The 72,089-nt window shown below is 42.2% G+C and overlaps 2 protein-coding genes across 7 annotated transcripts; both read right to left on the bottom strand.

Moving 5' to 3' along the window:
* Positions 1–16,231: 16,231 nt before the first annotated feature.
* Positions 16,232–45,131, bottom strand: LOC117540012 (fibrous sheath CABYR-binding protein-like). Of its 6 annotated transcripts, none has more exons than XM_034206398.1 (12): positions 44,850–45,131; positions 35,149–35,307; positions 34,163–34,207; positions 32,733–32,801; positions 25,595–25,684; positions 23,923–23,994; positions 23,410–23,543; positions 23,200–23,265; positions 22,332–23,094; positions 21,803–21,847; positions 21,619–21,663; positions 16,232–18,536 (listed from the first exon to the last, which is right to left on the bottom strand). In XM_034206398.1, exons 1-12 carry the CDS (start codon positions 44,890–44,892, stop codon positions 18,529–18,531), a joined length of 1,539 nt encoding a protein of 512 aa, XP_034062289.1. In that variant the 5' UTR covers positions 44,893–45,131; the 3' UTR covers positions 16,232–18,528. The 6 variants fall into 6 exon arrangements, with proteins under 6 accessions (XP_034062289.1, XP_034062290.1, XP_034062292.1 ...); XM_034206399.1 differs by having other exon boundaries at positions 21,619–21,660; XM_034206401.1 differs by lacking the exons at positions 16,232–18,536; positions 21,619–21,663 and having other exon boundaries at positions 21,708–21,847; positions 22,332–22,641; positions 22,690–23,094.
* LOC117540014 (PH domain-containing protein DDB_G0287875-like) lies at positions 27,315–30,588 on the bottom strand. Its single transcript, XM_034206404.1, has one exon. It carries the CDS (start codon positions 28,286–28,288, stop codon positions 27,788–27,790), a length of 501 nt encoding a protein of 166 aa, XP_034062295.1. The 5' UTR covers positions 28,289–30,588; the 3' UTR covers positions 27,315–27,787.
* Positions 45,132–72,089: the final 26,958 nt, after the last annotated feature.

Here is a 72,089-nt window from a genome sequence, read left to right as displayed (position 1 = left end):
TGTTATTTAAGAAAGAGGTGTGTTTGTTTGTTCAGGGGCTGATTTTTTTATTTGAATGTGTTTTTTAAATCCAACAGTGTACTACAAAGATAATCAGATTATGAATAAACCGTTCTAAATTCATCAACATTGAAATAAATGTATTATTAAAATAATATTGAACTGTTATCAAAACGTAGTGCAACTGTAGAAGCTGGCTCTGTTCGGTTGTCTCACTGAAAGAATCACTTTTAACATGTTTTTTTACAGTCAATATGCAGAGACAAAGGGTTGCAGTTCTCACTATGTTCAATAATATTTGCCTTAAATACATTGAAATGTGAAAGTTGAACAAAAAAGTTATGTTGCTTGGTAAAATGTAAATGATCTAGTATTTAGTCATGTTTAATGGCATGTATATCAGTGTATTAGGGTGCATTCACACCTAATAGAGAACCGCAGTGACGCATCCTAAAACCCGGAAGTAAGTTAGCAATGTTAGCACTTCCGGTTCCTTCGTCAAAAAGCAATGCATTTTCTCCATAGGGTTTTGGAAAATAGCTCGAAATAAGCTCTGTGGTTGACACAAATTTAAGAGATAAATCACGTTTTATTCTACGACATTAAATACATCAGCAGTTACCCCACTGGTGATTTTTGAAGAGTTGACGTGTCTGAAAAACTATGGTTGTTACCGAGTGGCTGAATAGGACTACAGAAATTGTCGAGGCCGTTGTGCGTCATTACACCGAACAGGTAAACACTCCCGCTAAGTTTGTTTTCCCTCGTGTTCTGCTTGAAAGCAAGTACCTGCCTATCTTTAGTATCTGTAGTATCTTTAGTATCTGTATATCTATATCTGACCATTATAATCTGTATTTTTGAAATTGTCGTTTTTAACACCGTTTTACAAATTATAGAATAATTAATTACCAGTGTTTTCCAATTTTACTCGGCAGTTCGTTTCGTTAGCTAACGTTAGCTAAAGCTAGCGCTACTAGTTAGCTACGCATTGGTTTGTTGCTTTGCTCCGGGTTGCAGCCACAGGTCTTCGCATGAAACGACCTTGTTCTATCGTTTCCCGGCCAATGTTTTCCAAAGGAGAGTCTGGATTCGTGCTATGAGGTAAGCTGATGTTACATTTTTGTAGCGAGTGTTAACCACAACATTGCAAAGGCGAGTAAATGTAAATGAAAAACGATTCACAATTTCTTAATTTCTTCTTCTTTCTTGCAGTGAGGTGAAGCTGACCTTGCACTTGGTGCCAGTAAGGATGTTCCTCACGCAGGCTGAATGTTTCTCCTTCCTTACTGACACAGAAGCCCTTGATTTGCAATGCTTCACTAATTGTCATTTCCCTGGCTCCGTAGGGACACTTTACCTCCAGCACAGCGGAAGACCCTACCAGACCATCTGGAGATGCCCCCAACAAACCTGATTGGGAGGGCCACAAACCTGACTCATGGACCTGCATCTGGGTTGCAGTGGTGAATGCCCTGACACCCTCACATTCATTCATAGTCCCCCACTGTACAGACAAAACACCATCAAGGGCCTGTTGTTGCCCTAGCACCCTGGCACTAAGGGAAGCAGTCACACGCTTTGACCTCAGGACAGCTCCAAAGTTGCTGGCAGTCAACCTTCCTTTCCTGAACAAATGCCAGTTTGGGTTGGTTCGCTGACCAGTGGTAGCCACCTGAATTGCCCTCTGTTGCTCCTCAGACAATGCCATGCTTGCTACAATTGCCTCAGGTCCCTGATGCCCAACAGATTTGATAATTTCAGGAACAGTAAGTGTTTCCAAGCTGTAGTGTTCCTCTTCTGGCTCGGGGGAGAGAAGCCAAGACATTCCTGAGAACCTGCCCCCGAGTCTGCCCCTCAGCCAGTCACGATCTTCGGAGGTGGGCTCTCTTGTCAGCGGGTTGAATGAGTTATTGGTTGGAGGAAATAGCTCCTCCACTGAATGCGTACGTTTAGCTGCCTTTGGCTTCTTCCACTAACAGGGGGTGTCAGTGCAGCTGAAATTGTGGATGGCAAAGATGGCTAATGCAGCCGCATGACTGCATTTCCATTCTCCACGTGGGCATTCACATTTTGTGGAGAGAATTCCCTCTTCTCCTGTAGATACCTGTGGTGGTGGGATTGTTTTATTATTTAAAAATATATTTACATTTGTAATGCCTTCCCAATTATCCCTTTAATTGTTTATAGCCTACTGTGTGTTTATTTCATGGATATTTCTGTGTTTTCTGGTGTGTAATATTTGTAATAAAGATTTAATCTGACACATAAAATTGATTTGTTGATGGGAATTAATGTCACTAATGTGAATAAATTAACTCTAGGTTAACGGTACTCTTGCTATCACTACTCACCGACACTATAAACCTTGTCCCTCATGCTAGCCCTGACAACACCGGTAAGCACACCTTCATCTAGGCTGCACTGTTGTACGTGTCCTGACTTGTAGTGGTTCTCTCCTCTATCTACACTCTTCTTGTCATCTTTGTAAAACCATCAGACGGGTAATTGACTCAGCCATGACTTCTAGTTAAATTCAGTGTGGCTAAAATGAAAAGCTTTGTTAAAATATGCAAGTGCGCGAAAGTCAAAGTCAGCTTTATTGTCAAAAATTCTACATGTGTTATACATCCAGAAATCTCGAAATGTCGTTTCCCTCAGTCCCACAGTGTGACATGTATACATAAAACAAGATAGACGTGGTATACATTAAACAAAACAAAAAGGGCCTAGATAAACGTGGTATACATTAAACAAAACAAAAAGGGCCTAGATAACCGGGGTATATAGTTTAAAATGTTAATATATTTAAAGTGTTCAAAATGCAGTTTCAGTGCAAGTCAGTTGAAACGATCTTACTGTAAGTTGGCGTGACGTTGAAGTCGTGCTGCTGTACTAGCTTGTAGTTCGTTTATAGCATAACGTTAGCATTTAGCTTCTGGCGACTAGATTTATGATTCGAAAATTATAAAAGTAGGGTTGACGTGGAGATTATCCGGCTGAACAAAACGTGATCCCTCTCTTAAATGTGTGTCAACCACAGACCTTATTTCGATCTATTTTCCAAAATCCTATGGAGAAATTGCATTGGTTTTTCATGAAGGAACCAGAAGAAGTTTACATCCGGGTTTTGCGGTTCTCTATAGTCCGCTCTCTGGTGCGCACCAGACCACAGTTTGTTACATTTTTCAGAAGGTTCGGTTTGCGTTCACACGGTCAAAACTCAAACGGACTATAAACTTTAAACACAAGTCATGTGCACGGAAATCCTGTTCAACCATTGGTCAGACATTAAGAGGGTAAACACGCAAATCCCGGCAATTTCTACCGGAGCCTCCGCCATGGAGCATCGGCACTTTCGGCAGGTTATTCTCATGCTGCTGTTAATCTGGAGATCAACAGACACTAGCGGCCCCCGCATATGATTATATAATCAGTAGGGCTGTCAAGTTTTAACGCGCTAACGCAAAAAAAGATTAATGCCATTAATTATTTTAACGCGATTAACGCATGTGTATTTTTTGTCCTCGGCCGCCCCATAGTTTCAGAGAGCATCGAGTTTAAAATACATTCTACAAGCTGATGCTGACAGCTCCGCTCCTGTCGCCCGCTTGTGGCAGACCCAGCAGACCACACTTCCATGCTCACCGGCAGGCACCGACTGGCCATCGGGAGGACCCGGTATGGAAAGCCATTTGCGCCATTATTCGCGCGTTTTTTCGCGCGAATTAACGGGGAGGTCCGTTTAATAAATGGGGAGGTCCGTTTGAGTTCAAAGTTTCAGTAACCAATCAGTGAAGAGCAAAGCCAGACCAAAGCAATCTGTTGATGAAAAGTTCCTGACAATGTGAGGCTGTAAATTGTACGTTATTCAAGATTCAGGGGACTATGTATTAATTTGCCTTTCAATATAATAAATATATCAATTAATATAACCTGCCTTCATTGTCTTTTAAAATAAAATCGCCTTACCTAATCTTACTGAAGTGAAGGGTATTTATGTCTCCTTAAATCACCTTTTAAATGTACTTCTTATAACATTGCATGGTGTAACATATCAAAATGTTCAGTCTCTGGTCTTGCTAGAAATGCAATATCACTCACCTTAGAGCAGTGGTTCCCAAACTTTTTGTGCCCAAGGCACACCAAAGGACAAGTAAAAATCTCAAGGCACACCTATTGTGCAAAATAGCCCTTATAACACGTGTTATCACGCATATCATGTAAAATATCTGTAAATGTGCATAATTATTTACTAATGCCAAATAAAATGTGACAAAGACAACTATATTACTCATGAAATATTTATTAACGAAATATTCCAGAAATTAATTTGAAACTTGATCAAATTAGGCTTCATCAAAGCAGCAACACACTCATTTAAACCAGACAGGTCACAACATTAAAAATGAGGCAAAGGAAACTCAGCAGAAATTCAGCACAGAGAACTGTCAATGCAAGGAAGCTGCATTGTCCATGGTCCTGAACTACAAATTATAAATGTAACATTTCAGCAATCAGCATTGAAACATGTGCTATTGTAAATATTTTGCCGACTAACAAATTAGTGAGATACATGTTCCTGTCGGGGCGCGCAGAATTTTTTTATCCTTGGTGGCACTGAGGAGAGGGCCACTCGCAAGTCGTGTTCAACAGAGAGCCGTTGCCTCCTGTTGTTCTTCATGTAAATCAGAGTAGAGAACGCCAACTCCAGAGATGGGGTCGTTACTAAAACTCGCCGAGCACGTACGAACTGCGCATGCGTGAGTGGCAATAACTTTCCTTACCAGCAGGCGGCGGTAGTGTGTATTTGTCATTAAAAACAGGCAACAACCGGAAGACAGAGAAGAAGAACAGACTACGTGATATAAACAAACAACAAATAGCGGCCCATTCCCAAACCGCCCCCTACACCCTACCCCTCCGTTTGCGCGTTCACGCGGAGGGTCCGCCATATTGAGGGCTGTTGAGTGGTCTATCAAGCCCTCAAACAGCGAGTCTGCAGCGGTGCTGACTTGAGACCAGTCTCTACCTGACCGGAGTCACGCTGTGTGTGTCCGTCAGGAAACACGCTGTTTACAAGTAGTTCCAGCAAACATCCACTGATAAATTGCGATGTTAACAACCTCATGATAACCTCATATGTTTTTAACTTATGATCATACCTGTGTTTAGTCTAGAAAAAGGTAAATGTGTGCATTTTATTATAAAGTTGTGTATATTTACAGACCGTTGCAAAAACTAAGAAGCTTATAAACATCAGGTTTAAAACTAAAAGAGCTTTGAAACACAATGAAAGATGTTTGGAGTTTTATTTGAGTTATTCATTTAAACTTTTTGTCTAAGAGATGCTGATTTGAAACCGTTGTTACACACAGTTACGGCATTTCCTGTTTCTGCCGGAGAGAGGGGAGGCCGTCCCAAAGCTTGCTGCTGTATTTACTCCCTCCATCTGACAGGAGGGAGCCTCGTTGAGCTGCGAGTGTGGCTACAGACGGAGTTCACTCCATCACGGAGGGGTAGGGTCGAGGGAGTGGTTTGGGATTGGGCCAGCGTGTGCGGTAGCTTCACCTTAGCATGTGTTCTTTGCAGGTGTTTGTTGAGGTTTGACGTGGTGTGTACAGCAGTGGATAACAGCTTCTGGCCTGGACACAGTTTGCACCTCACCGTCACATTCCTGTCTATTCTTCGGACGAACTCAAAATAATAGGCATGCTCCACCCCTCGAAAGTTATCGCTGACTCAGCCATGTTTATGCAGCACTGCACGTGGAGATGTGGACGCGCAAGTCGCGCAGATTATGTACATATAAACCTACAAAGTACTGATATAGTAAATTAAAAAATAATTATTTTTGTGTAGTTGTATATTGCAATAATAACGTATGGTTGTCAAAAAATCCCACGGCACACCCGGACTTGCCTCACGGCACACCGTTTGGGAACCACTGCCTTAGAGCACTGTTTTATGAGATACTTAGCTTAGAAATCAGATTTTTGGAAAACTTAAAAACTCTTGTGAAAACACAGATGTACTCATGTCATCCATTTTTTTTGGTGTTTCAGTTTTGGTTTACCAACGTTTTTGGTTCACAAAAGTAGTGAAATATATGAATTACACTATAGCCCTATATAAATGTGTTGTTCATTAATAAAATGAAAATGTGTAAATTAGAATTTGGAGTAAAATAGTTCTATCTATCTAGTTCTCTACTTTAACCACAGAAAAGTCACATCAGGACTGATTCATGACTTCATATTCCATACTGAGGTTCATGTGATGTGTACAAATACAAATTGAGTATTACAAGTTTTTTTTCAAACAACTATTTATGTTAACATAAGAAACTGTAACATCTCAATATTTACAATACAGGGTTCATACACTTTTTCACCAATGATTTTCAATTACTTTTCCATGACCTCGCCCATATTCGAAATATCGAATATGTTACAACACAGTTTGCATTTAGCACGTCTTGGGTCAATGTCTTTTGATAACCACAATTGGTACTTATTCTTTAGACGCCATACATTGTTGAAACTGCACTTCCCTGGCATCTTGGCAGCTTTATATAAAATAGTAGCTCCTGTAGACTAGAGGGCGTGATTGTAAACATCTCTCACCAGCGAAATACTGCCACAGTTGCCATTTTACGTTTCATTATTCAGTGGTTGCCAAACAGTGTGCCGCGGCACACTGGTGTGCCGTGAGGCAAGTCCGGGTGTGCCGTGGGATTTTGTGACAACCATACGTTATTATTGCAATATACAACTACACAAAAATAATAATTTTTTTATTTACTATATCAGTACTTTGTAGGTTTATATGTACGTAATCTGCGCGACTTGTGCGTCCACATCTCCATGTGCAGTGCTGCATAAACATGGCTGAGTCAGCGATAACTTTCGAGGGGTGGAGGCAGGGCCGTTTCTAGCTTTTTGGGGGCCCTATGCAAGATGCTGTTTGGGGGCCCTAGTTTTGACAGTTTTTTAACTACAATGGGGGGGATTCCGAAGCCTTTAAGATGATCTGTGGAGATGCATCAATCTTAAACTTTTTTTGTTTTTCGGATGAATACAAAAAAAAAAAAAAAAATACTTTCAGCTTGGGGGCCCCCTAGTGCGGGGGCCCTATGCCCCCGCATAGTCCGCCTATAGGAAGAAACGGCCCTGGGTGGAGGTATGCCCATTATTTTTGAGTTCGTCCGAAGAATAGACAGGAATGTGACGGTGAGGTGCAAACTGTGTCCAGGCCAGAAGCTGTTATCCACTGCTGGAAACACCACGTCAAACCTCAACAAGCACCTGCAAAGAACACATGCTAAGGTGAAGCTACCGCACACACTATTTGTTGTTTGTTTATATCACGTAGTCTGTTCTTCTTCTCTGTCTTCCGGTTGTTGCCTGTTTTGAATGACAAATACACACTACCGCCGCCTGCTCATGGATATATAATAAGAACTGGATACAGCGTGGGAGGCGGGGCCTCATTCATTCCTATGAGAGTTGCTCAATGGCGCATGATGACAAAATGGCCCAACTTTTGAGAGAGCGAAACGTCACAGATTACCCGGCATGCCTGAGAAGTACCGTATGTGCACTCATAGAGCATGCGCAACTTTAACCACGCCGCCCAAAAGGCTCGTTCACATTAAGCACGTGAATTTGCGTACACGTAACAGCACCGCGCGTTCATGACAGCATGGTACTGGATTTATATTAACGAGGCGGCAGTTAGCAGCTAGCGGCTAGCTAGTAAATTATGCTAAGTTACACATCAATCGTTATGTACTTTTGTATTACGCTGACATCAGGATCTAGTGATATCCAAGCAGCAGAGCTTCATTTAGCATGATACTTGTGTGGGTTGTACATGAAACCACTTGGTAATATATAAAAATGTATATGTTGAAGCCTGTTATGATCAATTGTGAGTTAAAACTTTATCTAAAAAGTAAAGCTGATGATGGATTACTGTGGTGGAGTTAAAATAACAATAGCCTATTTCTTTTTGAAATGTGATGGAGTAAAAGGATAGTAACTGTGATTATTCATGTTAAGTAGCCCACAAGTAACTAAAACAATTGCAAGTGCAATAAGAAGCTACAGGAACGTTAATCTACGTCGGTAATATTAACTTTATTTAATACAACATTTATGATACAAGATTTACATCATACAGCCCATGTAGTATAATATTTTACAAATGATGAATTACAGCAAACATGTGCAATATATCCATTATTACAGCTCCGTGGGCAGTAAGGCGATATGGTCCGTTGTTATTGTGCATCCATGGGTTGAGATAAACGCATGTAGTGCTGAACACGTAACATGAACGTGCCGGGCAGCGCGGTCCCATGGGTTAGATGCGCGTTCATAATGCTGAGGGAAATAACTCTCAGAATAACGTTATTAGCACATTTTTACAACTTGAGGAACGAATGTTTTTAATAAGGGCTATACAAGTGTTCATACTGGGTAGTTTATTTAGTTAAAAAAAAATTATCCAACGAGTTACAGACCACTCTTTCCCCATGTCAGTCAATGGGAAAAAGTGTTTCCGGGCCCAGCAACCTAAAGGAAGTGTAGTACCACCGTTTGACCAGCACGAATATTCTCATCAGACTCCGGCGCACTTCCTGGGGGCTTGCGCCTGCTGGTAAGGAAAGTTATTGCCACTCACGCATGCGCAGTTCATACGTGCTCGGCGAGTAAAGTAACGAGTAAAGTAACAAGTTACTTTATGTAGATAGTAACGAAGTAGTGTAATATATTACTTTTTTTTTTAAAGTAATATGTAATATATTAAAAAATGTTAGTAACGACCCCATCTCTGGAGTTGGCGTGCTCTACTCTGATTTACATGAAGAACAACAGGAGGTCACGGCTCTCTGTTGAACAGGACTTGCGAGTGGCCCTCTCCTCAGTGCCACCAAGGATTTAAAAAATCTGCGCGCCCCGACAGGCACATGTATCTCACTAATTTGTAAGTCGGCAAAAATATTTACAATAGCACATGTTTCAATGCTGATTGCTGAAATGTTACATTTATAATTTGTAGTTCAGGACCATGGACAATGCAGCTTCCTTGCATTGACAGTTCTCTGTGCTGAATTTCTGCTGAGTTTCCTTTGCCTCATTTTTAATGTTGTGACCTGTCTGGTTTAAATGAGTGTGTTGCTGCTTTGATGAAGCCTAATTTGATAAAGTTTCAAATTAATTTCTGAAATATTTCGTTAATAAATATTTCATGAGTAATATAGTTGTCTTTGTCACATTTTATTTGGCATTAGTAAATAATTATGCACATTTACAGATATTTTACATGATATGAGTGATAACACGTGTTATAAGGACTATTTTGCACAATAGGTGTGCCTTGAGATTTTTACTTGTCCTTTGGTGTGCCCTGGGCACAAAAAGTTTGAGAACCACTGCATTATACGATACAGTATTTCTTATCATTATAGTATTACTATTTCGGCGATTAGATAACATAAATTATATTTGATGCAACTTTAGTTATATTTCCATGACTTTTCCAAAACTTTGGGAAACATATTGCATTCCATGACTTTTCCAGGTTTTTAATGACCGTAGGCCTACGAACCCTGACAATATCAGAACTTTCTCAACCAACTATTCATTATAAATGTAAAGACAGGGGGAGCAGTGCCATGGTCTTTGTCTGTCTTCCAAGACAGTGGGTCTGGCTGCTGTGTAGGTGGGGGTGATGGTGATGGGCTGCTGATGGCTGCTGGTGGCTGCTGGTGGCTGCTGGTGGCTGCTGGTGGCTGCTGGTGGCTGCTGGTGGCTGCTGGTGGCTGCTGGTGGCTGCTGGTGGCTGCTGGTGGCTGCTGGTGGCTGCTGGTGGCTGCTGGTGGCTGCTGGTGGCTGCTGGTGGCTGCTGGTGGCTGCTGGTGGCTGCTGGTGGCTGCTGGTGGCTGCTGGTGGCTGCTGGTGGCTGCTGGTGGCTGCTGGTGGCTGCTGGTGGCTGCTGGTGGCTGCTGGTGGCTGCTGGTGGCTGTGTCGGCGGGAAGGAGGTGTGCTAAGCGAGACTTCTTTGCTGGCTGGGTTGATCGTGATGGCTGTGGTGGAGGCATTTGTACCGAGGTGTATCTTAATCTTGTGGCAGGCACAGATGGAGGCCGCTGTAGTGATGCTGGTCCTCTGGTCCTTGGTGATGGCTCTGGTGAAGCCCTTGAGCCACGGTAGATCTTGACCTGGGTGCATGCACAGATGGAGGTTCTTGCTGCTAGGCCCAGGCAGCTGTGAAATCGGAAAGAAATGTAGGACAATAATTACTACTAAGTTCATTAAAATATAAAGTTCAAGTGGAATGTTTCTCAAGCACAAATAACAATGCACAACTCAAAATAAAATGGGGAGGTGGGACACAACCTTTATAAAGAGGGGTCAGTGTCGCTCTTGCTCCCTCTTTGGCACGAAGGCCACTTCCGGGTTCCGCTGACGTGCTTTCTCCGCTGGCACCGGTGAGTTTGCAGTTGCTGCCGTTTGTTGTACACCTAGCATGACAATTAGCCTAAATACTAAATGTATCGCTGGTTGTAGACCCTTGCAGGGATCCTACAGCCCATGTCTGCTACCGCTGTAAATGAAGCTCTCCTGCTGTGTGTTTGTCTGAACTTGGCCTGATCGGTAGGTAGAACTTCTGCTAGTATCATTCTTCCGGAATGTTCTTAACCTAGTATTGTTATCGTAACATCACCTTAAACGTAATGTCTGCTAGGCTCTGCGCTGGAAGCGTGATAAAGGACTGCTGTTTTGCCTCCACGTCTGTGTTGCATCCACGACTGCTCTAAGTGTACGAGTGTCTTGCCTGCCTGACTGTTGCCTGGACGGCTGGTCTACCCTCACGGCTGTGTCTGTCTGCACAGCCGGCTTGCCTGCCCTACTGTGCTTCACCGCTACACTACTGTCTGGCGGGTGTTGCTCTTGGCCTACATTGTCTGTACCAGCCTCTTGGTATCACTGTGCCTTTGCTCTTCATTACAGGGCCATATTTTAAACATTGTTATCGCGGACTGTTCGATTAATCTCTGTTCATGATTAGTTATTTCATTGAGTTAAGTTTGTTTTGTTTATTTAATTCAAGATTAAGTAGACTGTTAGGTTGATTTTCGTTTCTTTGGTTTAGTTTTCGACCCTGTTGCTTTACATTTGTTTTGTTTAATTCAGTTACTTGAAATCAATATTGTGTTGTATGCTTGACTTTTTATTGTCTTATACTTATCTTATGTGTTGGTCTGTGTATTAATTTGTGTTTACTGTTTATCCCAGTAATTGTTTCTTGTTTGCCCCTCTTAGTTGCTGAGAGCCAAAGCTGTGGTGCTGGTGTCCCCGGTGGTGGCTTCCCCCTTTGTGTGTCGTGCTGTGCTCCCCCCTGATTTGTGTTCCTTCGTGTGAGTGTGTAGTGATCACGGGTGCCTTAATTTACTTTGTTGGGATCCCTCTCACCCCTCGTCACCTCCATCCACTGCCTCAGCATTCCTGAATTAAGAGTTCCCCCCCTTTATTTTCAGTGTGTATAATGATCTTATGGTGTTTTTAATGATATTTTAATGCCAGAAATAAGACATACATTGGAACCACGTCTCCTGCCCCTCAGTATCACGAACCTGAGTGCCTTGTTGGTACTTGGAATAATTATTTAATTGGGTGCAATTCCCAAGGTGGCGTTGTCTGGCTTTTAGTTGAATAGGATTTCCAACAAACACCCCCCACGTGCCGCCACATTAAGTTGGACATTTTAACATAGGGTCTACGGGAATTGCTCCCATCTGCATCCATCGCCTACAGTTTGCAGCATTGGGCTTCACCTCACTCTGTCCCGGAGTTCGCCGCTTGGCTCTGAGAGGCCAGAAGTCGGTTTGATTGCATTCAGGCTCGATTGCTTATCCTGTCTGAGTAGCCCGGATGATGTTGCATCGCAATTTTGGACATCGAATTTTAAACACCGAACATTTTTAAGTCGAATTTTTAAACACCGAAATTGTACATTCGAATTTTTTTCACTTTAATTTTTGGGATCTGAATTTGACTATTCGAATTTTTTTAACTTCAATTGTTACATTTTTATTTCACATAGGTAAATTCGGAGCAAAAAAATTCAGATACACGATCTTCAAAGTAATTATTTTCAATGCTATAAATTCGGTGTCTGATAAAATTCAAATACTTCTGTCTCTTGTTTGCTTACTGAGTCCCATTCGGAGTGTGAGCGGAGTGGCTGATGCACAGTGAAGTGCACATGCAATGTCATTGGCTCATAGCAATAACATTTTATTTTCGGCCCAAGTGAGTCATTTCATTCACTCATTCAAAACTTTATTTTATAGAAAAAACTCAGATGTAAAATAGAAATAAGTACATTTTTATTTGACTGATTTATTTATTATTTCTGGAATGCCATTTAGACAAATGACTATTGCAAATCTACTTTTAATAGTCCTTAGGGGTACTCAAATACAAATCTTAAAGGTCCAAACATTTTTATGTACGAATAATCTGTATGCAGCAGTTTTCATTGTTGTTGTGTCTGTGCTTGACCCCTCAGAGTCGCAGTGTAAGAGCTGCACAGTTATGAATAAAGGCAGCTGCACCCTCTTTCATTCAGCATTGTGTGTCCACTGAGGTTCGTCAGGCCCAACACATCTTCAACAAACTCCCCCTTTGCCTCATCATAAAAACTCACAAACACCAGCAACTGAGCATTGTCAGTGGTGTCAGTGGACTCATCCACAGCTAAGGAAATGCACTGTACATTTTTTATTCCATCACAAAGCTGATGAATCAAATCACCAGCCAGTATTTATGTTCTTCTGGTTGCTGTGGAATCTGAGAGGGGGATTTGCTTGATTTTACCTGTTATTTCCTCTTTTTGTTTGCCTTCACATGGTCTCCATCACTTCAGTCATGCATTCTTTTATACTTCAGTTATGATCCAGTGGAATGCCCTTACCTACTGGCCTAGTTCAATCAAAGTGGTTACTTTTTTTTGGCTGGGCAGTGTAGTTTTACACACCGTCTTATTTGACTTTCTCAGGACTTAAAACTGTTTTTTGGGGGCAGACCCCCTCAAAGAAAAAAATATATTTACACATAAGGTCATCATCTTAATAGTTTTGTATGCTCATCCGTGAGCAGAGCATCAAGTTGACATGTCTATTACAGCTGAATGCGGCGATTACCATTTTGTTCAGCAAAACGCCTCACAAACGTATTAAGATCAACAGCTTTAGTGCGTTTTGATGCAATGCTGAGTACAGCCAAACTTGACAGTCTCTTCTCTGTCATTGTAGACCGCAAATACCTAATTCTTTCAGTGCTTGGGTGACGTTGCAGCCATTATATGAGGGTGGGACAAGTCCCCCCCCACTTTTTCAAATGATTAGTTTAGACTCCCCCACTTTTACCATGTGGAAAGTCCGTGAATCGGTCTATCCACTCGCCGCACTTTGTAGAGCGCTGTGTCAGTGCTTCACTTTCAAATCCATTCCACTTGCCAAATCAATGAAACTCCGTACCATGTTTTCACTGCTACTTTGTACCAAGGCATATTCTCACATAGCGCGCGCATGTTCAAGGAGTGTTGTCATAGTTGGACAGCTCAGATCTGTTGTATGAAGCGATGCCGGTAGCGGAGGTAAGGCACACACACACACACACCAAGTGTTCAGGAAATTGTTAATACAGCGAAAATCAAAGCTGACGATCTCTTGGTTTGATATGTTTTCTCCCCCGGACAACATGGACATAAGAACATGTTTTTCAAAGAAGAGGAAAGTAAGTCTTCAGCTGGTAGCAGTTAATCAGTTAACAGTGATGGCGGCGGCGGCAAAAGCGTCTCACTTCTGGAGAGGAGTTTCGTCTTTATGTCATGATAGAGATTCAAATACTGAATAGTTTAGATGAGAAAAGGCATCGAAATGCCAGGTTACTAGTATTTATCATGTAAACAGGGAACATGAATAACCCGATCTCTCTGTGCTCATGTAAACACCATGATGTCCATGTAGAGACGCAGTCAGTGTGTTTGACTGGAGCCTCAGTTCGATAAGAGACTATTTTCTGAGTTCTTTAACTTCGGTACTCTCTCTGTGCTTATAGGCCATTTCCATCCCAGTATTCAGTTAACTGTTTATTTTCTGTGCACATTACATAGACTAGCTAATATTCTACCTACTGCTTGGGACTTTGAGTCTTCAAAATGTCCAATGCCACAGACTGGGACTTACTTTAGAGTCAGTTGTATTTACATTTAGTATGACTTGTTATGATTCAATGTGAAAGAGTATACTGCTCAATAAATAATGATCACTTCACCACCTCTCTTGACATCTAGGCGCTTGAGAGTGAGTCAGAGGCAGAACACAGGGACAGTGGAGAGAGGTCCATTGCTGAGGTGAGTGATGAAAGGGAAATGACAGTTTAGAGTCAATTGTGATGTGGACTCTCATCCCAGAATGTTAAGGAAATCAGTGGGGATATTGAACAGGAAGCATTTCAGTCAAGGGGCATCATGTGACCAATATAGACAGAAGAGCAACATTTATTTGAACATTTAAGTCAATGATACCATTCCTAGGTGAACTTAACATCTGTATGGAGTCAGATCAGTCTCAATATTAATAAATGCTCACAGAAGGATTCACAAATGTATTTTGCGATTTATATATAAATGACTCTCCACAACAATATTTCTCAATGCACTCACAAATATTTATTGTTGTATATAAATGTACAAAAAATGGGCATTTAAACTGATTTTTATTAATTCAAAGACGGCTCTGAATTAATAATAAAATATGTTTCCTTTCTTTACTACTGGATGAAATTACAAAATGTACCCATCATTTTCCTCATGCTAGTATAGCCACTTAAAAGTATCAAACCACCTGTTAAAATGCACCAGAATACAGGAAATCTATTATTTTTTTCGTGGGGGGGGGGGGGGATCCCCAAACCCCCCCGTTAAAAATGTCCCCCCCACATTCAGGATGCTTCCTACGCCCATGTCAGAATGCGTCTCGATTTGCACCGTCCCGTTCAAATGAAATCGCCGCCAATCATATTTCAACGCTCGGGTTACAAGACATGCATCTTGTGCTGCATTCACTTGCACTCGGACATTAGAGACTTTCTCTCAAATGTCCGATGAGCCACAACTTTTCTTTCAAAACAAAGCTGCCAACTGGGGTGGCAAGGCCTATTTTTAGGGTGGCAGTTGCCACCCCAGTAGGTGAAACTAGGCTACTAGCTACAGTATAGATGCAACTAGATGAGCTGTTAACTCTCGCTCTGACTTTTTTTTTTTTAAACTCTCGCTCTGACTCAGACAGGTTGAAAGAGACGACACACGCATTTTTCCCACCGGCATTCCACGAAGACCCGCCCTACTGTGCCTCTGATTCGCAGACTGTTGGTGGGGGGAAAACGCTTACGGGATGCTGAATGTGATTGGACCAATGCGTTGACAGACACACACAGACAGTGGAACAGTCGGACATGCAGAGCGCTGTTTGCAGTCTATGGACATAGCGGAGAATTTTGACTCGTTGTGTTGTGGCGATGTCTCGCAGATAACACAGATAATACATATGAAAAGTATAATTTGCTCAGAGTCCAGAGACAGTTGTGGTTCGGTCCGGAGTCCGGACTTTTGAGGATGCCTACTATGACCATTAAAAATCATAAATAAAAATCACAAATAAAAGACTTATACATCCAATACAATACGTGTTGTATGGAAGAGACCCTATTCTTCATTTGGTGGTGTCCCCTCTCCTGTAGTGTGCTCTGTGTGTGTGCATGTAAATGGTCTGCAAAGGCTAAAATCCCTGTTCCCTCTCTCCCAGTTATATTTTGAATGGAGGACTTGTAATTAAGTATTTTGAATAAATTAAATATTGGTACTTTACTCAAGTAAATAATTTGAATACTTCTTTCTCCGCTGACCATTCTAGTGCCACAGCTGATGAGCTTTTATTGAAGGTGATGCTTGTCTCTTGTTGCAGTGCTGCAGTGTGTGTGCAGCAGTCTGACAGCAAAGCATTACAAAGAAAGACATATGGGGATGATGGAGGTCCACAGCACACATGTGAGGACACCTTAAGGACACTGGAAAGCTACGAGGATGTAGCAACTTTGCATCTTAAGTGGAAATGAGTGACAAATACTCAAGATTAAAAAGACTGGAGTCGTTGAGTTGTCCCAAACCTTTTATTAAAGCAACAGATCATTTACAGAAAACTGACAATCCATCATTACTTCATAATAATTTATTCACTGTCATCAGTGTGTACAGAACATGTGCTGAGACACTGAGGCGAAGAGGGGCAGTTTAACCAGCAGCAGCCTGTCTACTGCAGCACTGTGGTGGAGCTTCAACACTGTCTGGGATCAGCGCTGTCATCACAAGCCTTCCCTGCTGATCTCACATGATCACCCTCTTTCACCAGGTTGCTGTAGTGTGGATTTTGTTTTTGAAGTAGCACAGCTCCTTTAACCCGTCACAAAATAGCTTATGGCTTTACAAAAAGCTTTTAAAGCATTTTCAGAAAAAAACTTTTTTTAAATTTTATTTCTCCATGTCCTTTTAAAAAAATGTTCCTTTTAAAAATCTAGAAGCTCTCTCTTGGTAAAGATTGTAATCTTTAATGTTAAAAAGGTTTTACAGTTCACATTGACTTACAAAGTGTCAGGAAGTAGAAAAGACCAGCTAGTGGGCAAGACATTCTACAAAAACCACTTCTGCACACCAGACAAACAATCTGGTGTCACGAGCACAAATAACGTGGGAAGGCGACAGACACCCTGATAGGAGAACAAAATATAAGAGGTATCTTTTTCACAGAAGTGTTTATTTTTTTTTTACTGTAAACGTTGATCTACATATTGTTAATGGTCAGTATCACTACAGAAATGGGTTTTGTTTCCACCCATTGTTAGTGTCCAGATCATACCTGCTGTGATAGAACAGGAGCTTTACCTGCAGACAGACCCCTCCCCGAGGACAGTAAGGTGCCAACACTCAAGAAGCTTCAAAACACTTCTGCCATACGATGACGCAAGAGGAAGTTTTGATCTGTGATCTTCCGCTACCATGGATCAATGAAACACATTCTGACCTCACAAAGGAAAGGGCAACAGGGACTAAAGAAAGTTTCCCTTTGAGCTGAACACCAGCCACTGAGGATGAAAACAAAGGGCTGGGTCATTAACCGTCAGCTGGGGTTGGCTGACAGGAACATGACGTCTGATCCATGTAACCCTGTGTGAGCTGTAGGGCCTTCACACAGGAGGCCAGATCACACAGGGTTACACGTTTCATGTCACGCTCCTGCACATCAGTTTGAAACTAAAGAGTTCAACATTAATTAGAAATTATTCAAACAGATTATCTGTCAGTCTACGTGGTACTCATATCTGGAAATAAGAAAAAAGAAACAGCTAGGATTCGACAGAACTCAGACACACAGAGAGGTAAAGGGAGATGTACAACCCACCAGAAGAAAACGTTTACAGCTCTCAAAAACGACTTCATGACACGAACGGCTCACACAAAGGTCTGACTAGTAAAAGACACACACACACACACACCACACACACACACACACACACACACACACACACACACACACACACACACACACACACACACACACACACACACACACACACACACACACACACACACACACACACACACACACACACACACACCACACACACACACACACACACACACACACACACACACACACACACCACACACACACACACACACACACACACACACACACACACACACACACACACACCACACACACACACACACACACACCTCATCCTGGATTCAACACATACTGAGTGGTAAATAAACGGCTGGGGGGAGGGGGGGACAGAAACCACCACAGCTTTGCATAGAAACACTGAGCAGAGTGGAATGTTCTCTGATCAGCACTGCAACAGAGGAGGCTGCAGCGTTCAGAACCAGAGGAGAGCTTCACATTTGACCCTGCTATGTCAAACACCTGACTGCGGAGAGCTGGGTCAGTCTGACTGCTAAACACCGGCTCAGCTGCAGCCTCAGTTACTGGGCAACAGAATTGCGATGCAGGAAGCCAGACTACATCACTGAGACTTCAAAATAAAGTTCCAGCTCTAGATTGGACTCTGCAGACAGAGCCGAGTTCACACTGAACTGAACCCCCCCTGACAACAAAGAAATGGACTATCTACTGAAAGAAAAACAAATGTTGATTCAAAAGAAAAGAAGGGTAAATCAGGAGTACCAGATCAGGGAACAATTCATAGATCATCACAAATGAACAGCAAAAGGAAAGTTTATGGAAGGTGTGAAAACATAGGGATGGGGAGAGTGTTGTCATGACGACTCAATTGTTTCTCTGGAGGTGGAGAGGTGCATCATCGCGCTCAGACGGTGCTGACGCAAGGTCAGTGGGTCCCTTCTCCGTCACCACGACGACCACGGCAGGCTCTACGTTTCTATGGAGAGCACAAACAGGACGTTGAGTCTACTGATGCAACCAGGGTTCATACAGCTTACATAGAATAATATTTAATACAAACTTTAGAATAACCACAATAAAAAGACAGAAAACATTGTTGGTTGAGGCTCATTGAAAATTAAAACATTCTTGTTAGCATCCACAACCAGCTGATCTCCGATGTATCAACTAGAGCATGAGTTCCCAACCCCCGGAGGTGTTACTGCCGGGCCGCGAAATAGCTGTGAGTTTATCGTAATATTTGCAGAATTATAAATATATAAAAATATTTTATCATATCTTTTTCAAAAAGTGTTTAATTTTCGCACCTATATTATTTCATCCTTTTCACCAGAAAACCGTTGAAAATGGCTTTTATGATGTTCCGAGGGATTCGGCGGCTCAGCCTCTCGTGCGCACGAGAAAGTTACTAGTGCGCCAATAGGAAGAGGAGCGCACAGGAGACAACCGTTTCATTGCAGACTGTTATGTTTATGTGGGGAAATGGCAGTGCATACATTATTTGAGATATATTTCAAACTCGGACTTCATTTTAAGGACATGTCGGCCAGGGGTGTAGAGCTATGTGTTTAACCTGTTAAGCCCTGAGCCTGTTTTTCAGGTTTCAGGCTCGAAAATGACATTCCCAGAACAAATGACCATAACTACACTTCTAAAAGGGTTAAATTAATAATCTTTTTTCTCAAAGTAATGATAAACCTGTGAGTTGGATGTAGAAAAGTCAGATTCAAAATAGATGTTTTTTATTTTAAAGAAAATTCAGATTGAACATGGTAAAAAACTGTAAATTATAGTGTCTGTCCAAAAAATATTTTGTACTTATAGTGAAAACTAACCTTGGATGATGGGTTAGTAGACTAAAAGCTTTAGGAATCCAAAGTACAACATATAATAAGTACCCTGTATCAAGATTGATGCAAAACAAGTGATATTTGACCTTTTTAGACAGATTTTGGGTGGATTTTCCATATCTCTGGCCCCCCTTGCTGGATTTTGACATGTGACATATCTTTCTGACCGTTAGAGCCAATGGAATCGAGGGGAACTCCCACATAGTCCTTATTTGGTAATGTGTGTGTGTTTGACTGCCGCATAGCAGCAGCCACTCTGGTGGCTACCATTAGCAGCTAACATTTGCTCTCCGATTTTTACATAAAAATGGAATTATGGATTATAAATTAAATCATTTTTTTATACATAGACGTTAAAAACCTATGGATTAACCGATTCAGCCGCGTTTTTTCTCGTTTTAATGCCATTGAACACGTCTTTTGATCAGATTGACAGCTACGGTGAGACGATCTCCCTTGAAGCTCCGTAAAGGTACGTGTTGTGATGTCTGTGTTTGCTTCCCCTGTCGCGAGTTCGGATCACTCAGTGATGATACTATATACCTAAATAATCTGTGGAACCTCAGCTTTAATCGGATATCTTGTATGTGCAGCTACGATAAGTAATAAGGGTACTTTTATCTTGAGTTCTGTGCCAAAGTCCGTTAGCATTTTTCGCTAAGGGGTCATTTAGATGCTTCTTATGAGACTTGTGTTTTGTTTTGGTAAAAATGGTTTGTATCGTCAGTTAGCGGAGATTATTTCCGTTAATCTGGTATAACACATTAATAGGTTCTTAAATATTAAGATCCCCCTGAGACACAGTGTGTCAGTTTAAAAACTGAATAACGTCGGTTTTTTAGTTTTCCGAAAAACCAAAAAACGACACCGGTTATTTTTTAAACGTTGTTAATATGTTTTGGATGCATATTGTTCTAGTATTTGTTCAGGCTGTTACATAGGCTAAAATTAGCCTCTGTTGCTACCTGCTGATAGTGAGTAAATATTAAAATCAGTTCAAATTGACAACCGGTTCGCGATTTTTTTTTAATGTATCTGCCGGTCCTTGGCACAATAAAGGTTGGGAATCCCTGAACTAGAGGATGTAGGTTGTCTTGACAACACTGCAGGGCCATCCAAAGTGAGAGCTGTGTACGGGACTGGGCAGTAAGACACTAGTTTCAGGTGAGGCTTGGCCTCCACCAGGGCTCCATTTGTCACCAATCCTGTTTCTGATATTCATGGACAGGATCTCTAGGCATAGTCGGGGGAGGGGGGGTTGCTTTTGATGATGTGCTTCTGATGGCTTCATCGGACTGCGACCTTCAGAGAGGCCATGGGTCTCAGCAGGAAACCAACTGACTGTCTACTCCATACTTGCCAACCTTGAGACCTCATAAATCGGGAGAATTTCAAAACCACCGCGGGGGGGGGGTGCTGTGCTAGCGGATCGCCGGAGCTGTACTAGATTAACATTAACATGCTTATTGTAGTTGTAAGTGCACTGCCTTGTGGCCTGAAGCACCATCCTTGATGGAGCATATGTGTGGGCTGGAAAGGAGTGAGCAGAGGGTCGAGTTGTCGATTCTTGTTCGGTTTTCTGTGATATATCTCCCTCATCCTCTCAGACTTTCAGTTGCGCGCGCTACTAAAGAGACGCGCTACCATGGAAACCAAACAATGGTGTAGCTGTATTAAAGTCCGAGTGGAAACAGTCCTGAGTAAATCTGAATTTGACAGAAATCGGGAGAAATGCGGGAGAAATATGACCCTGGGAGGAAACCGGGAGAGGGCAATGAAATCGGGAGTCTCCCGCGAAAATCGGGAGGGTTGGCAAGTATGGTCTACTCCACATAGGGAATGGTGTCCTTACCCTAAGTGAATGAGTCCTTAATGAGTTCAAGTTATTGGGATCTTTTTCTTGAGTAAGGGGATGCTGGAGAATCCGAGCAGCACGAGCTCTACTACACCGTTATGATGAAGAGAGCTGAGACGGAGAAGTTGGGGGCCTTCTGCTGGAACTGCTAACCTCCGCGACCCGACTTTGGGTAAGCCAATGAAGATGGATCGATGGATACCAGTAATTGTGATGTTTATTCATATATATCAAACATTTTCTCCTTCCAGCTTCCTAAGGTATAGATTTGTGTCCTGTTCACTCAGCAGTGGCGGACACATACAATAGCAATCCTCCCGATGAGCATGAATGTGAATAAAAACAATGTTTACCGATGGGCTCATCCTGGATCTGTTCCTCTGTCTCAAACACAGCTGCTGCAAAAAGAGACAGAGATGCACAAGTAAATCCACGAGATCTTAAACATATTGTAATGTTATCCCCTCACAAAGCCTGTGGCCCCATTTATACAGTGCATCCATCCTACGGTTGGAAGGTGTGTGCGATTGTGCCCACCTTCTTCCGCTGCCTCCTCTACTTCCTGTGCTTCTTCTTCTGCCTCTGAAGGTGGAACAAAGACATTTGAAACCATTAACCAAGTGTTTGCTACGAGGCGTCTTACAAACAGCTGCCACACACCGTGCTCAGTAAGAGGAGATCTCTTGGACCTATGTAGTGTATTAAACAAAGATAATAATGTACACTGGCTTACTTCTACACAATTCAGTATGGACCAAAATCCATAGATTTCACTGAGCCTCAAAATGTCAAACAGATGATTCTTCTTTTAGATCATCAATATATATAAGAGATACACCCCTTACTGGGGATGAGGGGAGAGGGGGACGCTAAGTGTCATCTCAAGGAAGTTAGCATTTAACTGGCTAAAACGTAGTCTACCACCGCCTCTTAAAGCACTTTGGTATTGTATAGAATGATCTATCTAATGTCTTTACTAGTCTGAGGAGTTCCCCTCTAATCTAATGATCTAAGGGAGTCAGTCACACACTGGATGTCTTGACAGTATCAAATACTCCTGCTTTACCTGGCTCTGTTTGCTCTTCTTCTACTTCTTCTGGAGCTGCCTCTGTGTCTGCCTCCTCTTCCTCCGCTTCTTCTGATGGTGCTGCCTCCTCTTCCTCCGCCTCTTCTGATGGTGCTGCTGCCTCTTCCTCCGCCTCTTCCGATGGTGCTGCCTCCTCTTCCTCCGCCTCTTCCTCCACAGCATCTTGTGATGGTGCTGCCTCCTCTTCCTCCACCTCTTCCTCCACAGCTTCTTCTGATGGTGCTGCCTCCTCTTCCTCCGCCTCTTCCTCCACAGCTTCTTCTGATGGTGCTGCCTCCTCTTCCTCCGCCTCTTCCTCCACAGCTTCTTCTGATGGTGCTGCCTCCTCTTCCTCCGCCTCTTCTGATGGTGCTGCCTCCTCTTCAACAGCTTCTTCTAGAGGTGCTGCCTCCTCTTCCTCTGTAGGTGCTGCCTCCTCTTCCTTGGCTAAATCCTCAACAGCTTCTTCTGCAGACTCCTCTAAAGGTGCTGCCTCTTCCTCAGCGGGCTCTTCAGCAGCTTCATCTTCTTCAGCAGGCTCTTCAACAGCTTCCTCTTCAACTTCTGATGCCACCTGTTCAGCAGCAGCCTCTTCCTCGGTGTCTTCAAATGCAGCCTCCACCTCTGCCACAGGTTCCTCCACAGCCTCTTCAGCGGCCTCCTCCTCCTCCCCAGCTGGTTCTGTTTCCATTTCCTCTTCAGCTGCTGCCTCCTCTTCTTGCTGGTCTGCCATCATCTCTTCCACCTCCTCCACCAGTTCAGCCTGGATCAAGCAATATTGTCAAAGAATGTTTATTTTAGCTGTTAGAAAAACATCAGCATATATCTGTCAATCAGGGATGGAACACAAATGATCATAGCTACAGACCTCAGGGGCCTCCTCTTCCACAGCAGGAAGCTCCTCCTCTAGCACCTCTGGATCTTCCTCAATAACCTGAAAACATAATCATCCCCCGAATGCCATTAACAGGTTTACTGTCGTGACCAGAATACATAGGAGTATGATATAGAACTGATTACCTGAAGGGCCACACTAATCACTGCACGTTTTATAAAATAACACTTGGCCTGTACCAACCTCCTCAGCCTCCTCAGCCTCGGGTTCCAGTTCAGCCTCTGGTTCAGGATCCGCCTCCGGTTCAGGATCCGCCTCCGGTTCAGGATCCGCCTCCGGTTCAGGATCCACCTCGGGTGCTTCCTCTGGTTCAGGCTCTGGAGGAGGATAAGAGGGTAGGAGAGATTTACACACGTCACAGTTCAAGCCCAGCCTTCATTCTGAAAATGTTTCTCACTGCCTAATGCTTCCTTCCACACCTGGATCTAAAACTCAATGATTATAGAGTTACATTACATTGCATTTAGCTGACGCTTTTGTCCAAAGCGACTTACAATAAGTTGAGTTCCCTAAGACGACACTTCATGCAAACGATATCAAGAAAAGAGAACAGAATATTCCATCTATTCTCTCGTGAAAACACACATTATATTGAACCAGAAATCTGTTCTCTGCTTTTTTTAACTGCCTGAATTGAGGGATGATTTTCTAACTCTTGTCACATGCAAACATTAGCACCCATTCACACTGAGGTACCTGTTGGAGGTGCAGAGGTGTCCTCAGCGACAGCAGCTTCAACTACATCCACAGGCTCAGGCTCAAAAACAGCTGTGGAGAGGGGGCGGATATGTTACGTTATGTCCGATCAAACTCAACGCTCAAGAGTGGTCCTTTATTGGCCACATGTCACTGAATGGAAATGACAATACATTTAATAAAATGGGAGATGTTTCAGATCATCAATAATCGATATACAACAAGGGAAGCTTTAACAGCCAACATCTCAGTAGAACTGTAAACATGTCATCTAACAGCATATATTTTTGCAAGACACAACCCACCGGGACGTCATTTAACTTCTTCTCTACCCTACATTTCCAGTGCACAGCATTTGTGGTGGTATCCATATGTGTTCAGTGTTATGCTGCGTTCACACCAGTCTATGGTTCACACCGGACGCGATGCGAATATTCGCATCGCTCTATCTGGCCCCTACACACCGCGGCGTGCGTTGCCGCTTTAACGCTTCTGCCCATTCACTTTGAATGGGGTGACGTCACGATTCGCCGAACTGCATTGTGGGAGCAAAGCGTAGCTTCTTTCGCGGTGCTCGCTGCAAAAGTAGAGCAATGTTCTACTTTTGACGCCTCGACGGACGAGTCAGCCAATCGAATCATATGCCAGTACAAGCTCTAGCCAATCAAACCGCGTGCTTGTGTGTCTGGGGCGGGAGATTCATGTGATTGGTTGTTGGTTGAGTTTCAGCCCCCCCCCCCCCCCCCCGCCGGCAAGCGACAACGCACGCCGCCATGTGTAGGGGCTGTTGGTGCGTTCACACCGGACGCGATGCGAATATTCGCTTCGCTCTAAACGCTCGAGTTTCACCGAGGCTGCCAGCTGTGTTTACTTGCATCATTCAAACAAGACGCGCTGGCTCGGGAGCTACAACTACAACAAAATGAACATATTTTACCGTGATTAAATTGTAATACACGTTACTAAATGATGCCGAAGTAACAACATACTGATACCGGTTAGTAAAAACCATGAATTAATGCTTGACAAGTCTGCAGCCAGACGGCGGGCGAAAACCCTTTTAAAATGCTTGTTTTCTGAATGGAGATTGGGTCGACCAGGCTAAGCTAACGTTGTATAGCTCTGTCCACACTTACAACAACGGCCCTACAGACATAAATAAACCAGCGACTGTATTCACCATGACACAGACAGTCTGTGGTTTGTACTTGTTTAACTTTTGTCCAGTTTCTGAACAGATATGAGGAGCTGTGAGCTCTGTATGCTAACTGCTAACAGCTGATGTTTTCTGGTTGAACGTCAGTGACGGCAGGCTGAGATCCTCACCGCTGATTGGCTTCCGCGAGAACGCGTCACGTGAATTTGACGCTCGAGTTGAAAGAATTGAACTCTCGCGTTTGACGCGGCACAGTTCAATCGCGTGATTCGCGCCGCGTCCACCGCTTCATGCTAGCCGTCGGCGCGAATTCGCGTCTGTCCGCGTCTCTACATTGACTTTACATGTAATCGCGCCGCCCCCAAACATCACATCCGGTGTGAACGCAGCATTAGAGATAACAGATACTGATGAGCCAGCCATGCTGTTGAAACCTGTCACCATGCAACACCTGTGACCATGTCCTATCAACATTTTCCTGTGAGGAACATTAAGTATAAAGAATATGTGAGGTACCTGGTGGGGCGGATTCAGCTTCCGGAATCTTCACTGGGGCGGCAGCTTCTTCGCTACGGGAGGTTATCACCACAGCCTTCTCTTTCAGCCCTACATGAGATCAATCAATGTTTATTAATATAGCCCAATATCACAAATGTTACATTTGTCTCAGTGGACTTCAGTTTGTACAGAATATCAGTATGACAATACGACACCCTCTTTCCTTAGACCCTCTGTCCTTAGACCCTCACATCGTACAAGGAAAAACTTCCGGAGAAAACCCACAGTTTAAGGGGAACATGGGAGAAACCTCAGGGAGAGCAACAGAGGAGGGATCCCTCTCCCAGGACGGACAGACGTGCAATAGATGCCGTGTGTAAATCGAAGAGATAATACATTTTACAGCGTAGGTAGACCAAATGTTTGGAAATGCATGTGTCTATAATAAGAAGATGAATCCACGAGGATGTCAACAATTTTGTGGGAGCCATCAGGGAAGTAGTATGGTGAGAGTCAGGCAGGACAGCAGAGACTGGTTCAGAGATGAATGCACATGTTGCTGCCACAATATACATGTACATTATAGACACAGGATACATAGCCATAAGAGAGTCTTCGGTCCTACTGAAAACATATCCGATCATATTAATTATAGGGATGCACCGATACATCAGCCAGACATTGGTATCGGCCGATGTTCGCCCTATTTACTGCCATCGGCAAAGGAGGTGACATTCACCGATGGCAGTCGATGATGCTTTTGTTATTTTCTTGCGCGGTCCGTCATAACATCTGCGGCACCCGTAGTTCGTTTATAACAAATACAAATAAAAAAACATGTCGGCAGTGGGGGACTATTTCACTGTTTCACCCAGAGATCCGCGATTTGCAGTTTGCAAAAAGTGTTCCGTTGACACGGCCCGGGTATAATAAACGGGGCGCTCTCTTTTCCTCTCTCCCGACAGCCCGTCAGTATCCGTCTCATGTAGCTGGCTGATCCAGTAATGAGTGATCCGACAGTAAAGAATACATATATTCATAACTAGTGTAGGTAGATTCAGAGGTAGATAAAATAGCTAAGTGTGATAGGTCTAACTCTAAAGGTGTGTTTTGCTTCGCTCACCGGTCCCCTCACAGCAGGCAGAGCTGCCGGTGATCCGCTGCGTACTTTCTAAACAGCGTACTATGATGTTATAATAACGAACTTGCTCAGCCTTTGAAACTGAAACCATTTTGCGAGAATTTATTTTTCCTGGCAGAAAGTGGAATAACAGTGAAAACAAAATTACATTAAAACATCGGTATTGGCCTAATTGTTATTCTTAACATCGGCCAAGAAATGTAGCATCGGTGCATCCCCAATTAATTATGAATTCATCTGGATTTAAATATGCCACATGTATGATAGTGATACACACTTATGAAGAAGAAACTAAATAGTGGGACATGTGGCGTATCAGAGAGGAACTTGTACAGGACCTTGGAAGAACCTTCGGAAGCTTCTCAACAGGACATTGGGTTCCTTTAGCTGACAGAATCGAGTTTGATCAGACATCTCATGAACTCAGTAGTTATTATAATAGGCTTAGGCTCAACGTTTGTGTTGCATTTCAACAGTTATTTTGAAAGCCTAAACTGGCTGTTGGCCTTAGGTCATGCGGGTCCATAGTTTCCCAACATGCACTCCAGCGATTCCACAGACAGAAGATTGGAGCTCACATTAGAAAGGAAGCACTTGCAGGGATCAGAAAACTTTATTGACAAAATAAAAATAAAACATAATTGGTTATGAACACAAATCCCCCTACATTTAGAAAAGCTCAAAATGTAAGCATCATTAGAACTACATATACTGAAAAAAAATGTCAGTGCTTCTTTTTGCATTATGCAGTTTCTATCCTATCTCATTCGTTTTTACTAACCCTTTAACAAAAAGTACAGACCAAAACAAATACAAATAAAACTATTACTTGTTATTCCCAAATAATTCCCCAAACGTGTAGCAACTGTGCCAGCTCACTACAGCCCATTTATTTTTTGTTAAAGGTTATTGCAGTCCCTTAAAAGTCACTCCCGCTAGTCTATTGACCAACACAAGCCTTTTTAGCTAGAAAATTACTTTGTTTAAGCTTTTAAACAAAGGATCTTATGCACAGCTCTGGCATCATTTGAAATATGTATTGTGCCAATAACAGTGTTTCGACCACCATATCATCTCTCTTCATTTCTGGCCTTTCTGGCAGATTTCTCAGCTTTGCTCCCCTTCCGTTTGTCTTTGGCATTCTCTCTACCTCTCAACTTGTCTTCGTCCTGTGCCTTCTTTACCTCCCCATTACTCTCGGATTTCTCCTCATCCACTTGTTTTGCTTTTTCCTTCCTTAGTTTCTCCAGAGCCTTCTTCATCTCTTCTTTCTCCATATTCTCCTCTTCCTCTTGCAGTCTCGTTGCAACTCGTTCATTCACTCTGGTTCTTATTTTGTCTCTCCCTAGCACCAGCTTCTCCTCCTCCTCCTCTTTGGCCAGGAGCTGTCTGACCTCAGCCAGAGCCAGCTTGGCGATCTTCTTGGCCTCCACACGTTCGTGGATGATGGTCAGCTGCTGCTTCAGAGCCTCACGAAGCTTCCTGCCCACATCCTTAGTTGGATAGGATTCTGGGAATGGATGGGCAACAAATTGTTGGATGTTCACCACTTCCAGACTGACCAAGACCATGCTCAAATTCACTCAGTTATTGGAAACCAGGCATGTGCAGAACCAGAAATCAGTTCATTCCATCCTGTTGCGTTCACCTCCAAGCAGTGAGTAGACTTCTACATCAACCTGGTATGTTACTCAGTTTAAAAACGGATGCAAAATCGGATTTGTATCGGTTTGTTAAAAATATGACCAACATTAATGTACTGAAGACAAACCCATGTTTACCCTAGTGGTGTTCCAATCAGACATTTTTAAGTCAATCATCACTTGAGAAATCGGGTTAATCACTCCATGATTATTAACATGCTTTGTGAGAGGTTGGATCTTATTCCATTAGTGTGGCCCAGTGTAAGAGCACATGCTGCAGGAGGATACCTCTCTCTGATCCTGCCCCGGCTGCTGCTCCTCCAGCTTTCTCATCTGATGTTGCAAACAAACAAAACGTTACAACACTGGGATAGTTTCCAGGTTATACCTTTGTAGTGGTCACACTGCTTGTAGAGATCAGTCCATTAACACAAGTCGCCACCAGTTGCACAATAAAGCATATGTCAGCCTCGAGCTGAAGCAAACCACACTGATTCTGTCGCAGAAGCCACTGTTGTTATGTCGTCTTAACTTGGCCATACATCAAGGAGATAAACTCAACCTCAGCTGTGCAGAATCTGACGACCGCATGGTATAGTCCTTTTTCATAGGATGCCTCAGTTCTATCATAAAGCAGTCATGGCAATTACCAGGACCAAGAATTGTGTTAATATGAACTATGGTTCACATCAAAAGGACACAGTCAGCAGCTCACCTAAGCCTCGAGACGATGCTCTCACTGTCGGAGTTAAAGAAAAGTACATCTGCTGCTTCTGTGCCATGAAGGAGCGCACAGTTCATGTTGTTATCATCGTCCTTATAAATACTTTATTTAGAAGCTTGTTCTTTTGTTATAAAAGGAATGGGTTAGGGTCCTGTTAGAGTGGATATGGAATTATGTTTGTCACTCATCTTCCAGTGTTTGTTTTTGTGCATCAATAGCATCATGTAGATGATTCTTTAGAAAAGCTGGTTTCTTCCATGCATTCAACAGCCATCAAATTCATTACACACACACACACACCCTGTGTCGTAATAGAGTGCCGCTTAATGGATCAAACATGCCTCTCCTCTGCATCACCTGCCCGTTCTCTCATTGTTCACACAGAACAGAAACAAACTGGAGGGGTACCAATAGAACACGAGTGTATTCTACTTGTGCACAGCCACAAACTGAACTAAACAAACAAGTTGGCTTCATGACTGATAACTATTGTAGGAGTAAGACATTTGCATTATATGTAAAAAGGAAGAATGGAACCAAGGGATCTAAATCAAATCATCATTGTGACTAGTCAGAGGGGAGGCGGGAGAGAAACAAGAGGAGGTACGTTTTAGGCATACGTTAGGCAGCGTGGGAATTAAGACATAGTAAGAAAAGCACATGAAATTAAAAACATTTACAATGGCTTGGTTCCATTTGGTGGAATGCAGAATGGCCCTAAAATGTAATCACTTTTTAAAATTCTATGGCATGCCAATGTCTGCCATTTAAAAAAATAAGTTATATATCCGTTTATCTAGTAGAGTAATGGCATAAGACAAATAATATGAAGCTTGACTATATTACAAAACAACATTGCGCCATTTATGAGTCCAAGGCCCCCTATTTCCCTCCTGGAATAAGCCTGCATACTCAACCTTAACTTTTAAAATAGATTGTATCAGTTACTTATGGCAGAGAACCATCACTATAAACACTAGTCCACCTCCAGATGTTGGCAGGAGGTCAGCTTTATAAATCCAATTTGTTCTCATCCAGACATCCGAGGAAAGGCTGAGGATGTGTTCATTGCATGCAGCAATAGGAGAAAGGGACAGTGGCGCAGCTGTCCAAGTGGAAATTGCATTCAATGTTTTTAATAGTTTCAACCCATTTGTGCCAAAGAAATATATGTTCTAAAAAAAGGTGTTCCTGAGTATCGTGTCCATATCCCAGCACAGGGTTCAACATCACAGAGAACTCCTTTAAGAAGGGCATTCACTCTCTCAACACTGCTGATACAAGAATGCAGCTCGTTTGTCAAATTTGACAATATCTTTTTTTTTTTAAAACCTTGCATTGGTTGAGCTTACAACACAATGTTGGACTGGACATTCATATAAAGAGACTAGATTGGTCAAGTTTCCAAAACTCTAAAGTCAGCAGAAAAATGATTTTGTCGTTGTCTTGGGCTGTTGGCACCCTGCAGTTGGAAATTGCATTAGAGGATAAACAGGCTGTTGCAGTTGAGGAGAGGCTATTGGTTGTGTAAGCCGACTATGACAATCTTCTGGCCCTGATATCCATTATCATGTGCTTCTCTTTTTCTGACCCCCCGGTCATCTTCGTCCTCCTCGTCCTCCTCCTGTGCCTCGTAGAGTCCTCCTGAGGCACGGTGCTCCTCCTGCTCCTCCTCCAGGTGTTCCAGGGGGTTTATCAGACCGTACAGGAAAGTGAAGAAACTGTTTAACCAATCAGAGCCGCCCTCTTCCACTTCTTCTAACCAATCCAGAACCTCCGAATCCCCCTGACCATCACTGGTCAGGCCTACGCAAACAAGAGGGGAGGTGGGGGGGATGTGTGGATGGAGGGTAGAGTTTGTGGGCACAACATTTGGAAGTGAGATGGAAAGGAAGTGGAATAAACTTTAGAACAAAATAAAAATGGCAGGAAAATAAATGGGGGAAAAGACATGTAATGATATAATGTCAGAGGGTTTAGAGCAGAGGGGAGGTGGAAAAGAAACAAGAGGAGAAGGTAAGAGAAGTTTTAGGCGTATGTTAGGCAGCGAGGGAACTAACAAGGCATTATCATAAGCAGCTGGGTCTGGCTGACTACACATCACTGGTCAAATTCATTGACAAACTCTGACTAAATGTACTCCTATAAATATGGAAGTTCAGCTCACACTCTTTATCATGTGGAGACAGCCTAAAAATCATAGACGGGTTAACTTTAGCTAAAAATGTACTTTTACTGTACAGCCACGTTTGTACCAGCCATTGCCATAAGTGTGAGTTATTACACAGATTTCCTATGGTTCTATAAAAAATGTTTTTAAATGTATGGAGGGACGGACTCATACACAACACAAAGAAGAGGAAACAAAAGGTTTCAAAATAAATGTGAAAAAAAGAAAATATATGTATTGGAGCATGCATAACAATGCCATGAAGCAAGCTGTGAGATTGAAGTGTTTACAAATTGTTAGAGCTTATTAGTGTAGGGGTGGTATGGATGATGGATTGCTGGAGGGATAGAAAGGCTGGAAGTGGGCGGGGCTTAAGTTCCACCTTTTGCCTAGAATGAGAATAACTGACAAAACAGAGCAAAAGCTGGAATGCAAGTACCTCCGAAAGGGAAGAGTGATAGCATTCTAAATGTTTTCTTTATGAGCCAAATAGTTCGTTTTTTGAATATTGCAAAACAAGCAAAGTGTTGTCTGTACATTCAAATCTAGCCTAGTACACGTGTGAGATGTAAAGATTGAGACAAAAACAAACTGTGATTCTCATGCCTGACTAGAGAACCAGAGGAAAGAGAGAAGTATACTAGGCACAACATAGTCATATTAAATAGTGGTACAACAATATGAATGTTTTATATTCTATGCAGTTCAACATGTTGACTCTTCTATTGGAATGAACTCATTTGCATACAGCTCTGGTCCAACATGTTAAGCTAGTGTACAGCATTCAGTATGTTGGAGAGTCATGTCAACTGAACGCAGAAATGTGTCATGCAGCAGACATCACGTGGGGAATCACAGTACCCAGGACACACTGAAAGCTACACTTCATCTTCTCCTAGTTGTCTTCAATGTGTCATATGAATTATATACAATGAAAATTAGCCAGAGGAACTCATTAGGTACATGTGAGGAAACTGTTAGCCATAAACTCCTCAGGTGGCCTTCATTTACCTTTAGTTAAGAAGGGGACAGGAGCACCTGCCTTCTTGTTGTGACCTTAGCTTTAAGAATCTTACACCAATTTGGACTTTAGAGACATTCAAAGTGGGTTGATTAAGATAACAAAGCAGTTACAGAAACACGCAACCCTGCACAGAGGTACCGAGGTAGGAAGGATTTGAGGAGTTGGCTTTTCATTGATGAGATGTTCTCTATGATACCTGCCAGCTTTTTAATAGTCAGTCATGCTAGGCAAACCCAAATCGCTGTTAAATGTAATTAAGGAACATGAAATCATGTGGCCAGCAATGCTCAAGCAAGTATGTTCCGCTTGCATGATGACTGGGGGTCATGCACCTCGTCCCCATAATGCCCTGAGAAGCTCCAGCTGTTTGGCACTGGAGACAGAGATTCCACTAATGCAAAGCACTGATCGTAAACACCAACATTAGTTGTAAATTAGAGATGAATCAACTTGCCTAGCAGAACTTTAGCATCCTCGACATCAAAATCACCATCGCCATCTGTATCGTATGCGACCAGTTTACCTACAGCAGTAACAAACACATTTAGACTTACAGTTTGAAAAATCAAGACACATAGCTTTACTATACATTGACATGCACCATTCCACACAGACAGACACTCAAAGACATGCGCCAAGCTTATCTTAACTCCAGCATCATTCATTAAACCACATTCATAGTGGCTGTGCTCTTTGTTTAAATGGGTATATCAGCAAAGGTTACAACCAGCTTGGTGAATGTCTTTAAATGTGAGGGGGATCAAGATGTAGTGATAGAGGGTACTAAAACAGAGGCAACAGAAAGGGGGTTCATGCTAGACATGTCTTAGAGTAAACAGAAAGCAATATGACACTGTTGGATAGAAACAGTGTGTTATAGAGCGGTGCAGGGATGGCCTGGACAACTTCTGTAGTCCTATTCAGCCACTTGGTAACAACCATCGTTTTTCAGACACGTCAACTCTCCAGAAATCACCAGCGGGTCACTGCTGATGGATTTAATGTCGTAGAACAAAACGTGACCCGTCTCTTCAATTTGTGTCAACCACAGACCTTATTTCCAAAATCCTATGGAGAAATCCCATTGGCTTTGAGACCAGGGAACAGGAAGTAAAATGCTAACTCACTTCCTGGTTTAGGACTCGTTCCTGCACCACTCTATTAAGAGCTGAAACAGAAGCCCTGGATCTAAAGCAGTAACTGACACATGGCTAGTTTAAAATCAATGCAGTAGATTGTCCACCAGCTGAACATGGAACACAACTACATCAACTGAATGTGTGGGTGTCTAAACCATACATTTCATTATTTTCTTTAATTGTCATTCTCTTCATTATATTAAGGCACAAAGAAAAGTTAGTTTAATATAAATAGTCATCAATAACTCTATTTCAAAACAATTCTTAAGAGAATGGTACATCTTTGTTAACATTTATTATACCTCCAATTGTGATGTTGCGTAAGTGACAAACATAACATTTGCGATAGGCGCACCCTACAGGACTTTCCTCTCCAATTGTCTTTATAGCTACTAATAAATACTCTTCTAACAAGTACATAACATGAAGCTCAGATCCATGCATCACAGTCAAGTCTTAATATGGCAGCCACATTGTTGTCACTTCAATGGGTTTCTAATGTAGACCCTAAACCTTTTATGACTGGCCTCGTCTAAGAATACTTCAACACAATAGACCTGTGAAGAGTTCCTTTACTACCAGCCAGCATAACCTAACACTGTTGAAAAGGAGCATCTTCATTTTTAGATCCAGGGCTCTGAGAAGTGTGTAAGGGAGTGAGGACAATCATTTGAGAGGATATTCACCACAGACAACAATCATTCATGTAAATACGGGTAATAGAAATATGTCAGTGAATTTTTACCTTGCAAGGCTTCAGACAGGTTAATTTGTAAGCCCTTAGCCTTGTCTGCATGCAACAACAAAAAACATACATATTGGAGCCTTAGCTAGATTAAGAAATAAGACACAAGAGATCAATAATTCACAAATAAATAATTGAAAACTGAAAATTAATAATTAAGGATGCCGATTAGTGAGAGACAGTATCCTGTGATAAGAAATGACAGACATGCATCCACCGTAGAAATCAGGAAATATAGATGAGGTTTTAATTGATGGTCCACACACTACAGACCTGAGGGATAACAATGTTTGGTGTGGGAAAATAGAGTGTTTCTGCAATGGTGCTATGAATGTTACCATGTAACTGTTATCAAATTAAACAAAAACTTTACAATCAAAAGCTGAAAATGGCGATGTTATATAAGCTATGACATGTATATGCCCACGTGTATTCAAAGACCAAACTAACATTGACTGGTGTTCGACCAATTTCTTTCTTCACTTGATTTGAGAGACTCAGTTGCTATCATTTTTCAGACAGATTTGAGAACCATTTTCATAAATACGGTGTATTGAAGTAGACTAATGTCAGGTTGGGAATGACTGCTCAGTGTTTCTCACAGAAATAGATCCTTTCAGCTGGCAGCTGATGAAGGGTGGGGGTTGAGGATCGGATAAGCACTTTAGCGACACAAAAACACTAGTAGGAGGTCGTTCACACGCCTATGCACAGAGCTGCATAGGCGTGTGAACGACTGTACATTTGTAGAACACTGTTGCAAACACTGCTTGTTATGTGACAATGGTAAATCATAGTCAGACTGGTTCTTATTCAGACAGTGACAGATAAACATGTTTGTAGACAGACCTGTATGTGAGGGGAGAGAAATGCCATAGGACTTGCTACCACACCTTTTCAGCAGCGTGCATGAAGTGTGAGATATTACAGAAAGACACTGTCAGCTACTCTTTAACACACACATTTGTGAGGCAGCCAATACTCACCGAGGACTCCCTGATAGTCGACCAGATCAAAGTAGACCACAGCTACCGAGGTCCACACACCCAGCAGGGCCAGGACGATGAACCAGGTGAAGAAGCTGCTGCTGGACCCAGAGTCAGCCTTCTTCCCATTCTTATTGGCTGATGAGGTTTTGGTAGCCTCTGCAACCAAAAGCCAGTAGATGATGTCAGGGTCACATTTAAACTCAAAGTCATGCTGTACATTCAAGATAATAATGTCACAAATCTATACAAAATCAATATCAGCTAACACATCCCTCGCACACTGTGTTAGTGTGCTCATCTTCATATAAACAGTTTTGAAACGTTTAAGTTGGCAGCCAATGTTAGTTGCATCAGAGGGAACACTACCAATTATATAAAAGGCTCAATGTCTTACCAAAAATAAACCTGTTAATATAAATATATTGTTAATCTGGGATGAGCTTGATTGGTTAACCTTTGCGCCGCCATCTCTTGACCTTTTTCCCACCATAATTGTTAAAAGCCCTTCCTTGCTTTCAAACAGCAGGAGAACTAACCAAGCTTAGGTGGAGAGACCTGATGGACTATAAGGGAAGTGTTACATTCAAACATGGCTTGTCTATAAGGAATCATCATGTCATCACCTGCATCTGCAAGAATCCATCAGAACTGGCTTGAGGGAAAGGCTATGAGCTGATGGAAACATAACAAAGCCAAAACAAGTTGTCCCATGGGTGCTGAAGTCCCACAATGCAAATGTGAAAAAGACTGCAGCAAAGAGAATGAACAGGTGTTGGAGTCTGTTACATGGAGCGAGGTCAAGCGTTATGCAACAGACTCCAACACACATAGCTCACAGTACTTGGCATAGTAGGGTATATTCAAATATACAGTGTAACATTGCAGTTTAACCTCAGTCTGACAAACGCATACAGCGAGATCATAGTTAGAGTAAGACTTTAGTCATTTTATTGTTAAGATTAAAGTTCACAAAAGAAACACAAAATAGAGTTGGAATATTGAATCTTAAATTCATATTGGGGAATCTGTATGCGTCATCTGACCTAGAGTCGGCTGAGAATATAAATCAGACTGGCTTCCTCACTTTATTACAAACATCTTTCTGCTTTAGAACACATAAGGGACTCTGGTATTTTGCATTAACACTTCTTTATTATTCTATCATTACAATTAAAGTTCATCAAAAATAATACGATCAGATGGAACCATAAGTATTGTACAACATGTACAATTTGAAAGCATACTACTTAAATATCATAACTAACCTAAATGTTAACCCATTATTTGGTTACATATTACCATCCAAATATTGTGTAGTCTACTGACTAATACCAACTGGGCTAAAGAGACACACATCCACATGAGAAAGTTCAAGTTAAAACAGCAATATGTTCCTAACTGAATCCATCAACTATAACCAACCGCCAGGCCCCCCCCACATTGAACTCCAGCCATTGAAGAAACCTCCTTAGAAGCCCTTGAACAAAAGTTGCCCTCACCTTGCGTTACCCCAGCTATCAACGTGGGGATCGCCGTGACAACAGGAGATGTAACGGACTCAAGCAGGATGGCAGGATCCCCCATCACTGTCCACTAACTGAATAAACGCAAACTGGCACAAAGACAGCTGACAACTAACAGCTCTGCGTCGTCTTCTCTCTGTCTGACGCTCCCTTCTTTCTCTACTGCCTTTCTTTCTCCTGCTCATCTGTCAGTTATCCCTGTACTCTGTCACTTTTTTCTATGAGCCCAATTCAGCTCTGGAGGTCAAAGTCAGCTATATATAGTGCTGTTGCACCAGCTGGCCCTGACAACAAGGGAGGGACTTCGCCTCTCTATGCCAAAAAAATTAGGATGAGGAAAAACAATAAGGAACTCAACGCATCTGGGTTGAACCTAGAACATTTGGGTAATGCAGGAGATTCCCTCAATTTGGGCATGTAAAAAAGACAGCCGCAAGATTGTTTTACTTTACATAATTTGCTATAATGTAATATTTCAATGTAAACATAGTATAAACTTGCCTGGGCCATACAAAGCTTAGCTTATTACCATTGCAGTGATTGGCCATGCTGCTTGTGAATATGGTGCACAACAGTTTCCATTCATTTTGGGATTGGAACAACAAACTAGAGACACGTTGAGATAAGACTGAACACCATGGGCACAACACCATTTTTACCTTGAAGATGTGCTAGAGCAGGGGTCTCCAACCTTTCTTCATCTGAGAGCCATACTAAATCAATTGTATAGGTCTATATCTGTGTGTGAAATTGTTCCATCCTCAAAAACAAAAAACTAATACTTCAGCAGTCTAGCTGCAGCTTAGGTCTTCTATTAAAAAGAGGACACTGAAGGTCCTGAATGTGGCATCACACACATGACTTGAGTCTGAACACAGCAGACAACAGGAGTATTTACAACAGCATATACAAACTAAAATAGTGCATGTGGGTGCACACTTACATTCTCTGTCTTACTGTTACATCAATCCCAAGAATGTATGAGATTAGCTTAATCATATCTCAATCAGTGATTAAGTGAATAATAAAGTTTCTATCAGGTTACTATCAGCATGTCACTCATTATTTTCAGGGAGGGGGGGGGGCGGGGTTTGGAGGAACAGAGAGGAGACGGTGATCGCAGAAGCTTTTTTCCTTCTGCCTTCACACAAGTATTTATCAACTGAAAATAGCAAGAGGACGTTCATACTCTGCAATCCAAGACTTGATCAAATCCACCAAAAACATGACATGGTGCTAACGCAAGTATTTTTTAAAACATAGATCCATGTGTGTCTGAGCCGCAGCGACACGGACTGATTCAGGTGCATTCATTGTCGTCGGATTTTTCCTACACAGTCTGTGAACCGCGAGCTGCTGAAAAACTTCCCGCTCGCGATCGACGTGTGAGACCCCTGTGCTAGAGCTTTAAAACTGCGGGGCCCTGCCCAGGAATCTGTTCGCATTAGGGGTGTAACGGTATCCGTATTCGTCCCGTACCGTCATGGTTCGGACGTCACGGTTCGGCACACGCAGTCACACGACGAATACGCCTCTTTTTTACGAGTGGGAAAAAAGTCTGTCATTCAGGGCAGTATCCACTACACTATTTATAATCCAGGGGGCGGTATTGCGCCTAAAAGCTGTTTGCCAGCCGCCCTTAAACAACAAATGAAGAACAAGAAGAAACAACAAAACGAACAAAATACAAGAAGAAGAAAAGTTAGTATGGCGATTTCAGATAACACACAGGAGCTAGAACCATGGATGTATAATAAGAACTGGATACAGCGTGGGAGGCGGGGCCTCATTCATTCCTATGAGAGTTGCTCATTAGCGCATGATGATAAAATGGCCCAACTTTTGAGAGAGCGAAACGTCACAGATTACCCAGCATGCCTGAGAAGTACCCGTATGTGCACTCATAGCGCATACGCAACTTTAACCAAAATGCTCGTTCACATCAAGCACGTCAATTTGCGTACACGTAACAGCACCGCACGTTCATGACAGCATGGTAATGATTTGTTATTATGATGGATTTGATATTAACGATGCGGCAGTTAGCAGCTAGCTAGTCGTTATGCTAATGTACACATCAATCGTTATGTACTTATATTACGCTGTAACAGGATCTAGTGATATCCAACAGAGCTTCATTTAGCATGAAAGAATGATTGCATTGTGTGTATATATACTTATAATAATAAGTAATATTAACTTAATACAACATTTACGGTACAAGATTTAATTATACAGCCCATGTAGTATGATAATGAATTATAGCAAACATGTGCAATATATCCATTATTACAGCTCCGTGGGCTGGCAGTAAGACGATAAGGATCCGTTCTTATCCATGGGTAAAGATAAACGCAACTCACATTGGTTTTTCAAACAGCATCTCTGTAAACTACGTGTATTGTATTCACTGAATTTCACTCTCTGCTTTTAACGGCTCGTTGTAGCTCCAATAGCTCCAGCCCCCACCCTCCCTGTGAGCACAGTGTGCTCTGATTGGTCGGGACACGTAACATGAACGTGCCGGGCGGCGCGGCCCCGTGGGTTAGATGCGCGTTCATAATGCAGAGGGAAATAACTCTCAGAATAACGTTATTAGCAAATGTTTTACAACTTGAGGAACGAATGTTTTTAATAAGGGCTATACAAACGTTCATACTGGGTAGTTTATTTAGTTTAAAAAACATTATACAACGATTTACAGACCACTCTTTCCCCATGTAAGTCAATGGGAAAAAGTGTTTCCGGGCCTGGCAACCAAACGGAAGTGCAGTACCGCCGTTTGGCCACCACGAATATTTTCATCTGAGTCCGGCGCACTTCCTGGGGGCTTGGCTAGAACCCACCTGCTTCTTTTAAATCAGCTGTGTGGGAACATTTTGGGTTCCCTGTGGACTACAATAACGATGGAGTGCGAGTGGTGGATCGGACGAGGACGGTGTGTCGGCGGACAGCGGTGCGGTATGCTAATAGAACACACGCCAAACATGCTAAATCATATCAGAAGGCATCACCCAGATTTGCCAATCACCGGAGCCCGGCAAAAGACAACAGCAGTTCAACAGCTTTTCCCCGCTGTTTTTAAGAAGCCAAGAGACATGAGAGCCTAAATAACGGAAGCTTTTGGCATATGTTTTTCAACGACTTTGCGCTCTTGAAACACTTTCTTATTATTTATGATGTAATATTTTCAAGACATTCTTTTTAGTTTTACAGCTTGATGAAAACTTTTAGTTTGACATCAGCCATTATAGATAATATGGCCATCTGAGTGTGTATGGTTTGTTTTTAACTGTTGAATACAGTTCATTATTCAAAATGTCAGAGTTCCTTATTTTTAAACTGAAACTTGCACTACTGTTCAAAAATAAATAACAAACCTGGAATTATGCATTTGGGACTTTTTTTGCTTTTCCTTGTTGTACCGAACCCGTACCGAACCGTGACCTCCAAACCGAGGTACGAACCGAACCGTGACTTCTGTGAACCGTTACACCCCTAGTTCGCATACAATGCTTTCTGATGAAGTCGACCAGAGAAATGTTACTCGAGCTACAAGGTAAACCTCAGGGCGGTTTATTTCTGAAACACCTGTGTTGAAGAAAGACAGGTTTACACATTCAGGTCTTGATATAGTGATGGAAAGGAGAATAATAATTAAAAGTTTTTGTTATTTTCTCAGTTTAAATGTGTCCAACAGCAAGTAACTAATAAATACATAAAACTAGATTAATTAGTATGGCTCAATTTGACAAGGAATGCTTGACAAGTCTACTGATTTAATAAACATGAATGAATGATAAACTCCCACTGTATCAAACAGAGTACCTTTACAAACCAATACTGGCTCAGTCTAATATGAACAACACATCTCACACACAAAGTAAGAAGTCATGCACCACCTGAAAAACCATGCAATAACATACCACTCTGTTCTTCTACACACTTCATTAGGACCACAGCAGCCAAGTCACAACTGTGCAAGCACGTGCACACTTTCTTCAAACTAATGGAAGCCTCTCTGCTCAGCGTATTCTCTGTGTAGCTCAGAACTCATTGTGGAGGCAGAGCAGCTCCTCTTCTCTCTGCGGTGCACCTCCTTCACTCACTTCTTTCCTTCTGGCTTTAACATGCGCACATGTTCATGTGTGTAAGGTTTTTATGTCTTTTACCATCATTCCAATCACATTCACTAGGCTAAGACACTGTAGACCATTACCCAACTATTCATAAAAACAGGTCTTTTGGAAAAATGTGGACCAGAAGAAGGCCATTTGGATGCTTTTAATATTTTTTTAAAGGGTCTCATAACACCAAACCACTATATGTTCGAACTGAGGATCGGCGAGCCTGGCAGGTAATGACTTCCACTCCTTTAGTGCAGAACCATACTGACAGAACCCTGCGACAGAGCAACAGGTCAAACAGTACAGCAGCAGTTTCTGCAGTATTTCCAACATCAGAGAGGACAGTGGTTTTACACCATCACAAAACAGACTTGTAATGGTGGTGTTCCACTCCTGCTACACGACACATCTAACATAGCTCCAGTCAACTCACTATAGACTATATTAGTAATGCTGGATAAACCATGCTTTACTTTTTGTTACCATTTTAACTTGTTAAGAATGATTTTAAAACTAAAGAGAACTTTTGCTTTACATTTTGGGTTCAAAAGAGCAATGTTATTATAAAATCTAGCGATGCTCCGATCGATCGGCCGCCGATCAATATGGGCCGATCCTCACTCTGTCGATCGGTGCTTTCTAAAAAGTACAATGGGAGCCAGAGCCTTTTCTTATCAAGCTCCACATTTGTGGAATCAGCTTCCAGTTTGTGTTCGGGCGGCAGACATCCTATCCGTTTTTAAGAGTGCGCTTAAGACCTTCCTTTTTGAAAAAGCTTATAGTTAGGGCTGATTAGATTCAGCCCCTAGTTTTGCTGATATAGGCTTAGTTTGTCGGGGGACATCTTACTTCTTCCTTCTCTCTGTCTATACCTGTGTACTCTCATGTTCCGATTAACCCAGCTTCCCCAAATGTCTTTCTTTTTGGCCCTGGATCTTGAGTCGTGGCTGTGGTCCTGGATCATAGGTCCTGGATGGATATCCTCGTGGATTCGTCTTCCTATTATACACGCATGCATTTCCAAACATTTGGACTACCTATGTTGCAAATGTATTATCTTTTCAATTTACACACGGCATCTATTGCACTTCTGTCCGTCCTGGGAGAGGGATCCCTCCTCTGTTGCTCTCCCTGAGGTTTCTCCCATTTTTCCCTTTAAACTGTGGGTTTTCTCCAGAAGTTTTTCCTTGTACGATGTGAGGGTCTAAGGACAGAGGGTCTAAGGACAGAGGGTGTCGTATTGTCATACTGATATTCTGTACAAACTGTGAAGTCCACTGAGACAAATGTAACATTTGTGATATTGGGCTATATAAATAAACATTGATTGAAAATAGTTATAAATATATTTATTCTTCACTGTCGGGTCACTCATTACTGGATCAGTGAGCTGCATGAGATACTGACAGGCTGTCAGGAGAGAGAGAGAGGGGGGAAGAGAGAGGGAGAGAGAGGGAGAGAGGGGGGAAGAGAGAGGGAGAGAGGGGGGAAAGAGAGAGGGAGAGAGGGGGGAAGAGAGAGGGAGAGAGGGGGGAAGAGAGAGGGAGAGAGGGGGGAAGAGAGCGCTTCCACTCATTTCTCCCGTGTTATTATCCAAAGATAATATAAACTTGAATAATGTACTTCATTTGAATGTAATAATTATGTTGGTTGTTGTTTGTGGAAGCTCCAGTGAATGAGCCCCATTAGCTGAGTTTTAAACATCACTTTAAATGGAAGATCCCCATAGGCCCCGCCCACTCGATCGGACGATACTGATTCCGGCCCCAAAATTGGCGATCGGAGCATCCCTAATAAAATCCATAAAAATTCTCGTGTATAATTGCACCTCTTCATTTGCAAAAACTGTAGCAACAAAGCCAACACATGGGGATGTTTCCATCTAAATGATTACATTAAAAACACACTCTTGCACATGCCAAGAACACGACACAGCATCACACATCAATCCAAGACTGATAGATCAGGATTTTACCCTTTCAGCTGTGCACCTCTTAGCCACGGCAAGGCCTTTGGAGGGGGGTGGGAAGCCTGAGGGATTTAATTGATGTATAAAGTAGAAAATAAAAAAAGAGATGTAACAAGGTAAAAGCCAAAGGTTAATCGGCTAAGACAAATAAAGCTAAGATTTGAGTAAAGTGCAAATATCTACTAATGATTAAAATCCCATCCTTCCTGTATTCTCACAGATCAATGGATTCAATGAAGCATACAATCAGCACATCTACAGATATTCAAGAAGAATGTCGCTAAACGGTTTGTTGGGATGTTCAAAAACACCTGGCATACAATTCAATGTTTATACTCCATCAAGATGTTCCGCTAGAGCCAAAGCCAATATTTGATAAGCCACTTTCTGTGTTGGATCAATTGGTATAACTCAAATAAACACATGCATGGTCCATAGGCCTTTCTTTCTCAGTAGTGGGTTAGTTAACCCACTAGTAGTGGGTTAGTTAACCCACTACTGCTCCAGAACAGAGATTTTGCCATGTGCAGCAACAAGACTAGATATGAACCAAATTTAGGACATTAAGCTTCCACATGTATACTTGCGTTAATCATCCTTGAATTGTGTGTCACACACACATACAAGTTTAATTTAATATATCACACAAGAGCGTTGGTGTTGCTGCTGGTTTCATTGTGCTCCAAGTGAGGGGGCGTGGCCAGTGAGAAGACGGAAAACTGAACATTTTGTTCCCTGGATGTTTCCAAACAACACTGCCCTTTGATCCGCTACAACAGGAGACGTTATGACATCTGAGATAAAGCTACCATCAGTCAAACAGCAAACGGTGCAGACATTAGCACTGTGTTACCGTCGGTGTGCCATAATGAGCCCGTTTATCTGAGTGTGCTGTGTAGCGCGCTGCACGTCGTCAACACATGCAGCCAAATGTTTTCACAAACCATGATTTGTTATATAATAATATAACTAACTTTTTAATATTTTATTTGTGCTTTGCATAGTACTGCTGTAGTATCCGGATAGTCAGTATTGTAGTATAGGAGGACCTTAAAGTCCTGTGTGGCTACAGGACATAGTGTACCAAGTTGGCCATACTAGCCTCTTGTATTAAGTATGAACTCATCTACACACACACAGTACATCAGCACGGTAAGTACAATAAGAATGCAAAAATGGAACCCCTCCTAAGGAGCTTTTACACAATATGTCTGCAGCCTGTGTTTAAAAGGGAAACTATAATGGGAATAAACTGCGACATGACGAGTCTGTTATGGATTTAAGATACGTGCAAGGTCATTAAAGATTCACTGTATTTGGAACGGTGTACAATATTCTGCCCAAGAACAGCAGAACAGAAAGAGTGCATATACGGGGGTACAATGGGGACCCCAAAGAGCCACGTATATGTTACACCACCGACGTATATGCTACACCACCGAAGCCTCTCATACTGACACGTGAGCATATAGAAGAGTGACTCGTCCTACACTGGGGGCGTGGTGCCCGGGGGGACACACAGACTCGCAATGCTGGCTCAACTGGTCCCACTGCTGGAGCTGAGGGGCCTAACGTCCCGGTGTCAGCCTGGCAGTGTGGCCCACTCTCCCGGCAGGCTGCAGCAGACCTAGCTGCTCCTCACAGAGCCAGAGTGCTCAGTAGGGAGGCGGGACCCTCCTAGCTTGTCTTGCTAATACAGAACTCAGTTTGAAAGATGTAGGCAGAGCTAACGTTGGTAAACTCTAATCTGTGACGTAGGCAGCCCTGTACGGTTAATGTCACGTTAATTTGTGGACGCATTAATACGTGGACGCATTAATAACAGGAAGCTTAGAGACACAGTGTTTACGTGCTCCATAAACCCAGCTTAAGTGACGTTCCCGTTAAACCGTTTCACTCGCACGGAGCAGCTAGCACGTCGTTAACAGTTCCTAAAGGTAGACGAAGCTAGCTAGCAGGACCAGGGCCCTGAATGAAAGAACAGCTTGCTAACAGATTCACTTCAGAGGCCTGCAGTGAGAGCGGGCGGCTGCAGCATCTTCCCACCAGTACCCTGCGCGAAGAACAAAAGCAACTTACCTTTGGGCTTCGCGTTCACTTTAGCGTTTTTCTTAGCAGCCATGGCGGATATCAGTTCGTAGGGCAGATAGACGTCTGAGGGAGAGCACAACAGCGGCCGGAGGCTCTACTTCTAGCAGTGAAAAGAAATACAAAAAAATCTCCTGCCTCATAAAACCCAGCGCCACCCGTCAACCTCGGGACTGATAGCTCTCTAAACCAATGAAAGACCCGATCAACACAAATGGGCGGAGCAGGAGAATTATTGAACCAGTCGATGTGAAGAGGCGTCGCACTTATTCAATCGTGTGGATAGAGAGGCCAAGTCCCGCCCATCTACTTCCGACCCATGGGTCTTATCTCTGCCCCCCTCCCACTCCTCTGGAACGTGGCAAAATGGAAGACCCTTTCTCTCTCCACACTAATGTTTATTTAAACATCAGAATCCACGCACAAACATGTCACAACGTAACATTAAAGATAGTTTGACAGGGCAATAACCCTCCTATCGTCAAACTCATTTTAATATTGGCTTGCTGTAGTACTATAGGCTATGGTTTAAGTTAGGCGAAGTTCAAATTGTCTTTGGGATGTTGTAATGAAAAATACTATACTGTAAACTACTATAAGATAACTTTCCATTTGATTTATATACTAAAAAAGACATATGGTGAAACAGTTGCCTGCAAACTTCAACATATCCAAATCACTGCACACATTTAGGCTTCCCGTGGTTGCTGATAACATTACCGGCGGCTGCGTTGTCTTCATGGGTCTGAGCACATTCAACTGGCCCCAGGGGCAGCAACATTCAAATCTGCCGTCATTCACTTTATTACTTACTCCTTTGCTTTTCCTACTCTCTCAAAAGATATTTCCAGCAATAAAGATTTTTTATTTGTTTATTATTATTTTATTTTCAACATGGCTTTTTATATAGGCCTATTGGTGTGTTATTTTCATTATTTGTCTGTCTATACTGCCATAACAAAGAACATTTCTCCCTCTGTGGGACGAATAAAGGAATTAATTTCTGAATGTCAACTATAATCTGCTTTAACCTGATTTTTTTTCTTAAAGTACGGTCATTTTCTTCGATTGGGACACGATTTCTTCTTTTTCTGTAAGCATGGTTAAGTTTTCCAAAGCTGGTTGTCTTCCAGTCATTTGGATGGCTTCAGTTGATGTGTGATATGTTGGAGAATACAGAGCTCTGACCATTTTGTTATCTCACATATGGTCAGCAGACTCCCTGCCCAGGGGGTATCCAGATTTGCTGCGGTCATGACGACATTACTAAAATGTGGGCTGGCTTCACACTGAACTCCTGGCAACGTTCTGTCCCAACCTATCGTCCCCATATACAGTCGCTAGCTGAGTCCCCGTCCTCAGCTGTGTGTCTGTGTATTCAGCAGGATGTCTACGAGGGGGACTTAGAGTAAAGATGTTATATATATATAAAATACATATGGCACTGTTTTAGCGGTAAACACCGAAGAAAGAACATTATGTCAAGTTATGTGCTGTTTCAGAAACAATGCACGACGTGCAGAGGTGGGAAGTAACTAAGTACATTGACTCAAGTACTGTACTTAAAGGTAGGGTAGGTAATTCACTTCAGAAACTTTTTGTTATATTCCATGGAATGCTCTTAACATCCCGATAGCAATGAATACATTAAATGCTTTGACAATAAATACAATAAATAATTGAATCTGTGGAAGCCGTGGCGCTGTAAAAAGCACGACCAATCATCTGAGCCGGCCCGGCTAAAGTAACTGGATGGCCTACCTGCCTGTCAGCCTTCCATCTGTGCACAAACTTATCTCGCGCCCTCATTGGTCATGTGCGCGTTCGTGTGTGTTGGAGGAGGGGCTCTCTCTGTAAGGAAGTCTGAAGGAAGAGGTCGATTTTCTCCGGGTTGTGTACTTTAAAAATTCTAGCGCACTCGAGCTGGTTTCTCCAAAATTACATACCCCACCTTTAAGTAACATTTTGAGTTACTTTGACTTTACTTGAGTTATTTAATGTTACTTTATACCATACGTCTACCCCACTTTATACCATACGTCTACCCCACTTTATACCATACGTCTACCCCACTTTATACCATACGTCTACCCCACTTTATACCATACGTCTACCCCACTTTATACCATACGTCTACCCCACTACAATTCAGAGGTACATTACTTTTACTCCTCTACATGTATTTTATACACTTAGTTACTTTGCATATTAGGATTAATGATGTGAAGTATAACCAACTCTTAAATTAGACTTCAGTTCCACCTGGAGTAAATTCAAAAGCTACCCTGCAGTATACAAAGTCATTCAAACTGTTACGGTGCGTGGAAAAGGTAGGACCCAAATGCGGTATTAACAAAAAGCGAGCTTTATTTTACAAAAAAAAGCCGATGACAAAAGAAAACAAGAGACAAACTTAACATTACCAAAACAGGGGAGCACGAGTAAAGAATCCAGGATCAAAAACTTCAAGGACAAACATGGAGCGTGACGTGAAGGGAAGACAAACAATGAACCGACAGGGGAACACAGGGAAAGACAAGACTAAATACAGAGAGGGGTAATCACGGGACAAGAAACAGCTGGGTAAAGGAGGGAGAAACACAAGGGCAACAGGTGAACACAATGAGACAATCAGACACACCAGGGAAACTAACGACAGGAAGGCAAACACAGGAAGAAGTATCAGACAAGACACAAGGAGGAAAACATGCGACAGGGAACACAGAACAGCAAAATAAAACCAAAACTTAACACACAAAACTCAAATCCTGACACAAACTAGCTGCACCTTTACCAGCTTTGAGAACACTTTCATGATCAATCATTATAAAACATATCAAATATATTATTCTGAAATGGACCAATCTGCATAATGACTACTTTTACTTTTGATACTTTAAAGGTCCCATGTCATGGCCATTTCTACTGATCATAATTCCATTGTTGAGGTCTACTAGAATAGATTTAAATTGTGCAATGTTCCAAACTCACATTGGTTTCTCTTTCTAGTCATACAGAATCTCTTTAAAGTATGTGTATTCACTCTCTGTCCTACACGGCTTGTTGGAGCTAGTCAAATATGAAGACGTTAAACTTTAAACATCCATGACTTAAACACTTGATCCAGGATCAAAGCCACAGAGCTGCACCTGCAAGGTGAATACAGCTGGGAACAGAACAAGTGTTTGAATGCGTACATTAACAGGTTTATGATATCACGGCCCCGTCTAAGACACGATCTGACTTTAATTACATTTGTCTCGAGTGTTTCCTCAACTTAATGTGTTGCTTAAAATAATACTTCTGCATACAGTATGTGACACTGTGAGTGTTGCACGGCCAGATACGGCTCAGCTGACTCAGATAAGGAGATATATGATACATTATGATGTGATATGATGTGATATGAATGATAATGGGACACATCGACGTCTGCACTCTCAGTGCCGCGGACTGTAGGCTAATGTTACTTTGATCCGGTTACTTGTGTTGTGGCAGATATTTAATTAAGCTTTCTTAACGGCGCTAATGTTATAATAGTCAGATTGCTCTGAAGATGGGAGGTGATTCTTTTTCACGTTCACACAGTCAGCTGACCAATCAGCAGGCGGTGCTTTCACTGAGTTGATCTCTTAGGCTGCAACCTAACCTGCTCCGGGGCAGGTTAGTCGCACAGCATAAGTTACCATGGAGATCTAGCCCGCTAAAACGAGAACCACCGTCGTAGGACCGGAAACCCAGAGTTTTCCCTGAAGTTAGCCCGCTAAGCGAAAATCCAGCTTCGTAGTACAGGCCTCTGGTGTGTGAGGAGCTCCGCGGATTGGTCCATTTTGGTTCCGGGAAACAAAGAAACAAATGGAAAAAGAGAAATGTCCAACGAGGCGTTCTGGGGCAGCACAGACAGGTCTTCTCTGTGTTAGAGTTTTACTCGCTACAGGATGTACTTGGAGGGTTTGTGACTCTGCAGACGGTTTACATGCAGAAAAACCTTCATAACACACAAGGGGACGGGTAATAACCGGAAAAGCATGACATGGGACCTTTAACTATATTTTGATGCTCATACTTTTTGTACTTTAACTTGAGTAACATTTTCAATGCAGGACTTTTACTTTTAACAGAGTATTCCTACACTCTTTTTTTGTTGGTACTTTTTACTCAAGTAGAAGATCTGAGTACTTCTCCCACCTCTGGCGATGTGTTCTGGAAGTATTATGGTCTGTGTTTACATTAGCAAGTAGGGGTGCACCGAATGGGAAATTCTTGGCCGAAACCGATACCGAAAATAGGAAACAGTTGGCCGAAAACCGAATGCCGAAAGGCCGAAAATGATTAATAGAAATATATATATATAATGTATACATTTTTTACCAATGTTGTTCAGCTACCTGATTATGGAAATAGACATGATTATGGCAAAACTTAACTTAAATAATAATCACTATTATGGGTCCATAAAACATTTATTCAGCACTTTTGAATGCATACAGTACATTTATATATGTCATGTATTATTGCTAAAAAACATTATATCGCAGTCTTAGTGTCGCCAACTCGTTTCTAATATGCAAAGACAACAAATTCGTCTATGATGTATTTTCGATCAGACGAGATCTCTCTCCCCCGTCTGTGTGCGAGGGGGCGGGGCAGTTTACACACACGCAGCTGCTACATGCAGCGGAGCACACTGCGGAGATGGCGGAGAGAACGCGCTCCGAGGTGTGGTTAAACTTTACCCGTCTCGATGTGGAGAATATTTGTTACCATAAGTGCAATAAGAGTTTAGCATGTAAGCACGAGCAATTTGTCTAAACATTTAGCAAAAGTGCACCGCATGCAGACGGAGGAATGCACCGGGTTCGACCGTCTTTCTAGCAGCTCTGTAGCCCCATCCACGAGTAACGTTTCCACGTCAGGTGTTATGTATGCTAGCAGCAACACACGGAGTTAACTACATGATACAAACATGGGTTAATGATTAGAGGTAACTGAGTTATTTAGTTTGTTAAAATTTCAGCTATTCTGTTTACAGTCTGTCATCAGATTATTAATACGATTTGTTAAAGGCTCAGGGCAATCTCGATGACAAAGGTCAATGTCCCCCCCCCCCTGTGAGCCAGCCGCGAGCATGGTCGCCGCGTCTTTATTACGTCATCACAACAACACGTTAGGTTACCAACGTAAGCCTATTCTGACATTCGGTGATATTTTTTCGGTGCTAAAACCCTTTCGGCCGAAAGCCGAAAGGGCCTTTTTAACCATTTTCGGCCAATAATTTTCGGTGGCCGAATATTCGGTGCATCCCTATTAGCAAGCATCGCTAACACTCAGAGCTAACACTGTACTGGAGAGAGTGTGTGTAAAGAAGCAGGATATAAAAGGTACTGTCCTTGTGGTAAACCTTCAAGAGAGAAAGAATTTGAGCTCCATACTGTTTCAAAAATAATGCTTGATGTGGTTTGGAACATAATATGGCGTTTAGTCATGGCAGCGTTTAGCTGAGTTTCTGCTGGTAGACAGCCTTCTCTTCACAGAGCTCACTAGTGATGTGACGTTCGGGAACGATCTCATTCATTTGAACGGCTCTTTGGTATGACCGAAGGGAACCGAGTCCTACTTGGTGAGAGCCGTTCTTTTTATCGTTGGTTCTCTGCCTGCCATAAATCCACTCGCCTTTAAAAGGAACTTGCTTTCCTGAATGCACATTAGCCATAGATGATGGCATAACGCATGCTGCTTGAGCAGTAGTTTGGCTGCCTGAGAGATGTAGCAAGTTATACATTTTCTGTGAGTAAAAGTAGATTTCTGGCGATACAGGCAATCATTATCCTGATGATTATTTCGCAGATAAACATATTAGCCCCGCCCCCTTAAAAAAAAGCCGGCTCTCGGAAAGGAACGAAGCCATAAGATCCGGCTCCCTTCAAAGAGCCGTAATTCCCATCAGCTCACTGCTTGCGCTACAACGGGGCGTGTCCAGCAGCAGCTCCAAGGGGGCGTGGCCAGCAGCAGCTCGGTTACATTTAAAGGGCCAGATCCAGAATCAGCACTTTAGTAACAGGGCTGAAATAGAGGGGTATGAGGCATGCTACAATGGGTGATCTGATTGGTATTTTGAGCAAAACACAATATGTTTTTTATGGATATGGCCCTATAATATATTGTTCAAATAGCATAATAGGTGAGCTTTAACAAAAGCAGATAATGCTGGAATTGCAAGCCAAATAATTTATAAACAACCAAAGATTCAACATTATTTTTGTTAAGACATTTCAATGTCCGCAGCAGTGGTCCCCTGGAGGAGGAGGGGCAGCAGGAGCAACAGCGTGCAGAACGAAGTTTTTGCGACTATTGACAACTTACTGTTGTGCATGCGTATCATACAATATCACATCTTAATCGCTGGATTCTATCAAAGTACTTCATGGGTCCAAAGAAAACCATCGCTGCGGAGGAGGTCGAGGACATTAAAAAGTCGCTCGACTTCCTGGCGGAGGACATTTCTGCTGTCAGGTTGCAGCAGAAAAACATTTTGGACCTTGTAAAAGAGGTTAAGGATCTGCGGATCCAGAATGCTGAGAAGGACAAGAGGAGAGCAGAGTGGAGGACCTTGAGCAATATACCAGGATGAACAATGTTATCGTTACCGGGCTCAACATAAAACCCCGGTCATACGCTCGTGCTGTGAACGTTAACAACAGGGGTGAGCCCGGGGAGCTTGATGTCAGCTCCACGGAGCAACAGGTGGCTGCTTTCCTCCAGTCCAAGGGGATCGAACTGGACTGTGAGAACATCGAGGCATGCCACCCTCTGCCAAGTGTTGTGGAAATAATTATCATAAGACGCCAATTAGTAACATACAGGACAAACCTCGATGTCTGTTTACCTTCTTTAAGGACACAGGCGGCTTAGCCAATAATGTTATTGTTCCCATTCTGTGACCGGTCAATACTGGGATACAGATGGTCTGTGTTGTGGGTACACTGGGACACTTCCTTCTCTGTATTTGTGGACTCCAAGGTAAAATCTTCGAGGTCATAAGTGTCCGAGGCAAGTAGCTCTGTGTTCCCACACTGTTTAGGCTATCTCCTCAAATATGTTGTTTACTCTCTGCGAAACCAGTTAGATGGGCTGGCAAGAGAGAGGCTCTCCAGAATTGACGTGGCAACTCTACCGTGAAGTCAGAACCTCTGACTCTTGGACTTGTGATGTGAATCCTCCGGCCGTTAACTCCAAATAAACCATCATGTGTTTGACATCAAAGCTACTGCTCTTCCCGTGTCTCCTTCCTGAGTCGGTGACTCCCACTGCATAGCTACACAGAAGTTTCCTCTACACCAAGGAGTAACGCTGGCAACAAATCGGCTATTCTCATCAGGTTTGTGAACAGGAAACACAAAACGGCCTTACTCAAACAAGGAAGGAAGCTGAAAGGATCAGATGTCTACATCAACGAGCATCTGACCAAGTACAACGGCGACATAGCCAGAAAGGCTCGCTTCATGAAAAAACAGAAGAAAATTCAGAACACCTGGACAACAAACTGCAAAAAAAATTATAAAGCTAAACGGAACACCTGAGGAGGCCAAAGTACTGGTCAGAGCTATCTCTCTAGGGCTCTGGGGGGAGACCAGGGACAGTTGTAACACGGGTTGGTTGTAACACCTTCAATATCTCCAATCACAAACAAGCTAGAGTGATGAAACTCACTCTGCACATGCGCAGTTACAGTAGATGGTAAGATCGTTGAGAAAAAAAGGAGCCACGTTTGAATTTCTCGCGTAAGTTATCAGCAAAAGTGTGTTTCTGAGGTAAAATATTAACTACAATGATATGATGTATTTTTTGGATACTGTCTTGAGTTCAAATGTCTAGGAATCCAAACTAGTATTATTAGAATCACTGTTTTGTAAGCTACAAATATAACTAGCTAAATATGGGTCAAGCTAGCAACCAGGCAGGTTCACAGGGGGTGGAAGCAAGACTGGTGGTCCTGGGACGGTTGTAACGGGACGGTTGTAACATGGCACATTTACAATGATGGCTCATTTGCTTGAATGATCAATTGTTCATTCAAGCATAGTTGTATTGTTGGTTGGTGTGCATTGTCCCTGTAAAAATAAACAGAATATAATACTGTACAGTAGGCCTAAAGTGTGTGTGTGTGTGTGTGTGTGTGTGTGTGTGTGTGTTTACAGTATGCCAAATGTCAGAAAGAGGAAGACAGGCAGGGGAGTGCCACTTGCTCTGCTGCAGAGGGCCTCAAATGAAGTGCAGAAGGGCAAATCCTTCAGGGAAGTGGCAAAGTCCCTGGATATATGCCATGTCACCCTGTACCGGTTCCATAAGAGGAGGCTGAGGTTGGAGAGTCAGGGATCACAAACACCCCCAAGAGTAGGCTACTGGACACCAAAGAAGGTGTTCTCAACAGAGCAGGAGATGCTTTTGAGAGACTACCTGATGGAGGCAGCTGATTTGTATTATGGTGTCAGCTCAAAGGAGGTAGGTCCACATCATTAAGGTAGAATAATAGGCTATCTATACTGAACAAAAGAAAAGTAAGTGATCAAATATGTTGAGGCCTAGTGAACAGACAAGTGAAATATTTTCCAATGTATATTCATTTTAGGTGCGGAAGTTTGCCTATGAATTGGCAAAGAACTACGAATGCAACTTCCCTCAAACCTGGGCAGAGAAAGAGATGGCCGGAGCTGACTGGCTCACAACGTTTTTGAAGCGGCACCCGACCCTCTCCATACGCAGACCTCAGGCTACCAGTCTCTCACGGGCTACAAGCTTCAACCGAACAAATGTCAACAAGTTTTTTGACAACCTGTCTGCTGTCCTGACGAAGCATGGTTTTGTCACACAGGACATTTGGAATATGGACGAAACCGGAGTCACAACTGTCCAAAACCCTGGGAAGATTGTGGCCAGAAAAGGGACCAAACAAGTCGGCAGTGTGACATCTGCAGAGCGGGGCACTCTCATCACACTTGCATGTGCTGTAAATGCATTGGGGAATTCCATCCCTCCAATGATGATATTCCCCCGGAAGAAGTTTCAGCCCTTCTTCACCAGCAATGGCCCTCCTGGCTGTATTGGCACAGCAAATGGGTCTGGGTGGATGCAAGAGGAAGACTTTTTGGTCTTCCTCAAGCACTTCCAGAGCCATACCAAGAGCTCACAGGAGTCAAAAGTGCTGCTGGTTCTGGACAATCATTCCTCCCACCTTTCTGTGGAGGGGATTGATTTTTGCAGGAGCCATGGGATCATCCTCCTCTCTTTTCCTCCCCACTGTTCTCACAAACACAGCCCTTAGATCGCACTGTATACGGGCCACTGAAGAAGCACATCAACAGCCGCTGTGACAACTGGATGAAGACTCATCCAGGATCCACAATGACCATTTACGATCTGCCGGGCATTGTGAAGAGTGCCCTTCCTCATGCTGCAACGCCATCAAATATCCAGGCAGGGTTTTCGTGCACTGGAATTTGGCCTTTTAATAGAGATATTTTCAGTGACATCGACTTTATGCCATCCCAAGTCACAGACCGCCCACCACCAGAGCCTTCTACCAGTGCAGCTCCAACACCAACTGTGGCATCCTCTCCTCCACTCACAGCCTCCTCTCCTCCACTCGCAGCCTCCTCTCCTCCACTTGCAGCCTCCTCTCCTCCACTCACAGCCTCCTTTCCTCCACTCACAGCCTCCTTTCCTCCACTCGCAGCCTCCTCTCCTCCACTTGCAGCCTCCTCTCCTCCACTCGCAGCCTCCTCTCCTCCACTCGCAGCCTCCTCTCCTCCACTTGCAGCCTCCTCTCCTCCACTCACAGCCTCCTTTCCTCCACTCACAGCCTCCTTTCCTCTACTCGCAGCCTCCTCTCCTCCACTCGCAGCCTCCTCTCCTCCACTCGCAGCCTCCTCTCCTCCACTTGCAGCCTCCTCTCCTCCACTCACAGCCTCCTCTCCTCCACTCACAGCCTCCTTTCCTCCACTCACAGCCTCCTTTCCTCTACTCGCAGCCTCCTCCCCTGTCAGGCCATGTGTGGAGCCTGGGACATCATCCTCTGCAACGCCTTTCTCACCCATGTCCATCCGTCCACATCCAAAAGCTGGACCAAGGAAGCAGACCACAAAGGGGAGAAACCGCTGTCCTCACAGACACTCCTATGAAAAATCTACTCGAGGCTGAGAAAAAAAGATCTAACGCAAAGAAGTCTAAAGCAAAGAAAAAAATCAATTTCTGCAACAAAAAACCCCCAACAAGAAGCAGAAGATGCAGGACTCATCTGATGAAGATGAGGCCCAATACTGCATTGTGTGCCTGGAGAGCTACTCCAGGTCCAAGGAGATCTGGCTGCAGTGTTGCTCCTGTAAAGCCTGGGCACACAAGGACTGCACATGGAAGTGCCTTTTACACCTGCCACAACTGTGAATCTGATTCATTCTGGTGTTCTGTTTTAAGTTCTGTTCATTGTTCATTGTTTGATGGAGGATGTGTGAAACCCCATTAAAATCTTGTTATCTAATTTGACAGCTTTCCCCTATTTTTTGTCATGTAGTGTGAAAAAAGGTAACCGTTATTAACATGTTACAACCGTGCCTGGCATGTGCTACAACTGTCCCTGTACACAAGGACAGTTGTAACAGTTGAGTTTTTAAAAAAAAATACATTTTCCAACCTGTACTTATTTCATAAAAACATCATAAATACATTGTTTCAGTAGCTGACATATTGATAATGTATAATATAGCAAAATGGCTATCCTATTGTAAATGGTTTTTTACTTATTGGGGAAAAACCCAAAAAGTGTTGCAACTGTCCCTGGTCTCCCTACTGGTCATCAGAAACATGGAGGATCTGGATGAATACCAATAATCTTCATGTTCTGGACCACACATAAGGTAACAAGCACTTACACACAACCATGACTCACACTGAATGGAGGCAACCATCTTCAATAGGGGAAAATATTAATATGTCTCAGATGATCAAGGATCAAGACCAACTGTTGCTAAAAACATGTGAATACACTGACTATAAAACAAAAGATCTGGATTATGAAATAGACCCGGACAATAATTTCTTCTCTTCTATCATCAACAGTACAACCAGAGCATATCATCAGAGGGCAAGCTCTCTATTATTCACTTCAACAGCAGAAGCATGTATGCTAACTTTAACCTCATCAAGGAATATTTAAATCAGTTTCAACAAACATTTAGCATCATTGCCATATCTGAAAGTTGGATCACGGAGGACAAAGGCATAGACTTTGAGCTGGAGGCTATGAACTCAGATACATACATAGACAAATCAAGGGTGGAGGAGGAGTAGCCTTGTATGTGGACAATACTTCACAATTTAAGGTGATGAATTATATGTCAACAGTGATTGATAATGTATTGGAATGTATCACAATTGAAATCTGCAAAGAAAAAAGGAAAAATGTAATCATCAGTTGTATGTATAGAGCACCCGGCTCTAGTATTGAGATTTTCAAGGACTGGATGGAGGAAATATTCTCAAAAGTGATTCATAAAACAGTTTTCATTTGTGGTGACTTCAATATTGACCTTCTAAATCCAAATAATCACAGCATGACAGAATAATTTATCAACACAATGTACAGTATGAGTTTATATCCAAAAATGACTAGACACAGCAGAATCACATCGCACTGTGCTACTCTCACAGACAATATATTCACAAATGACATAGAAAACAATACAGTAAGTGGACTCTTGATAAATGATATAAGTGACCACCTACCAGTATTTGCAGTTGATGACAGAAACTACAGTAACAACATGCCGGACAATGCTACTCAATACAGACGAGTTAGATCAGAGGAAGCAATGAGCGCTTTAAAAAATGCTTTACTGGCACAAAGATGGGATGATTCATACAAATAACACAATATTGACATATGATCAATTCCTGAGAATGTTTTTATCATTATATAATACATACTGCCCAATTCTCAAATACAGTAGAAAAATGAAATATGCAGAATGTCCATGGATCACAAGGGGTTTACAAAATGCCTGTAAAAAGACAAATGCATTGTATAGAGATTTCATGAGAAATAAAACAAAAGAGACAGAGATTAGATATAAAAAATATACAAATAAATTGACAATTATAATAAGGACCTGCAAAAGTGAATACTATCGGAAAATACTTGACAAAAATAAAAACAACATTAAAGGAATATGGAGCATACTGAGTAAAAAATGGGTCTAGAAAAAAGAGTTATCCCACATACTTCATTGACAAGGATAAGGAAGAGGAAAATATGGATGTTGTATCCAACAGTTTCAATGATTTCTTTGTAAATGTTGGACCTGAATTAGCAGGTAAAATCCCTGATAGAGGAACATCAGAAGAAAAGCTGGAAAACTTAATAAAACGTAATCCTTTCTCAATGTTCCTCACAGCAGTGGATGAAAGGAAAGTAGTTGATATTGTAACGAAATGTAAAAACAAAAAATCTACCGATTGTGATGACATTGACATGACTGTATTAAAAAAGGTTATAGATGTTATTTCAAAACCATTCACACACATATGTAACTTATCATTCCAAACTGGTGCATTTCCTAACAAAATGAAAATAGCAAAAGTCATACCTTTGTTCAAAGCTGGGAACAAACATCACTTCACAAACTATAGAGCTGTCTCACTTCTACCACAATTCTCAAACATTCTTGAAAAGCTTTTCAATAACAGACAATTTCATAGAAAAACACAAACTTCTAGCTTACTAGCTCAATTGACCAAAAGAAACATGCCATTGGAATATTCATTGACCTAAAAAAAGCATTTGACACAATTAATCATGACATATTAATAAAGAAACTGGAACGTTATGGAATCAGGGGGGTAGTTTTGGAATGGGTAAGGAGTTATTTAACCAACAGGCAACCGTTTGTGAAGCTGGGAGAGTGTTGTTCTTCATATTTGGACATTACATGCGGTGTCCCCCAGGGGTCAGTATTGGGGCCGAAACTATTTATTATGTATATTAATGAAATATGCAATGTATTGACAGTACTCAAGTTTGTTTTGTTTGCTGATGACACTAATATCTTTTGTTCTGGGGACAATGCACAGCTCCTATTGGAAGAGATCACAGCTGAAATATGCAAACTAAAGTTATGGCTAAACAGTAATAAGTTATCATTAAACTTGAATAAAACAACATTAATCATATTTGGAAATAGCAATACACCAGCATCCATTAAGATAGATGGGATTTTCATTGAGAGTTAAAGAACATACATTCCTTGGAATCACAATTGATGAGAAACTGAGCTGGAAACCATACATACAACATATTCATTCCAAAGTCTCAAGAAGTATTGCAATATTAAACAAGGAAAAACAGATTCTTGATCAAAATTCCCTCTACATTCTTTACTGTTCATTGGTGTTACCTTATTTAAGTTACTGTGCAGAGGTTTGGGGCAGTAATTATAAAACTACAACACAATCCCTATTTATTCTATAAAAAAGAGCAATAAGACTTATTACAAATGTCGGCTATAGGGATCATACAAAGCCATTATTCTAAGAGCTAAAATGATTTAAACTGTCAGATCTTGTTGAATTCCAAATTGCACAAATCATGTTTAAGGCAAAACACGTTCAATGACCTGGGAGTATTCAGATATTGTTCAATGAAAGACAAGGGAATTATAATTGACGTGGTTCATTTATATTCACTAATGTTAGGGTGCGCACAACAAAGAGACGTGTTTGTGTTTGTGTTTGTGGGGTGAAGATCTGGAACAATGTGAGTGAGGAGCTAAAGGGATGTCCAAACATCAAACTATTCAACAAGAGGTATAACAAGAGGACATCGCTAAACCATAACTGTTTATATTCTTGTTTTGTATTCTATTTATGAATTTGTGTTTGTATGAATTTGTTTATGTACATATGTATATAATATATATATAAATATATAAAGACCATTCTCCTAGCTTTCCTGTATGTATTATATGAATGATTATATAAATTATTCAAGGTTAAAGTATACATTGATATTGTATGTTAACATATATAGATGTAAAAAGAAAAAAAGGGAGAAGAGGTCGGATTAAATAAGTGTAAACTTCTTCCGACCCCTTTTCGGACGTGTAATTGCTAAAGCTTTGTTGTTTATTGATATCAGACAATGATACTACAGATTATTCAATTATTAATCAAATATTTCATTTTGTTATTGTATTCATTTGTATAGCACTGTATGATGTCTGTATCATCTTTTGTTTCATTTGTATTTTCTTTGGTTTTACACGCTCGAAAATAAATAAATAAACTAAACTCAAATGTTTGAATGAATATTGATAAGAACACCTGTGGGGGCCTATGATTTGAGAGGCCTTCCCTGTCTCAAGCACAGTGTGTGCAAATGGACTACTATGTTAGCCTTTATTGGTGCATGTAATTACCAACAACAACAACAACAGATGAGCGTAGATCAGTCTATTTCCAAGTGAAAGTCTGCAGTTTCATGTTTTTATTCTTGCATTGCTTTGACAGGAAGTGCATAAACCCATCCTGCTCTGGGTTTCTCGCGCCTGGACTACTGAACTGCCTCCTGGCTGGTCTACCTGCAAACGCCATCAGACCTTTCAGCTAATTCAGAATGTTGTAGCCAGACTGATCTTCAACGTCCCCCAGTTCTCCCACACTACACCACTCCTTCACTCCCTCCACTGACTGCCAGTGGCTGCCAGAATCTGCTTCAAGACACTGGTACTGGCCTACCATGCTGTGAAGGGATCTGGTCCCTCCTACATCCAAGATGTGGTTAAACCCTTTGCTCTGCATCTGCCAATCGGCTTGCTGCTTCCTCACTGCGAAGTGGAACCAGCAGGTACACCCCAACAAAGACAGAGCGTTTGCTATCCTGGCTCCCAAAAGGTGGAACGAGCTTCCCACTGATACCAGGACAATAGAGAGTCTAAATATCTTCTGTCGCAAACTTAAGACCCACCTGATTCGCTTACACAATGGAGAATAAATACAAATAATAATTTAAGGGATTTGAAGTGAATATGTCAACACTTTTCTTGTTGTCCTTAGTATGAATCTCTGTGGATTATTGCACTTATTGTAAGTCGCTTTGGATAAATGCCTCAGCTAAATGCTTGGAATGTAATGTAATGGAACCACTTTATGCTCATATGTACACATAGAGTCTAAAACAGTTACTCCTGCACCCTTTCTAACACAATTGAAAAATCAGTGGATAAATGAACAAAAACAGCTGAATACCAATATCAATTGTGTTGATTTTATTTGTGAGTTGAGTGGTCCCTTAGCTCTGTGGCGCCCCCCGCTGACCTGATTCATACAACGCACTGTGTAACTATGGCCTGGTCTCCAGCCATCACTGTGTGTGTGTGAGTATTATATATTATATAAGATATTTCATATCATAAATATGAAAGAAACTGGCACTTAAATTAATAAATAAATGTCCACATTCCTATGTAATGACTATAATCTGATCGGTTCCAATCTTCCAACTATCCGGTCAAAAAAACAAAAGCTTTTATTTTTGACGAAAGGACATTTAGAAATGTGAACCTCGAGAGATGATTTATTTGTTTGTTTTGGATTTGAAACCTTTGATTTCAAATCTTAAAGCATTTCCTTTTAAAGTGAATTTCTGCTATGCCAATGCTAATGTATTCTGCATACATCTGTTAACCTCAAACATGTTTGGAGCTGTATTAATGGGACTTGGTGGTTATATCAAGTGATTTGTGCAAACCTTCTTTTATAAAGTGCATCAGTGAGTGCCCCACGGAGAGCTGTGTGCAAACAGGAAGCTGTGGTTTGTAGATTTCATCAAGTCTGTTTGCATCAAATCAATAGATAAGAGTTACAAATCAAATCCCTCCAGTCTGTTAGAGATAACTAAATCATGTCTTCACAGACAACATCTCTCCATGGGACTTCATCACACATGCACATACTGCCGTTGCACATGTGATATTATGTGAAATTGTGGTTTACACATCTTTTATTTTCCATCTCCATGTGAAGTATCTGAGAGTCCAGAACCTGTACGAGGGTTTCACTCTCAGAGGGTCTACAAGTGAGAGCGGAACAGAGGTGAAGCAGTGCAGGAGGCCGCCTCTCAGGCTGTATGCCAGGGAAATAAATCTGTTCATTATTTATTCTTGTTAAAAGACAATGCATGTCACTTAAAACCAATAAGTGTACACAGGTCAGCACTGTGTCTAATGATTAACGGTGGGTGTGCACTCACTCAGCAAGCTGTTCAAACACACAGGAGTTGCAGGCTGGCACTCTAAAAATTGGAGCCGCCACTGCCTGGATGATTTATTCAGACTAATCTTTCATCACCACCTGCTGTTCCTGTCACATCACCAGCACTACACTTCTCTGTTCAGCACTCTTTTGTGAGTGGTGTATGTTTGTAGGTGGTGTAATGTAAACCCAGTAGTATTGCACAGTTGGACAGAGGATGGAAGCAGTATCTACAATACTGAACAACACATGGGTTCCTTTAAAGGTCCCATGTCATGGCCATTTCCACTGATCATAATTCCATTGTTGAGGTCTACTAGAATAGATTTATATTGTTCAATGTTCCAAACTCACATTGGTTTCTCATACAGCATCTCTGTAAACTACGTGTATTCACTGAATTTCACTCTCTGCCTTTAACGGCTCGTTGTAGCTCCAATAGCTCCAGCCCCCACCCTCCCTGTGAACACAGTGTGCTCTGATTGGTCGGGACATTGTGAATCGCGCTGAGCTCCGTGGAGGTGTGGTTTCCTTGTTTAGCGATACAAAGCCAAACTCATCCTGAGCACACACAAAGTCACAGGCGAAGTAAAAACAATAAGTGTGGCTTGAGTAAGAAAAAGGTTGATAAACGCTGTGAGAATGGGTCTACAGAACTGTCAGATATCAGCCTGCACAGGGAGGAGAAGTCAACAGAGCTGCCTGCACTGAGTGTGTGCGTGTGAGGAAGTCCGTGGATTGGTACATTTGGACCAATCAGCGGGGGCTTAACGTAACGGCTCCACGGATTGGTCCATTCGGTTCCGGGTACAGCATAACGTTAAGCCGTATACCCGGAAGAAACATTGTGTGGTGTTAGTGTCAAGCAAGCCCCCAGGAAGTGCGCCGGACTCAGATGAAAATATTCGTGGTGGCCAAACGGCGGTACTACACTTCCGTTTGGTTGCCAGGCCCGGAAACACTTTTTCCCATTGACTTACAATTTTTTTTAAACTAAATAAACTACCCAGTATGAACACTTGTATAGCCCATATTAAAAACATTCGTTCCTCAAGTTGTAAAAATGTGCTAATAACGTTATTCTGAGAGTTATTTCCCTCTGCATTATGAACACGCATCTAACCCACGGGGCCGCGCCGCCCGGCACGTTCATGTTACGTGCATACTTGCCAACCTTGAGACCTCAGAAATTGGGAGCATTTCCAAAACCACCGGTTAGATTAACATTAACGTGCTTGTTATTGTAGTTGTAAGTGCAATGCCTTGCGGCCTGTAGCACCATCCTTGATGGAGCATATGTGGGCTGGACCTGTATTTTACAGGAAAGGAGTGAAGAGGGTGGAGTTGCTGTTTGCTGTGACTGTCTTCCTCACCCTCTCAGACTTTCAGTTGGGCGTGCTACTAAAGAGATGCGCTACCATGGAAACCAAACAATGATGTAGCTGTATTAAAGTCAGAGTGGAAACAGTCCTGAGTAAATCTGATTTAGTCAGAAATCGGGAGAAATGCGGGAGAAATATGACCCGGGGAGGAAACCGGGAGAGGGCAATGAAATCGGGAGTGTTGGCAAGTATGGTTACGTGTTCAGCATGGTCCCGACCAATCAGGGCACACTGTGCTCACAGGGAGGGTGGGGGCTGGAGCTATTGGAGCTACAACGAGCCGTTAAAGGCAGAGAGTGAAATTCAGTGAATACACGTAGTTTACAGAGATGCTGTATGAGAAACCAATGTGAGTTGCGTTTCTCTTTACCCATGGATACACAATAAGAACGGACCCATATCGCCTTACTGCCATCCTACGGAGCTGTAATAATGGATATATTGCACATGTTTGCTGTAATTCATTATTATACTACATGGGCTGTATGATTAAATCTTGTACCGTAAATGTTTTATTAAATAAAGTTAATATTACCGACGTTATTAACGTCCCTGTAGCTTCGTATTGCACTGTGTATATATATGTTTGTTTGTAGCCTTTATTTAACCAGGTGAAGCCCCTTGAGATCAAAAGATCTCTTTTTCAAGGGTGACCTGCAGGACATTAGTTACACATGTAACATAAAAACAACAGAACAACAATAAGGATGACATACAACATAATGTACAGGGTACAGTTTACAAACTCTATTTACAGAGACAGGTACCATGAGTATCAAACAGCATGTCACCCAGCTGAGTTTTAAAATGATGCAGGGGAACCAAAGTGCTCAGTTTTAAACATGTTTGCAGACTGTTCCAATTTAGTGGAGCTGCACAACTAAAAGCTTTCTTCCCTAAGACAGTCCTAGCACTTGGCACATTTAATAAAACAACATCATGAGATCTCAGGCAATATGTACTTTCAATTCGTCGAGAGATCAGAGAGCAGATATAAAAAGGTAGTTTACCCAACATGGCTTTGTAAATGAACATGTACCAATGACTGAGCCTCCGTACAGTTAGTGAAGGCAGACCTGCCTTGGCATACAGGATACAGTGATGAGTAAGGGCTTTACAGTTAGTAACAAATCTCAGGGCACTGTGATAGGCGGCATCTAACTTTTCCAGGCAATGGGCAGGTGCATTCATATAGATCAAATCACCATAGTCCAGCACAGGTCAAAAGGTCACAGTGACTAGCCTTTTCCTGGCTTCAAAAGAGAAACAGGACTTGTTTCTGAAAAAGAAACCTAGTCTAACCCTCAGCTTTTTAAGCAGGTTATTGACATGAAGTTTAAAAGTAAGACAATCATCAAGCCAGATACCTAGGTATTTATAACTGGTAACCACTTCAAGTACTTGTCCTTGCATAGTAACAATATCCAAAGCAGTGTCTGTAGTCTTTTTAGCTTTAGAAAATAGCATTACCTTGGTTTTATCAACATTTAAAAGAAGCTTTAGTTCAGAGAGCTGAGTCTGAATAATGTTAAAAACAGCCTGTAATTTAACACCAGCCTCCTTAATGGAGGGACCTGCACAGTACATCACGGTATCATCCGCATAAAAATGTAAAGTAGCTTCATCCACATTTTCACCTAAACTGTTGATATATATGGAGAATAAAAGTGGACCTAAAACAGAACCTTGAGGAACACCATTAGCAATGTTTAACCACTCAGAAGACAGTCCATCAAAGTGAACACATTGGGACCTTTCAGAGAAGTAGTTCACAAACCTGGATATGCCGATACTGAATAGCCTCTGCTTTAAGATGTGATGATCAACGGTATCAAACGCTTTGGAAAGGTCAATAAACAGAGCTGCACAACTCTGCTTATTATCCAAAATACTAGTAATGTCATTCACCACTTTCATTGTGGCAGTGATGGTGCTATGTTGCTTTCTGAAGCCTGACTGATGTTTAGACAGGATGTCATTTTTACATAAAAACTCCTTTACCTGTTCACTCACTAGGCGTTCGAGCACCTTCGCCAGAACTGACAATTTGGAGATTGGCCTAAAGTTATTTAAAATAGTTGCCTCCCCTCCTTTTAGTAAAGGCAAGACATAAGCTGACTTCCATACTTTTGGAATTGCATTTGTGCTGAGGGAGAGGTTAAAAAGAGAAGTAAGAGGAAGAGCAATCAAATCTGCAGCTAACTTTAAAAAGAAAGATTCTACGTTGTCCGGGCCAGCCGGTTTCCTAGGATCTAGCTTGGATAATGCTTCATGAACAATACCAATAGTTAAAGGAGTAAAACTGAAAGGGTTTTCCAGACCACATTGTTCAGAGTCAAGGATTGGAGCGTTCACAGAAGCAGAAGTACAGTAAGTGACAGAATCAAACAGAGAGCCACAAGACACAAAATGCTTATTAAAGCAATTTAGCATAGTAGCCCTGTCTGATATAGAGCCAGATGCTGTGGTGAGGCACGGAGGTAGCTCATTTGGGATATCACCAGTGGAAATCGATTTTATGGCTTTCCAAAATGTCGTAGGATTATTCAGGTTTTCTGTGGTAACTGACAAATAGTACTTTGATTTAGCACTTTTTATTTGAGATGTGAAGCTATTTCTTAGCTGTCTAAAGCGTAGCCATTCTACCTCTGAGCCTGATTTCCTAGCCTTAGCCCAAGCATTATTTCTCTCATGAAGTAGACTGGACAGCTCAGCAGAAAACCAGGGATTGTTTCGTCCCTTCACTCTACATTTACGCAGAGGTGCATGTCTATCTATAATTTTCATAAAACCAAGATAAAAATAAGACCATGCAGTTTCTACATCAGCACACAGATTGATTTTACCCTCAATCAAAATCAAACAGATCATGTAAAAAAACCCTGCTCCACAAAGTGTTTTTTGTCTCTCTTTGTGATGATACGTGGTTTAACCTTTTGGACCTTAGTCTCCCTAAATGTGGCTACAACACAGTGGTCACTCACATCATTAGCAAATACTCCCACAGATGAGTATTTATGTGGAACATTTGTTAAAATTAGATCAATTAAGGAGGATTTATTTGGGGACTTAATATTTGGGCGAGTAGGACTGTCTATAATCTGGGTCCAATTCAAAGAGGTACACAGGTTTTTAAAATCCTCTGACACAGAAGTTAACCAGTCCCCATTAAAATCACCAAGCAGCACTATTTCCTTGTAGGAAAGTTGTGATAACAGTTTTGTCAATGACGATAAAGAGTCCTTGACAGCCGAGTGGGCCCTGTAGCAGCCCACCACCATGACCTGTTGACCCTTTGTTACCTCAATATTCACGGCTAAAAATTCTAGCTGTTTACTAACAGATTTGGAAACCATATTAGTTACACAAAACTTATTTTTCACATAAATGGCAACGCCACCACCTTTTTTAGGCCGGTCAGTACGATATACACTGTAACCATTTATGTAAATGTCAGAGGCCAAAATGGATTTATCTATCCACGTTTCTGATAAGACAATGACATCAGCATCAGTCGAACTCGCCCAAATACGGACAAAATCTAATTTAGGTAACAGACTACGCACATTTAAATGAATTAAACCTAGCCCAGATCTAGATATAAAATCAGCAGGAGTAGCTATTTGACTAATACTGCTAGGTGGACCTGGATTTTACATTTCCTGATAGTAACAACAACACAAATACCAAGCACCTTTTCCTCTTAACCAACACACATACATTGTCAGCTGTTCTAGAGTCACCAGCAAACTCCGCGAAAGTGAGATTAGAGCTCAAGAAGCAGTCCTGAAGAACCATCATAGCAGGCAAGTGAGAAAGACAAACATTTGTCGAACTGAATGTCTGTGACAAGGCAACCAGTAATTGTCTGTGTAACACATCCGAACCTTTACAGGTCGACTTCTCAGGATAACGAGAGAACTTCTCATTGTCCAAAATAGCTAACAGGCATAGCAGAATCACGATATGGGCCATTTTCCCAGACCAGCACAGCATCCGGATAGGCGCGCAAGCAGGCCCAAAACGTGGAGGCGCTCCGGTCTCTTCGCGATATCCCCGGTGCAGAACCTCCTCAGTACAGCAGGATAGGCGAAGCAGGCCCAGCTCGAGGCGTAGAGGCGCTCCGGTCTCTCCGCGATATCCCCGTGGTAAAACGTCCTCGGCACCGTAGAGCACGACAGGTGGAGCAGGTGGATACAGGCCTCCGCTACAGCAGGTGTAAAGCAGGCCGCAGCCCGAACGCGAAGCCGCTCCGTCTCACCGCGACTTCCCGGGGAAAAAACCTCCCCACAGCAGCACTGCACAGGTAAACCTCCTCTCTACGCCGACGGAGGTTGGCTTCTGATATATCAAATATATACAGTGCAATAATTATTTCATGCTAAATGAAGCTCTGTTGCTTGGATATCACTAGATCCTGTTACAGCGTAATATAAGTACATAACGATTGATGTGTACATTAGCATAATTACTAGCTAGTCGCTAGCTGCTAACTGCCGCCTCGTTAATATCAAATCCATCATAATAACAAATCATTACCATGCTGTCATGAACGTGCGGTGCTGTTACGTGTACGCAAATTGACGTGCTTGATGTGAACAAGCATTTTGGTTAAAGTTGTGCATGCACTATGAGCGCACATACGGGTACTTCTCAGGCATGCCGGGTAATCTGTGACGTTTCGCTCTCTCAAAAATTGGGCCATTTTATCATCATGCGCTAATGAGCAACTCTCATAGGAATGAATGAGGCCCGCCTCCCACGCTGTATCCAGTTCTTATTATACATCCATGGTGTCAAGCCCCCAGGAAGTGCGCCGGACTCAGATGAAAATATTCGTGGTGGCCAAATGGCGGTACACCACTTCCGTTTGGTTGCAAGGCCCGGAAACACTTTTTCCCATTGACTTACATGGGGAAAGAGTCAGAGGCGCAGGAAGGTATTTTGAGTGGGGGTGCTGAGGTGCTGGACTCCAGTGAACACTATTACGGGCACTATAGAGCACGCACAAAAGCACTCCCCACACGCAAATACACAGTACACCCGCGAATGTTACAATGAAGGCTCGATAATCAGCTCACGGCATATAGGCAGGGGTAAAGTGCTATTTTTTTACGAGTAGGTAGCGGACCTCACCTCCTCTAGGGGGGTCCGGGGGGATGCTCCCCCGGGAAGATTTTTTTTAAATATTGAAGTTGAAAGCATCAATCTGGTGCACTTTGAGAGCAACATTAAGAGATCTATGGATACATCTCTCAACACCCAGATGAAACACAACTGTAAGCAGATGTTCTTTTTCTTTATGGATATTTTACAAATCACTCCCCTTTCAAACTGTATTCTTGTTTTACTGCCATATAGTATTTCATAACTGTTTTTCCTTTATTCTCATTTTTTTTATAACGATAATGATCATATGAAGGTGTGCCGCGGAAATAATCTTTTGAATAATTTGTGACCAAACCGTTTGAGACCCACTGAGATAACTTAGACTAAAGTGAACTATCTAAACACTCAGAGAGTCCTTTAGCTCACCTGAGCCTCTCAGTCTGAGAGGAGAGCTCTCCTCCAGCTTGTTGTGGAACCAACAGCTCCGTATGTCCGTTAGTGCAGCTAGCTAACCAGATGCTAACAACACGGTCCCTGCTGCTGGCACCGGTCCCTCTCCCTCTCTCTCTCCCTCTCACTCACTCACACACATGCACTATTCACACACATGCACTATTCACACACACACACACACACACACACACACACACACACACACACACACACACACACACACACACACACACACACACACACACACACACACACACACACACACACACACACACACACACACACACACACACACACACACACACACACACACACACACACACACACACACACACACACACACACACACACACACACACACACACACACACACACACACACACACACACACACACACACACAAACTTTTATTTCCATGCAACTCTCTGATCGGTCTGGTGTCTTGCCTCTGTTGCATTCACTGAACACGGGAAATTACAATACTGTCGTCCTCTCTCGTGTCATGATGAGGTTCACGTAAAGCACGGTTAATGTATTATATTATTGAGGTAGAATTGTCCGGGGCTACAGAAAAAACATTCGGGGCAGGCCAAACTATTATTTTACCAACAATGTGGAATTTATTGGCTACATATTACACAGATTATGCACAGCGGGAGCAGCAATAACCGTCAAATAATAATTCAGACAGGGGAGCTCCGCACCCCCTGCCCGCCGCTAGGGGGTGCCCTCAGCACCCACCTTCCCGCGCCCATGGAAAGAGTGGTCTGTAAATCGTTGGATAATTTTTTAAAAACTAAATAAACTACCCAGTATGAACACTTGTATAGCCCTTATCAATCAATCAATGTTTATTTATATAGCCCAATATCACAAATGTTACAATTGTCTCAGTGGACTTCACAGTTTGTACAAAATATCAGTATGACAATACGACACCCTCTGTCCTTAGACCCTCACATCGTACAAGGAAAAACTTCCGGAGAAAACCCACAGTTTAAAGGAAAAAATGGGAGAAACCTCAGGGAGAGCAACAGAGGAGGGATCCCTCTCCCAGGACGGACAGACGTGCAATAGATGCCGTGTGTAAATTGAAAAGATAATACATTTGCAACATAGGTATAGTCCAAATGTTTGGAAATGCATGTGTGTGTATAATAGGAAGATGAATCCACAAGGATATCCATCCAGGACTTATGTTCCAGGACCACAGCCACGACTCAAGATCCAGGGCTCGCGATCCAGGACACAGGACCGCAGGATCATCCATGACTCCGGATCCCAGCGTATATAGACACCAAAAAGAAAGAAATTTGGGGAAGCTGGGTTAATCAGAACATGAGAGTACACGGGTATAGACAGAGAGAAGGAAGAAGTAAGATGTCCGCCGACAAACTAAGCCTATATCAGCAAAACTAGGGGCTGAATCTAATCAGCCCTAACTATAAGCTTTATCAAAAAGGAAGGTCTTAAGCGCACTCTTAAAAACGGATAGGCTGTCTGCCGCCCGAACACAAACTGGAAGCTGATTCCACAAATGTGGAGCTTGATAAGAAAAGGCTCTGGCTCCCATTGTACTTTTAGAGACTCTAGGAACAACCAACAACCCTGCATTCTTGGAACGCAATGCCCTAGTAGGACAGTAGGGTATAATGAGTTCTTTAATGTAAGATGGCGCCTGCCCATTAAGGGCTTTGTAGGCGAGAAGAATAATTTTAAATTCTATCCTGTGTTCTATAGGGAGCCAGTGTAAGGCAGCCAGAACAGGAGTAATGTGGTCCCTTTTCCTAACTCTGGTTAGTACACGAGCTGCAGCATTTTGAATCAGCTGAAGCGACTTGACTGACTTCTTGGTACTCCCTGATAATAAAGAGTTACAATAATCCAGCCTTGAAGTAACAAATGCATGGACTAGTTTCTCTGCATCGTTTTGAGGCAAGATATGCCTGATTTTTGCAATGTTACGTAGATGGAAGTAGGCGGTCCTTGAAATTGATTTTATGTGGGCGTTAAAGAATAAATCCTGATCAAATATAACACCAAGATTCCTTACAGTCTCACTGGAGGCCAAATTAATGCCATCCATAGTTAGTATATCTTTAGATAATTTGTTTCGTAGATTCTTCGGGCCAAGTACAATAACTTCAGTTTTGGTCGTGTTTAACATCAAAAAGTTTAAGGTCATCCACGTTTTTAAGTTCTTGAGGCAGTCTTGAATTTTATTTAGATGATTAATTTCATCAGGCTTGATTGATAAATATAGTTGAGTATCATCCGCATAACAATGAAAGTTTACAGAATGATTCCTTATAATATTGCCTAACGCAGTGGTTCTCAAACTTATGTCAGGCCCCCCCTTTGGAGAAAAAACACAAATAGTCAGGCTCAGTGGCGGTGCCACAGATTTTTTTTGGGGGTGCTGTGGGGTAGCTTGACGTTTCATAGAGGGTGCTCAAACATTTAGGGTTTCCCATTAATGTACCGGGCGCTACAGTTGAATTTTCTACTGCAACAATCCCCACGCAAATACACAGTGTGACAGTTACAATGAAGGCTCGATAATCAGCTCATGGCATATAGGTGTAAGCAGGGGTAAAGTGCTATTTTTACAGGTGGTGTGTGGACCTCACATAGGGGGGTCTGGGGGCAAGCTCCCCCGGGAAGATTTATTTTTAAATATTGAAGTTAAATGCATCAATCTGGTGCACTTTGAGAGCAAAATTAAGAGATCTATGGATACCTCTCTCAACACCCATATGAAACAGAACTGTAAACAGATTTACTTTTTCTTTATGGATATTTTACAAATCACCCTTTTAAACTTTATTCTTTTTTTACTGTCATATAGTATTTCATACCTGTTTTTCATTTATTCTCTTATTTTTGTATAACTATAATGATCATATAAACGTGTGCCTCGGAAATAATTGTTTACATTAATGGTGACCAAAACGTTTGAGACCCACTGAGATAACACTGAGAGAGTCCTTTAGCTCACTGAGTCTCCCAGTCTGACAGGAGAGGACTCTCCTCCACCTTGTTGTTGAAAAAACTCCTTATATCCGTTAGCGTAGCTCGCTAGCACCAGAAGCTAACAACAACGATCTCCAGTACCGGTGCGCTCTCTCTCTCGATCGCGCACACAAAATGGCTCGTTCCGCACACACACAGAGTCGAGCTTTAATGAAACCCAGAGACCCAGACGTAATAGTACTGTATCATATTATTTTCGAATCAATACATTTTCAAATTATTATTATTTTTATTAATCTTTTTTTTTTATAACCATTTTTCCTCCTGGTCTCTCGCTCCCCCCCTGGCATGCCTCTGCGCCCCCCAGGGGGGGCGTGCCCCCCCACTTTGAGAACCACTGGCCTAACGGAAACATATATAATGTGAACAAAATAGGTCCGAGCACTCCATGGCTAACTTTGGTTTGCGTGGAAGATTCATCGTTGACACGTACAAACTGAGAGCGTTCAGATAGATAGGACCCAAACCAGCCTAAAGCAGTTCCCTTTATGCCAACTAAGTGCTCTAGTCTTTGCAATAGGATATCATGGTCGATAGTATCAAATGCAGCACTGAGATCGAGCAAAACAAGAATAGAGACAAGTCCCTTGTCAGAGGTCATTTGTGACTTTAACCAGAGCTGTCTCTGTGCTATGATGTGTTCTAAAGCCAGACCGAAAATCTTCAAATAAATCATTGTTTTTTAAGTAATCACACAACTGTTTTGCGACTGCTTTCTCAAGAATTTTTGAGAGGAACGGAAGATTAGAAATAGGTCTATAGTTGGCTAAAACCTCTGGATCGAGGTTGTGCTTTTTAAGAAGCGGTTTTATCACTGCTACTTTGAATTATTGTGCCTAATAAAGACATATTCATAATATTTAATAAAGTGCTAATTAATGGAAAAACTTCCTTCAACAACTTAGATGGAATCGGGTCTAAGATACACGTTGAGGGTTTAGAAGAAAGAATCATT

The sequence above is a fragment of the Gymnodraco acuticeps genome, unplaced genomic scaffold, assembly GCF_902827175.1.
Source record: "Gymnodraco acuticeps unplaced genomic scaffold, fGymAcu1.1, whole genome shotgun sequence".
Lineage (NCBI taxonomy): Eukaryota > Metazoa > Chordata > Actinopteri > Perciformes > Bathydraconidae > Gymnodraco > Gymnodraco acuticeps.
The sequence above is the reverse complement of the archived record's forward strand: the minus strand, read 5'-3'. Positions and strand labels throughout refer to the sequence as shown.

Excerpts from the sequence above, each read along its gene's own strand:
- LOC117540014 (XM_034206404.1), bottom strand. The coding sequence starts at position 28,288 with ATGGTCTTGGTCAGTCTGGAAGTGGTGAACATCCAACAATTTGTTGCC.
- LOC117540012 (XM_034206397.1), bottom strand. The coding sequence starts at position 44,892 with ATGGCTGCTAAGAAAAACGCTAAAGTGAACGCGAAGCCCAAAG. Across the intron at positions 32,802-34,162 it reads CCTGTCTGAAGCCTTGCAAG|GTAAACTGGTCGCATACGAT; the intron begins GTAAAAATTCAC and ends TTACTGCTGTAG. Across the intron at positions 23,544-23,922 it reads CACCTCTGCACCTCCAACAG|AGCCTGAACCAGAGGAAGCA; the intron begins GTACCTCAGTGT and ends ATCCTCCTCCAG.